The sequence below is a fragment of the Hypanus sabinus genome, chromosome 9, assembly GCF_030144855.1.
Source record: "Hypanus sabinus isolate sHypSab1 chromosome 9, sHypSab1.hap1, whole genome shotgun sequence".
Classification (NCBI taxonomy): domain Eukaryota; kingdom Metazoa; phylum Chordata; class Chondrichthyes; order Myliobatiformes; family Dasyatidae; genus Hypanus; species Hypanus sabinus.
Window position 1 is genome coordinate 3673505 of NC_082714.1, and position 72089 is coordinate 3745593.

The 72089-nt window shown below is 47.7% G+C and overlaps 1 protein-coding gene across 1 annotated transcript; it reads right to left on the reverse strand.

The window, feature by feature from the left end:
* Positions 1 to 24836: 24836 nt before the first annotated feature.
* On the reverse strand, positions 24837 to 53628 carry sbk1 (SH3 domain binding kinase 1). The gene is given in 6 exon segments (XM_059978802.1): positions 24837 to 25625; positions 30359 to 30561; positions 46997 to 47111; positions 53301 to 53393; positions 53395 to 53499; positions 53560 to 53628. Coding segments are annotated over 6 exon segments (1374 nt in total).
* Between the last annotated feature and the right edge of the window lie 18461 nt (positions 53629 to 72089).

The window sequence follows — 72089 nt, forward strand, 5'->3', positions numbered from 1 at the left end:
GATCTTGAACCTGGTGGTGTGAGTCCTGAAGGCCCGATGGCAGCAGCAACAGGAAAGCATGGCCTTGGTGATGGAGGTCCCCGATGGTGTATGCTGTTTTCCTGTGACAGCGCTTTGCATAGATGTGCTCAATGATGGGAAGGACTGGATTGTATCCTTTATTTTTTGTAGCATTTCCCATTCAAGGGCATTAGCATTTCCATACCAGGCTGTGATGCAGTAACTCTCCACCACACATCTATAGAAGTTTGTCAAAGTTTTAGATATCATGCTGAATCTTCGCAAACTTCTGAGGAAGTAGGGTAATACCGTGCTTTCTTCTAAACTGCACTTGCATGCTGGGCTCAGGACAGGTCCTCTGAAATCTGGGCCTCTCATCACTTTAAAAATTCTATCAGGTTTCCTCTCATGCTGCAGGATAGATGTGATGGGGCACTACAGTAGCATAGTGGTTAGTGCAATGTTATAACCACTCAGGCCATCAGAGTTTGGAGTTCAATTCAGGCGCCATCTATAAGGAGTTTCTATGTTTTCCTCATGACCACATGGGTTTCCTCCGGGAGCTCTGGTTTCCTCCCACAGCCCAAAGACGTACAGACTAGTAGGTTAATTGTTCATTGTAAATTGTCCTGAGATTAGGCTAGTGTTAATTAGGTGAGTTGTGCAGCTTGTTGGGCCAGAATGGCTTGTTTCGCACTGTATCTCTACATAAATAAACAGAGCTAGAGGGGGTGCAGAAAAGTGTCTGGTGGACTCATTGTTTGTGATCTATCAGTGATCCAGATGAAGGGATCAATGTCTTGGGATGGAATTTCCTACAAAAGTAGTGGATTTGGCCCAGTACATCACAGTTAAAGCCCTCCCAACCATTGAGCATATCTACATGAAACTCTGTTCTAGGAAAGTAGCATCCATCATCAGAGATCCCTGCCACCCAGGCCATGCTTATTTCTCATTGCTGCCATTGGGTAGAAGGTACAAGAACTTCCAGATGCAACCCACCAGCTTCATGAATTGTTTCTACCCCACAAACATCAGGCTCTTGAACTAAGTGGATAACTATACTCACTTGCCCATCCATTGAAATGTTCCCACAACCCATGAGCTCAACTTAAGGACTCTTCCTCATGTTCTCTCGTTATCTATGTTCTTGTTATTTATTGCATAGTTTGGTGTCTTCTGCACCCTGGTTAATCTTTCATTGATCCTGTTATAGTTACTGTTCTATAGATTTATTGAGTATGCCTGCAGGAAAAGAAATCCCGAGGTTGTATACAGTGATGTATATGTACTAAATATTAAAATTTACTTTGAACTTTGGATTATATACGTTAGGTGTGACTTTGTTAATGGTCCAAAGGTAGGTTAAGGGAATATAGTTCAACTCATCTCAAATCAACTTTATTCACCACACACATCTACATATATTACGAATTTGCTGTGATGTTTTGGTGTGGAATATGACAAAAATGCAACATTTAACAATTGCATAGAATAAAGAATTATACTGCGGCGCGGTGACCCACTTTCTGCGCAGGCGAACCGGCTCACAAATAGCCAGCGCGAAGGGGCAGACTTTGGTAATGCACCTCTGACGTCATTTCCGCCCGGAGAGGGCGGGCGCTGGGGAAGTTTGAATAAACTTGTCTCGAAACGACCTACCGACTGCGAGTCGTCTCCAGCTCTGTGTGTAGCACATCGCTACAGTATAAAAAATAAAGTCAGCAGTTACCGACTGCGAGTCGTCTCCAGCTCTGTGTGTAGCACATCGCTACAATATAAAAAATAAAGTCAGCAGTTACCGACTGCGAGTCGTCTCCAGCTCTGTGTGTAGCACATCGCTACAGTATAAAAAATAAAGTCAGCAGTTACCGACTGCGAGTCGTCTCCAGCTCTATGTGTAGCACATCGCTACAATATAAAAAATAAAGTCAGCAGTTACCGACTGCGAGTCGTCTCCAGCTCTGTGTGTAGCACATCGCTACAATATAAAAAATAAAGTCAGCAGTTACCGACTGCGAGTCGTCTCCAGCTCTGTGTGTAGCACATCGCTACAATATAAAAAATAAAGTCAGCAGTTACCGACTGCGAGTCGTCTCCAGCTCTGTGTGTAGCACATCGCTACAATATAAAAAATAAAGTCAGCAGTTACCGACTGCGAGTCGTCTCCAGCTCTGTGTGTAGCACATCGCTACAATATAAAAAATAAAGTCAGCAGTTAAAGTTCAGATATGGAATAAAATGTGCATAAATACCGGCAAATAATTACAATGTAAACAGAATTATAAACAGCTGAATGAGTGGACAAGGCCATGGTAAACAGATTATAATTTAAAATAGTGTTTAGGGCAGCAATGAAGGTCTTCCATCTCTAGCGGCATTCTCGGCTTCCTTCATTGTTTCAGTAGCTTCCTCTCGGTTTACTGTCAGTCAAGCAAGTCCCAGGGGAAGACTTGGGAATACCGTCACACTGAGATGTAGAAGGATTCTTCTTTGCTGTTTCCATAACAGGTTTTTATTTTGACCAGTCAGGGTTGATAGATACTTCATTGATCCCAAAGCAAATTACAGTGTTACAAGTGCACAGATATACAAATGGTAGAAGAGAAGTAAGAAAGAATCAAAAAACGTTACCTGAAACAGTCTTACTGGAGGGGGCCATCACTTTCCTGGCTATAGGTTGACTCATAATGGCCGAGGATAAGAATGACCTCTTTGGAGCAGTACAGTTATCTTAGTCTATAACCAAAAGGGCTGCTCTGTTCAGCCACGGTGGCATGCACAGGGTGAGGAACATTGTCCAGAATGCCAGGATTTTCCATAGGGTCCTTTGTTTTACCACAGCCTCCGGTGTGTCCAGTTTGACTCCTATAACAGAGCCAGCCTTTCTAATCAGTTTATTGAGCCTGTCGGCATCACCCGTGTTGATGCCATTGCCCCAGCACACCACCATATAGAAGGTTGTACTAGTGACAACAGACTAGTAGAACATGTGAAGGAGAGGCCTGCACACTGCAAAGGACCTCAGTCTCCTTAGGAAGTAGAGACACTCTGGCCCTTCTAGTGCACAACATTTGTATTGATGCTCCACTCAAGTCTGTTAGCCCTGAGCTGAACCCCCAAACCTGGAGGATCGGTGGACCACTCTTCGTCTGGTCTCTACCCTTTGACCTCTTTGGCATGGGTGACCTACCAAGAGCCAAAGCTTAAAATCCTGACTCCCACCAACATAGCTCTCCAGGTCATTGAGGCATGCAAGACTCCAACCATGATGAAGTTGTGCTCCTCTTGAAGGTGAAAGGTGTTGGTGTACAGAAACACTGGGTGTTTCCAGACATTAATTCCTAAAAGTAAACATGCAGGTGCACCAAGCAGAATATTGGTCATTGTTACAATAGGGTTTGAGTAGAAAGAGTAGTGATGTCCTGCTCCAGTTATAAGACTGCATCTAGAATATTGAATACAAATTAAGCCTCTCATCAAAGAAGAAGCATACTTGCAGTGGAGGGAGTTCGGCAGAGGTTCTCAGGATGACGGAAAGGAAATATTAAAATGATGACCCATGCTGTCTTGAGTTTAGTAGAAGGACATCTAATTGAAATGAACAAAATTCTTATTGAGCTTATAACAGCACTGATGTAGAGTTGATGTTTCCTTTGGGTGAGCTATCGGTCTCAGATTAAAGAGTTAGCCATTCAGGGGAGACATGGGAAGAAATGCCTTCACCCAGCAGGTAGCCAATCTTAGGAGTTGTCTACCCCAGGAGATTCTGAAGGCTCAAGACAAATTGATAGATGTTTAAATATTTAGGGATTTGAAAGATATGGAGTTGGTGCAGGAGAATGGTACTGAGATAAAAGATTAGCTATGATCTAATGTAAATAGCAGATCAGGCTCCATGGGCTGCATTACTAATTTCTACTTCCAGTTCTTAGGTACTAACATCCCAGGAGAGATCGAAGCTATACTACATTGAGAAAATCATGATATATTATTATTACGCTCAGAAATAGCCCAACATGCTTCAGATACTGAATTAATCTGCAGTGAAGTGACTGCCATTATGTCAGGGAACACAAGTACCATTTTAAGCACAGCTGCCTTCTGTACCATTACACTACAGCTTGGTACAAATCTGCCACCTTCCTGGCCGTGGAATATAGAAGAGAAGTTTAGTGTTTGCCAAGCCAATTACTCCAGCTTCAGTATTGAATCAGTGACCCGCGAATGAAGTTAAAAATGAGGGATTAGGTCCCATCATGCCTTTGCTATGACTCAACCCAAGTTGTTTTTTTCTCTCATTGTTATCAACTATTGGCCATGTATTAAACTCAGTTTGACACATGCAACCTTTACAGTGAAATATCAAAGCCTTTTCATCTTGTGATCACTGACATTTTAATAATGTTTCTGTGATGATTATCCCTAAGGCTTTGCTTGCTTTATTTTCCTTTAGTCAGATTCTCTACTTTAGCTCTCTACATCCCAACTTGAGATGTCCGTAGCATTGTCAATGATCCCTCCCATCCATCCAATAATCTCTTTGACCCCCTACCATCAGGCAGAAAGTACTGTAGCATTAGGACGAGAACTATTAGGGTGGGAAACAGCGTCTTCCTCCATTGTGTAAGAATACTGAACTCCCTGTCTCCACCCAGGTCTCATCACATGTGAAGTGCCAGTAGTGTTATATGTTTACTTTTTAGTTTAGAAACATAGAAAACCTACAGCACAATATAGGCCTTTTGGCCCACATAGCTGTGCCAAACATGTCCTTACCTTAGAAATTACCTAGGGGTTACCCATTGCCCTCTATTTTTCTGAACTCCATGTACCTGTCCAGGAGTCTCTTAAAAGATTTGTGGCACAAATGCACATTATTTGTTAACTTACTAGTGGTAATGTAACTTTATATGTTATGTGAGTGAGTTATGTATATGTACTGTTGTGCACCTTGGTTCAGAGGAACATTGTTTCATTTGGCAGTGGACATGTGTACAGTTGAATGACAATAAATTGAACTTGAACTTGATGTCAGTTCCTAAGCTCTCTGTTACAAGGCCATTTGAAACTCTACTCTGAGGTAGTTGAATCAATCGCAAGATATACAGACCTGCATCAGCTGGATAACAACCATGTTTTCCTTTCTTTTGATCTTCAAGGCGAGGCCTGGCTGCTATGAAACAAAATCTTTCAATGTCATTTTAAACTCATCTTCTAGCAATGATTTTCAATTTCCTTGAATGTTGGAATCTCCTTACAGCTTTCAGAATAATCAATTCTTCAGACAAATAACTCTCCAAGTTTTACCTAAAGTTCACAGGGGAAACTGTTTGAGTAGCGCAATTCCACTGGGAAAAATGTCAGTAATCAGTACTTCTGTCTCAGCCACATCTGTAATTCAACAATGGAAGTCTGTTCACAATAAAAAGTATTGGTGAATATTTGGATAAGAGGCTTCAATGTTTCTCAATAGACAACCTTTACCTGCTGATTCAAATTCAAACAAATAGAACTTGTATAACACACTGTAAAATGGACCATAAGACATGGGAGCAGAATTAGACCACTCAGTCCATTGAGGCTGCTCCGCCATTCCATCTTGGCTGATTTATTATCCTTCTCATTACCATTCTCCTGACTTCTCTGCGTAACCTTTGACACCCCGACTAATCAAGAACCTATCAACCTCTTCTGTAAATATACCAAATGACTTGGTTGTCACAGCTGCTTGTGGCAATGAATTCTACAGATCACCACCCTCTGGCTAAAGAAATTCCTTCTCTCTCTGTTCTAAATAGACATCTCTCTATCCTGAGGCTGTGCTCTCTGGTCCTAGACTGCTTCACTATAGGAAACATCTCCACATTCACTCTATCTAAGCCTTTCAATATTCAATAGGTTTCAAAGAGATGACCTGTTTTTTAAACTCCAGTGAGTACAGGCTCAGAACCATCAAACATTTCTCATATATTAACCCTTTCATTCTTTGGATCATTCTCATGAGCCTTCTCTGGACCTTCCCCGATACCAACATGCCTTTTCTTTGAGACTGGGCCAAAAACTGCTCACTGGATTGAGTTGGGAGTACACAATTTATAATATGCTACCCCAGTTGATGATTCCTTAGCATTGTCTTAGCCAGGAATTGTGGGGGGGGGGGGGTTAGTAGGGATAAGCTCCCATTACCTATTAAGTGCTTCCAAAGGTATGTGTCTCAAATAGCCTGTGACAACCAAGTCCAGCTCCTGGCCTTCACATGTGGTTTAGTTACCAAGCCCAGCTGAACCGTTTCTACCTACAGGAGAAGGGGCAAAGGTAGATTACTGGTGCCTTAAAACCAGTCACTCTGGGCAGATGGGTCTCATCAGCTGTGATTGGCAGCTCATCTAGGGGAAGGAAAACTCTGATCTCAAACCTCCGCTGTCTTGCACTATACCCACTTAGGGAGTAAACCTCGAGGAAAACTCCAAAGCCAGAATCCCTAAGGAAATCCTACATTGTGCTCAACGTTGACTGGCAACTCTGGAAAATCCAGGTTCTTTGGATTCGTCAGATGCATGGAGAAGGGGAACCTGCTATGTGGACAACAGCTTGCTCTCCATATCGTCCTACCCTGGCTTACATACAGCTAGGATGCAAAGTCCATGGTTGACCCCGACCAACAGGGAGCCTCTATAAAAGATCCACACTAGAAGTGAATGTACGGAGAAGGCAGGGTAAGAACTAGAGTACAGGGTGTTTAATCTGTCACAATTTTGCACACAGAGTTGGAGCTCTCAATTTACATAATAATATGCTACCTCAGTTAATGTAATTGCTGGACTGAAACAGGTAGCTGAATACAAAGTAACCCAACTCTTTGCTACTGCATTAAATCTAGAAAATGTTTGCAACCTGGATTTGTGCTGGACAACAGATCAGACACAGACTGCTGACCTCCTTCATCCTGGTGTACTGTTGGTTTGATCTCACAGGGCATTGGAGAATCTTAACACTGACCCAAAGAAGATAACAGTGAGATGGCTGACAGGTCTAAGTTTGCCAGTACATGGTGCCTGGCCCATAAGGAATGAGGACTAATAATAAGGGTGAGTAGATGCTCTTGAGTTTAAATTTGTCTTTTGACATTGTAAATTTAATTACTTTTACCTTGACTTGACATTGAACCAAGGTTTCTCAGTTTCCCAGCAGATTTGGAAACTGAAACTTATTTAGACTTTAAGAGAATTGTGATCAATAATGAAAATCAATACAGGCAGCTTTCTCCTGATCACCACAAGCAGTGAGAAGAAATCCCTCAAAATATTATATTTGATATTACTTATTACTTGGTTCCAATGACAAATTGATGGCATTAAACAAATAACCTCTGTACTTCCTGCTGTTCCTGTAATAGAGTTCTGAATTCCCATCCCCATCTTAATGCACGAGAGTACATCTCTCACAGTACGTAGAGAATCAATGATAGTCCATCAGAATGTTCTCCTATCACTGTACATCTCTCACGGTACACAGAGAATCAATGATAGTCCATCAGAACATTCTCTTCCTAGCACTGCAAATGTGGTGCCTAGAGGGTTCAGTTTCTGCTCATGTTACTATACTTCTACCTGTATTCTCACCATAGTTTGCATGTTTATCTTGGATTTGAAAAGTTTTATAATTTCCAGGTATCCCTGTCTTCGCCTGTCTCCCCCCTCCTGTCTTCTCCTATCATTTTGGATTTCCCCCTCCCCCTTCTACTTTCAAATTTCTTACAATCTTTTCTTTCAGTTAGTCTTGACAAAGGGTCTCACCCCGAAACGTCGACTGTGCTTCTTCCTATAGGTACTGCCTGGCCTGCTACGTTCCACCAGCATTTTGTGTGTGTTACATAGCTTAAACAACTGTCTTTGTCAACTAATTCCACAGATTCATCACCCTATAGCTAAAGAAATTCCTTTTCATCTCTGTTGTAAAGAGATGTCCTTCTATTCTGAGACTGTGCCCTCTGGTCCTAGATACACCCACTATGGGAAACATCCTCTCCACATCCACTCTATCTAGGCATTTCAATATTCAATAGGTTTCAGTGAGATCCCCCTTATTCTTCTAAACTCCAGTGAGTACATGCCCAGAGCCATCAAATGCTGCTCATACAGTAACCCTTTCATTCCAGAATCATTTTCATGCACTTCCTTTGGAGTCATATACTGGCATTCAAGAGTCTGGACCAATTTCAATGCCAACACATCCTTTCTTAGACAACGGACTCAAGACAGTTTACAATACTCCAGCTGCAGTCTGATCAATGCCTTATTATGTCAGATGACACAATGAGCTATACACTTCCTTATACCATATTCCATCTGCCACTTCTTTGCCCATTCTCCCAATCTATGTAAGTTGTTATGCAGACTCTTCTTCCTCAACACTATCAGCCCTTCCACCTATCCATATATATGCAAACCAGGCCACAAAGCTATCAATTCCATCTTCCGAATCATTGACATTCAATATGTAAAGAAATGGTCTTAACAAAGACCCCTATGGAATAGAACAGTCACCAGCAGCCAATCTGAAAAGCATCCCCTTATTCCTATTCCTGCCAATCAGCTACTGCTTTATCCATGGTAGTATCTTTCCTGTAATACCCTGGGATCTTATATTGTTAAGTAGCCTCATGTGTGGCACCTTGTCAAAGGCCTTCTGAAAATCCAAGTGCACAACATGCACTGATTCTCCTTTGTCTATCCTGCTTGTTATTTCTCTAACAGATTTGTCAGGTAGGATTTCCCTTCAGGAAACCATGCTGGCTTTGGCCTATTTTATCAGCTGCTTCCAAGTATCTCAAAACTACATCCTTAATATTGGACTCCAACTTCTTCCCGATCATTGAAGGCAGGCTAACTGGCCTATAATTTCATTTCTTCTGCCTCTCTCCCTGCTTGAAGAGTGGAACGACATTTGCAGTTTTCCAGTCCTCATGAACCAAGCCAGAATCTAGTGATTTGTGATGGATAGATCATTAATAATTCCTCCAGAATCTCTTCAGCTTCCTCTTTCAGAACTCTGGAGTATGGTCCATCTGGTCCAGGTGACATATCTAGATGTATGGGGTTGAGTGGGATCCGGGATCAGCCATGATGGAATAGTGGAACAGACTCAATGGGCTGAATGGCCTAATTCTGCTCCAAATTTTTATGGTCTTATGGTACTTTCAGAGCTTTCAGCTATCCAAAAACCTTTTCACTAATAATAGCAACTACACTTACTTCTGCATCCTGACATGCAAACTTCCAGCATACTGCTAGTGTCTTTGACAGTGAAGACTGATGCAAAATACTTACTACTTTTTCAGCATCATTTTCTAGTGGTCCAATATCTACTCTCACCTCTCTTTTACCCTTCATGTATCTGAAAAACTTTTTATATCCTCTTTGATATTCTTGGCTAGCTTGCCTTCATATTTCATCTTTTACACATGTCCTTTCTTATGCTTTTATGTTGTCTTTGACTTCCCTTGTCAGTCACGGATTCCTTGAGAATACTTCTTCCTCGGAGGGTTGTATCTATCCTGTGCCTTCCAAATTGCTCCCTGAAACTCCAGCCATTGATGCTCTGCCATCATCCCTGCTAATGTACCCTTCCAATCAACTTTGGCCAGCTCCTCTCACATGCCTCTGTAATTTCCTTTACTCCACTGTAATACTGATACACATGGTCTCACCCAACCTCAGTGCAAAAAGTCTTCATGCATTTACTCTGTCTATACCTCTCATAAATTTGTAAACCTCTATCAAATCTACCCCCATTCTCCTACGCTTCAGGGAATAAAGTCCTACCCTTTCCCTATAAATCAAGTCCTTAAGTCCCAGCAATATCCTTGTAAATTTTCTCTGCACTCTTTCAGTCTTATTGATATCTTTCCTGTAGATAGGTGATCAAAACTGCACAGAATACTCCAAATTTGGCCTCACCAACGTCTTAAACAACTTCAAATATCTGTATGTTTATTTTCAGAAACAGAATCAGGTTTATTATCACTAACATATGACATGAAATTTGTTGTTTTGCAGCAGCAGTACTGTGCAAGACATTAAAAAATTACTGTAAGTTACAATAAGAAATATAAAAAATAAGTAAGTACGGAAAGAGAACAAATATTAAGGTATTGTTCATAGGTTTATGGTCTGTTCAGAAACCTGATGGCGGAAGGGAAGAAGTTGTTCCTGAGACATTGAGTGTGTCTTCAAGCTCCTGTACCTCCTCTCTGACGGTAGTTGTTCAAAGAGAGCATGTCCCGGATGGAGGGTGTTCTCGGTGTTGGATGTCACCTTCTTTAGTCAATGCCTCCTGCAGATGTCTTTGATGACAGGGAGGGTTGTGCCCATGCTGTATCTAGCCGAGTTTACAACCCTCTGCTGCTTTTTCTAATCCTATGCGCTGGAGCCTCTGTACCAGTTGGTCAGAATGCTCTCCTCATTACATCTGTAGAAATTTGTTGGTGTTTTGGTGACATACTAAATCTCCTCAAAATCTAAATGAAGTATAGCTGGTGCCTTCTTTGTAATTGCATCAATAAGTTGGGCCTAGGAAAGGTTTTCAGAGGTGTTGGCACCCAGGAACTTGAAGTTGCCCAACTGTCCACAATTCAAAGAGAATTGCTGTGTGTTCTCTTGACTTCCCCTTCCAGAAATCCACAATCAACTCCTTGGTCAATCAATTCCTTTTTAAAGACTTATTGAAGATTTATTTATATTATTTGGAGATATCGAATGGAACAGGCCCTTCTGGCCCAACGAGTCACACTGCTTATCAACCCACCTATTTAACCCCAGCCTAATCACAGGACAATTTACAATGAGCAACAAACCTACTGACTGGTACATATTTGGACTATGGGAGGAAACCCACACGGTCATAGAGAGAAGGTGCTGGGATTGAACTCTGAACTCTGATGCTCTGAGCTATAGTAGTATCACACTAACCACTGTGGTGCCCCATTTTCTAATGAAAAGAAAATGGAGGGCTGTGTGGGAGGAAAGGGTTAGATTGATCTTGGAGTAGGTTAAAAGGCTGGCACATTGTGAACCAAAAGGTCTGTACTTTTCTGTGGTAATCTATAATTTCAGCATTTTTCGGGAAGCAAGGGAGGAGGTTGCTGGGGTCTTGATCTCCTTCTTAGCAACTGGTGAGGTGCCAGAAGACTAGACAATAACTGATGTTCCTTTGTTTATGGGCTCAGAGACAAACCCGGAAGTTATAGGCCTGAGAGCCCTTCATAAGTGTAGAGAAATTATTGGAGAATATTCTTAGGAAAAGTAACTTAATTTTATTATCCACTACACCTGTCCAGTCTTCATTAACCATCGGCCTGTTTGTCAGGAAGTGTTATCACAGTGCACTGCTCACACAACTCCACTGTAAAATTTCTTTTAGGAATGAATGATCTAAAGTAAGTTTAGCATTGTCTGCAAGTTTGGAAATTGTGCACTATACTCTCAAGTCCAATCATGAACATATATTAAGAATTCAAGATGTCACCACCCAAACTGCACCCCCTATAATTTGCCTACCGACACAACCGATCAACAGGTGATGCAATAGCCATGTTCTACAAACCGTCCTTACACATCTGGAGAAGGAGGATGCTTGTGTGAGAATGCTGTTCTTGGACTACAGTTCAGCATTCAACACCATTGTTCCATCCAGGCTTGACCAGAAGCTCAGAGACCTCAGCCTTGTGCAGCTGGATCCTGGACTTCCTGTCAGATTGCTGGCAGGTTGTAAGAGTGGACTCCCTCACCTCCAACCCTCTGACTCTCAATATAGGAGCCCCTCAGGGCTGCGTTCTAAGTCCCCTCCTTTACTCCCTGTATACCCATGACTGTACCTCCACCCACAGCTCCAATCTGCTAATTAAATTTCCCGACGACACTACATTGATTTGCCTAATCTCAAACAATAACAAGGTGGCTTACAGGAAAAAAGTCATCTCTCTGACACAGTGGTGTCAAGAAAACAAACTCTCCCTCAATGTCGCAAAAATAAAGGAGCTGGTTGTGGATTACAGGAGGAATGGAGGTGGGCTAACCCCAATTGACATCAATGGATCTGGGGTTGAGAGGGTAAACAGTTTTAAGATCGTCAGCATCCACATCACCAAGGACCTCACGTGGTCTGTACACACCAGCTGTGTAGTGAAGAAGTTTTTCTTTTGTAAGCACAAGGTACAATGATTCAAGGACATATTTCAAACTTACTGATGGTGTACTGGATACAGAATTGGGATTAAAGCTGCCATATTTTCCATGGCAGAATGGCATCTTAGTTCATCTTTCAAACCTTGAATGGGGATTTCATTGGTTAATACAAAAAGAGAAAATGATGGAAGTACTTAGTTCAGGCAATATCTGAGAAAAAGGAACCAACCTAACACTTCACAATGTCATGGCGTTATACTACAGCATTAAAACACTCCCTTAGGCCCACTGCACCTCCTCTGACCATCATCCCCATCTCTATACTCCTACTTGTCTGCATTACTTCCATATTTCTTTGTGCCTTGTACCTGTCCTGATGCCTGTTCAACATTGATACTGTTCCTGCCTCCACCACCATCTCTGGAAGCTCATTCCTGATTTCAACTATACTTTGTGTGAGAAATTTATTTCTCAGATTCCCTTTAAACATTTTTCCTTTCACCTTAAACCCCTGCTTATACGTGCCTTGACCATGGGAAACAGACTCTTGCAGGCTCACTTAACCTATCTGTATCTCTCTGCAGACTCTCCATACCTTCTGCGCAAATTGCTTTTCCACTCAATTTAGTATCATCAGCAAACTTAGATACACTACACTTGGCCCCCTCTTCCAGATTGCTAATGTATATCATGAACAGTTGCGGGCCTAGCACCAACCCCTGCTGCACACTGCTCCCCACAGATTGCCAACCAGAGAAACACCCATGTATCCCAATGTGCTGCTTTCTATCAGTTACCAATCCTCTATCCATGCCAATACATCACCCCCAACTCTATACATCCTTATCTTATGGACAAGTCTTTTATGTAGCACCTTATCGAACACCTTCTGGAAACCGAAGTAAATAATGTCCATCTGTTCCCCTATCCTCAAAGAACTCCAGTAAGCTTGTCAAACAGGACCTGCCTTTGCTGAATCCTTGCTGCCTGTGCCTGGTGGATCCATTCTTTCCAGATGCCTTGCTATTTCTTCTTTAATGTTAGCTTCAAGCATTTCCCCAACTACAGATGTTAAGCTAACTGCCCTATAGTCACCTGCCTTTTGCCTACATCCTTTCTTAAACAGTAGCGTGACATTCACCTTCCTCCAATCTGCTGAGACCTGCCCAGAGTTCAGAGAATTTTGGTAAGCTATCACCAAAGCCTCTATGAAACCTCTGCCATTTCTCTCAGTATTCCAGCAGGACCAGGGGACTTGTCTATCTTTAGACCCACAAGTTTGTTCAGCATTACCTCTTTAGTGATAGCTATCGTACTGAGGTCCTATAGAGGCCCTTAGATCTTATATCGTCTCTTACTATCGCCCTGGTTTCATCCTTACATAACAGCACTACCCCACCTCCCTTACCTTCCTGCCTATCCTTCCGTATTATCTGATATCCTTGGATATTTATTTCCCAATCCTCTTCACCCTGCAACCATGTTTCTGTAACAGCCACTAAATCATACCCCTTTAACTGATTTGTGCCACAAGTTCACTGACCTTGTTATGACTACTATGGGTATTCAGATAAAGTGCCCTTACATTCATCGTGCCTTTAAAATCAAGTCATCTTTGTCTTTTTTGCACTTGACTTTTCTGCACTCTTTTTTTAAACTTTTGTTTTTTTCTTTATCTTTATCCACACTTCTCTGTTTTACTTTATCCATACTTTTCCAATCTGTTGAATTCCACCGTCCACCCCTACTCCCAGCCCTAGTTATGCGATTCACCAGGATCCAGGTCCCATCACGGTTTAGGTATCCCTAGCTGCTTAAATTCCCTCAGCAGAAACCCTTTCCTCATTCTACCTATGTTGTTGACACCCACATGGACCACGACAACTAGATCTTTCTCCTCCCACTGCAAATTTGTCAGCAGGTCAGATAAGATTCCTCTACTATCTTCACCATCTTCTATTATCTTCATCATCCTCTACCATCTACACCATCCACTATTAACTTCATCATCACCATCCTCTTACTATCTTCTGCTGTTTTGTTTCACATTCTTTGGCCAGTGCTTTCTGCTCAACTCTGCAGGTTGAAATTTTCATTTGTAGACTGTCCAGTTTGTCAGATTGACTTTAAGATAGAAATAAGGACACAGAAAGAGCATTTTAAACCAAATCATTTTTATTGTATTCACATGAAAACATGGGAAAATTCCACATCTGCAGAACCATTGCCAACACAACTAAGTGGCCACTTTACACTCAGAATACTCGAGGATAACATATCAATAGTTCATGTTCTGCATATATCAGTGTAGAATGGGATATGATTGCATATGGTTATTATTGCATTAACTGTCTTCAGAACAGCACATGCTTTTGACTGATTATAAGGCCAGGGGTGCTGTAGATCCCTGGAGTTGACTGATATCCTGTTGTATAAAGACAACAGACTCAGCTAAGGTGGCTATTTAATATCTGTGCATATCCTATGAAGCTCGTAATACAAATATAGAGATGTTTCTTACATACCTCTATGTATCTATTATTTTGAGATTATTTATGTTATTGTTATTTGGAGATAAAGTGTGGAACAGACCCTTCCAGCAGCCTACCTATTTATCTCTTGCCAAAACACAGACCAGTGTACAATGGCTAATTAACCTGCAAACTGGTTTGTCTTTGGACTGTGGGCACTGGAGCACCCTGAGGAAAACCACACGTTCACAAGAAGGACATACAATGTCACCAGAATTGAACTCCAAAGTCTGACATCCCGAGCCGTAATAGCATTGTGCTTACAGCTACGCTACAGTGAGGCCCTAATTATATGACTATACTTGTACTTTGGGGACAGAGAACCATCATTCATCCTTTGAATGATGTGGAGAAAAAACAGTGAAATTCATCAATTTCATTGAGTGTCTTTGAATTTACTAAATCCCCATAACACCACTTTGAAATGTTGCATCATTGGTAATGAATCTAGTGATTATTGGAGACCATTGCTTTTCTCATTCATTCTGTCAGCTGCTTGAGAATTGGCGTTTCAGACAGAAAGATATTAGACCATAAGACATAGCAGCAGAATTAGGTCATTCAGCCCATTGAAACTATTCTGCCACTCCATGACTGATTTATTTTCCCTCTCAACTCTGTTCTCCTGCCTTCTCCATGTAACCTTTGACTACTCAAGCTCCAATTCGCTCCACTTTAAACGTGCCCAGTGACCTGGGCTCCACAGCTCTCTGTGGCAATGAATTGCACAGGTTAACTGAGCTGAGCTTATAGTAACTCAACCCCAAGATTTTATCAGATTTCAGAGTGAGTTCTGTAAAATCTCATGAAGAGGTTTGGAAGGAACCTTACCATTAACTGAGATGCCTGTATACCCCAGGCTCAGAACCCCTTCCATTCAGGTACTATCGGTCATGCGAAAATGCTAGCTCCTGATATTAAAGTGGAGACAGGGCACCTGTAAGATCATAGGACTAAGCAGAATCAATGTGGATGTTTGAAAGGAACATTTTATTACACAAGTCCTCTAGTTTTTTTAGATTATAAGTTGCAAGACTAGCAGTAAATCTTGTGCATTTGGCCATGGCTGTGGGGGTCACATTCTGTGTGTTGCATGTTTACTTTTTATTGCACATTGGACATTGTCGATCTTGGCTGTGTGGGGTTTTTCGTGGATTCTATTGTGTTTCTTTGTTTTGTGGCTGTCTGCAAGAAGATGAATCTCAATGTTATATATGGTGTACATACTTTGATAATAAATGTTCATTGAACTTCAAAATCTTCAATATGCTCCCACATAAATAAAACCACAACACAGTATTGGCGGTGATAAATTGATGTGAATTGACAGAAAACAAAGAGTAAACAGTTCAGGAGACAGTGACCATTGGGATTGGCACTGGATCCTCTGCTACCAACAAGCCAAGAGTTGTCTCAAAATGAGGGGTTGGCTGTTCAAAGTAAATTTTATTATCAAAGTACATACATGTCAGGAGAGAGGTGAGAAGAAATTTCTTCACCTATTGGTGAATCTGTGGAACTCTGTCCAAAGAAGGCTGTGGAGTCTCAGAGTCTGGTTACTGGACAGTGACTGATATTTGGATATTAGGTTGGTTAGGAAAGTGGCACTGAGGCACAAGATCAGCCAGGGTCTTACTGAATGGTAAGATGTATTTTAATAATAATAAACTTGATTTTGATTCCGGTGGAGTATTCATACTGATCCTCCTGCTTTTTCTCAATGATAGGTAAACTACACACCACCATAGTGTAACAGTCAGTGCAATGAATTCAATTCCAGCACCGGCTCTGAGTCTGTGTGCTCTGCCCGTAATCATGTGAGTTCCCTCCCACAGTCCAAAGACTTACCGGTTAATCGCTTATTATAAATAGCTTTATTTTATAGAGGTCGACACAATATCATACTTAAATAGGAGGGTTGCTGGGCATTGGGCCAGAAGGGCCTGTTGTGTGTTGTAAACAAAATAGAAATTATATTTTATTAACTTATTTATAGTAACATTTCAGTTAATGAGCTGTGTATGATGTTTTGTGGGTGCACGTGGTCTGGACAAAAGTTGTTCTGTTTGGTTCTATATATGGACATTCAGGTAACAATGAACTTTGAACTTGAAAGTGGGGATTTGAGGGATGTGTGGAACTGGCACAAAAGAGGAGTTGAGGAGGCCAGTATAAACTAACCACGATCATATTGAAAGGTGGGGCAGACCCAGCCTCAATATGATCACGACTCTTGTAAGCATGGCCAGGCTAGATATAGAGTGTAGTCCTCTCAACATTGTTACAGGGATATGACAATTGTAATGTCATGGAGTATGATCAGTAAAACCCTCCTACACAGCCCATAACCATCTTTTTTTTAATATCCATGTGTCTATCTAACTACAGCGTGGGTATATTGAAGCCCAGCTGCAAAAGGAAAAAGGTTCTGCAAACCCAACACTATAGAAAGGTCAATAGAAGGTCATTCCTGGGAGAATAGGGTCTTTGATGGGCTACACCTGGGACAGCTCGAAGGACAGGCCCAGAACGGGGGCCTCTGGCGAGCTGCTTCGGCAGCCTATGTCCCAATAGGAGTGAAGTAAGTATGTGCTTATCTAAGAATCTTTCAGATGTCCCTAATGTATCTGCCTGTCCAGCACCCTGGGCACTGCGCTCCAGACACCCGCCACATTGTTTCATTGAAAGAAGATTCCACTGAGCAGATACCAACTTTAAAAAATTCACATGTGCATAGAAGTATGTAAGAACTGGTCATCAGCTACAAGTAGGAGAGTCTAGCAGTTGTTTGTTGGATTCAGGAGAGAGTACTGTAAGGGCTGTTGTGTCTCTCAGCAACATGAGCAGAACTACCACAACTTTAGATTAGTTCTTAAAACTCGGTTAACATTCAATATATTTACTTTCTCTTCCTAACACAACGATATTGAGGTCAGTACATATTCCAAACTGAGGTAAAAGGAGCCTTGTTATACAAGTAGATCTACAAAAGCTCTATTTCTAAGATTATTGCAAACCACACGCGCGCGCGCACACACACACACACACACACATACACACACACAGGGACCACAGTCCTTTGTAGCAGCGCTAACAGTTATAGTCTTCTCTACACAAAGTGCTCTATTTAAAATTCTCTCTTCACTACATTGCTAATACCACAGTTCAGTGTTGTGCATCTAAAAACGTGGTGTAATGTATTCCATCACCTCCGCCGAGCCCAGACCAAGCCCGGCTGTAAAAGGATGCTTGGGCAGAGGCCTAGCAACCCTATCCCACAGAAGTCCAGAGCTACAAAAACACCAACAGAAGCTCCAAAGACCTCTTCCCTTGGAGAGGAAGGATCTTTGATGGACAACTTGAAAGACTGGTCCAAGAAAGAGGACTGTAGCGAGTCTATGCCCCGGTATGGGTAATGAGCTTAAGGAGAAATATATAATTCCAATGGGGCTGGAAACATTTGACCACAGAAGCAGTCATAGTAATCCTTGTAACACCACCTTTCCTTTAAAAAATGTTTCTAGCCTTACACTTAAATTAATATTAAATCATTAATATAAATTTATACACATCCTGTTAACAGTATTTTAATATTATCATAGTGAAAAGGAATGAGGTTAAAGTTTAAGCTCCATGTGTTACTGATGGACCAGTCTACACAGAAAGCTGCCCCAAACAAGGGCAGCTGACCCTTTGCCTGCATCTCTCAGGGTCAGCCTCAGCTGCTGAATGCAGCAAGTTTCTTGAGGATAAACAAGAATGGCGAGTTTTGATTTGACAGAAGTTCTTGGCAGTAATGTCCACTTTTACAAGGACTGTTGCAATGGCCGGAAACTCAGGTGTCAAAGAGTAAGGGCCTGAACGGTGCTGTTCTGGTCTGTGTTCTATTAACAGCAAATTGGTGAAAGCAAAACTTGTTTTTGAGCCTTCTACTTCCTTTTTTCTTCCTTGCCTGAAAATATCCATTCTCTGAAGACCAGTCATTCAAATCTCATCCAGCCACTATTCTTAACATGTGCATCAAGCTATCAAACTGCACTTGGAGGGTGCCATTGTCAAACCAACTCCCACACACGTTGCTAAAATAATCAGAAGTAGAACTCTAGGTTACCAAAGCAGATTCAAAAATGCTGATGAAGATCAGGGATTGAGATTGGATCATTCTGATGCACTTACGTCACTCGTGTTCCTGTAAAATCTCAGAGGTGGTGGGAAGGGTTTCTCTGGTATGGTCACAGCACTTGGGTTATTATTACAAAACCCTCCCAATCTCAACGCCTATTACTTTTAATTGATAATAGTATTTTCATTGTGGCCAAGTGATTGCAATTCCAACTATTATTTTGATAGTGATGGCACAAGGGTGTAATAAGACCATAAGATATTGAAATAGAATTAGGCCATTTGGCCCATCGAGTCTGCTCCGTCATGGCTGATCCAATATTCCTCTTAGCCTCAGACTCCTACATTCTCCCCATATCCCTTCATGCCCTGCCCAATCAAGAATCTATTAATCCCTGCCTTAATTATATAAAAACACTTGGCCTCCACAGCTGCCTGTGGCAAAGAATTCCACAGATTCACCACTCTGGCTAAAGAAATTCCTCCTCCTCTCCGTTCTAAAAGAACACCCCTCTATTCTGAGGCTGTAACCCATTCTAGTCAGAGAGCACACAGTCAGGGTTCATGATCTTTTCAATTTTCTGAAAACTCATTTTAATAATAGATAAAATATCTCAAGACTAGCTGTTATCTCACTTTCCAAAGCATATTCCCAATAAGCAAAGCACATTCTACACGATCAGGAGAGCTCACCGATGTCTCTACTTTCTGAGGAGGTAGAGGAGAGCTGGACTTTGCACATCTATACTCACATCATTCTACAGATTCAATTTCCTAAAGCCCACTGCTGCATATTATTGAAATACTGGTGTGATTAACTCTAAGAATAACAAATATAAATCTTACAAATGTAACACTCTTGACACAAGTGAGGCTTATTGATGAACACTACTGGGCTATATGTATTTCATAGAATCAAGAACAACACAGCACAAAAGCAGGCCCTTTGGCCCATCTATGCCTTGCCAAACTCTTACTCTGCCTAGTGCCATTAATCTGCATCCAGACCATGGCCCTCCATACCCTTTTCATCCAAATACTTATACAAATTTCTCTTCAATGTTGAAATGAAACTGTATCCACCACATCCATTGGCAGCTTGTTCCACTTCTCACCACTCTAGAATGAAGGTGTTCCCCTTTCCCTTAAATATTTTACTGTTTACCCTTAACCTACGACCTCTAGTTCTAGTCTCACCCAACTTCAATGGAAAAAAGTTGCTTACATTTACCCTATCGATAGTCCTCAATTTTGTGCACCTCCATCAAATCTCCCCCATTCTCCTACACTCGTGGTAATAAAATGCCAACTTACTCAATCTTTCCCTCCAGGTCAGGTACTCAAGACCCAGCAACGTCCTTGTAAATTTTCCATGTACTCTTTCAAAGTTATTGATATTTTGATATGTGATCAGACAGCACACAATACTCTGCAAATTCTAAAGTTAAGCTTACAGGACTGGAGTTTGGGTAACATGATGTCCACCTTTACCTGGCATCATCCTTCACCCCACTTTCTGTCCATCTCCACTTGCTCTTTTGTCTTTGTCAGACAGGGTCAATGTCATTTTTTGACTACCAAGCCCCTACCTGTTCACACAACATAATGCTGTGCTGGTACCCAGCAGAAGGGACACATCCAGAACAGGGTAGAAAAAGAGGTAGAAAATTAGTGACTCATTCCCCAGTCAGTAATGATATTATAATTGGGGAGTTTTCCCTTGGAATGGGATATGTAAGCAGGCTGTAAACTTCATTTCATTATCAGAGCATCTGTCTTTGGGAGGGTGGGGATTGGGAGACATGTTGTCAGTATGTAGCATCTGTTTGATCTTGTCCTCGCTTTCCAAATGTAGGTTAATCCTGTCCTGTAGAAATGTCCCTCAAAAGCCATTTTTCTTCAAATTGATGCCTCATGTTTACATTCTCATGGCTCCTACTACTCGACATTAAAAATAGTTGATAACTTTCTCACCATCATGTATCCACATTTTCAACTACACCTACATCACCCTGTTCATCACCAGCTGCCTTAGAGATTTCACCCTCCCTGTTGAAGGCCTGTTTGCTATCACTAATACAACAGACAACTTGTATCCCTTGTTTGCCAACTTCAGCAGAACACCGAGATTCATAGTATCAAGCACGAAACAGGCCCTCCAGCCCAACTTGTCCATGCTGGCCATGATACTTATTTAAACTAATCCTGTTTGCCTGCATTTGGCCCACATCTCTATGAATCTTTCCTATCCATGTTCCTGTCTATTTTTTTTCTTATCAACCTCTATCTCTTCCTTTGGCAGCTCACCCAAAGTACAGAACCCACCAACAACAGAATACCTACAGATGCTGGAAATCCAAGCAACCCAAAACGTCAACTGTACTCTTTTCCATAGATGCTTCTCCAGTATTTTGTGTGTGTTACAGAACACACCACCCTCTGTGTGCAAAACTTACCCCTAGACTACTTTAAATTCCCCCCCCCATCTTAAACCTATGCTCACTCTTTTTTAAAAAACATCCCTGTCCTGGGGAAAAAAGATTGTGACCAACTACCATATCTCCACCCCTCAGTTTTATAAATCTCTACAAGGTCACTGTTCAGCTTCCTTTACTCCAGGGATTACAGTCCCAGCCTATCCAGTCTCTCCTTAATGCTCAAACCCTCCAGTTGCAGCAAAACCTCTGTGAGTCCTCTGTACCACTTCCTTTCTCCATTGTGGCACCCTGAACTGCATGTGATGCTCCGTGCAGTCTAACCAGTGTTTTGTAGAATTGCAGTGCCTGTTGCACTCAGTGCCACCATCTATGAAAGCAAGCATGCTGTATGTCTTCATCAGCACCTGTGTTGCCACTTACAGGGACTATGTACTTGTCCTCCTACATCTCTCCGTTCTAAAGCACAACCCAAGGCCCCGCCACTGGCTGTGCATGTCATTTCCAGGTTTACCCTCCCCAACTGCATCACTTCAAACCTGTGCAAACGAAGTTCCATTTGCTATTCCTTTGCCCAACTTCCCAGTGATCAATACCCTGTTGTAACCTAAGACGAGGTTCTTTACTGCCCACCATACCAGGAATGTTGGTGTTGTCTGTAAACTGATTAATCATGCCGTCTCCACTGCAACAACAGTGGCACACCACTGGTCCTAGGCCACTGATCTTAAAGACACTTCTCCACTACTAACTTCCATTTCTTACCACAGAGACAATCTTAGATTCAATCATCTATCTCACCTTAGATTATATGTGATCAAGCCTTCTGAATCAGCCTACCCTATAGGACCATGTCAAAAGCCTTGCTAAAACTCATGGACAATATCCACCTCATTGCCCTCGTTAATCCTTTTGGTCACCACCTCAGAAAATCATTCCTGAGACATGGTTTCCAATACTCAAAACCACACTATCCCTAATCAATCCTTGCCTTTTCAAATGCAGATAGATTCCACCTCTCAGTATCCTCTCCAGTAACTGATGTTAGGCTCAGCAGCTTGTTTGGCTTCCAAGGCTTGTCCTTGAGCCTTCCATAAACAATAGCACAACTTTATCTATCCTCCAGTCTTCCAGTACCTCCCCTTGACGCCAATGAAGGTATAAAATTCTCTGTCAGGGTATAATAATGTCTTCCCTTGCTTTCCTGAGACATGCCTGGTCAGATCCTCGGTTTGCCAGGGATATCTCATGTCCTTTTTTACTTTCTAAGTGTACTCAATCAAGCACCTGAAGGCACTTGCTTCCCATACCTAACATATGCCTCTATTTTCCTGACCAATGCCTCCATGTCTCTCCTCAGCCAGGGTACCTTAATCCTGCCAAACTTGCCCTTCACTCATTACACAGACATGTTGACCCTGAACACTTCCTATTTCACTTTTAAAAGTCCCCCACTTGCCAGATATCCCTTCACCTGCTAACAGCACCTCCCAGTCAACCTTTGCAAATTCCTGTCCAATGATAGCAAAATTAGCCTCTCCACAACATAGGACTTCTGACTTGTAGACCAGTTCTAGCTTTTCTCATAGCTATTGTAAAACCAAGAAAATAATGATCACTGTTCTAAAGTGCTCCTCCACTGACACATCAGCCACTTGCCCAGCCCGTTTTCCTGAGAGGAGATTCAGTGTAGCCACTTCTCTGTAAAGCCATCTATGTACTGATTCAAAAAATGTTCCTCAACACACTTGGATACTGCCTAGCACTGACAATCCCTATCAATATCAGAGATTACCTACTATTTAACCCCCATTCCTACACCAGTCTTCAACCTCCCTACGTATTTACTCCCTTTATTCTTGCTGTCAGGGACCTATTATAAATCCCATTAATGTGATTGCCACTTTCTCAGCTCTAACCATATATTCTCATTGGACATTTCCTCCTGAACATCCTCTGCCATGATGTTCTCCTTAATAGTGCAACTTCCTTTCCTCTCTTACCACAAAAATCTCAATGTAAATTAAGATTTGGGATAGCCAAAGAGGCTCTAGAAATGTCAGCAATGTAAATCCCTTGGTCCAAATTGAATGTAAACTAGGTTGCTGAGGGATGTGCAGTAGAAAATAGCAGAATTTTGGATTGTATATTTTCTCCAAGGACTGAAAAACTGCAAACACCACCTCCTCATTCATAAAAGAATATATGGAGAGGGTCCATGAGGGGTGGTGTATATGGACATCCAAAGAGCCATATGATAAGATGGTGTTTAATCAGTTTGTTTTCAAGATTTAAGACCATGAAATAAAGTGACTGAAAGGCTTCTTCACCACCCTGTCTATCTGTGACTCCACTTTCAGGGAGTCATGTACTTATTCTCTTAAGCCCCTCCTCTTTGTTCAACCGTACTGCCCAGGGTTCGTCCATTCGCAAAGAGTCCTACTTTACTTTGACTTTCCAAAATGTAACATCTCGCTCTTACCGGAATTAAACTGCAACTGCCATTCCTTGGCCCACCTACCTACAGTAGCTGTACAGGATTCCCCTATAACCTTCCTCACTGTCCACTACACCACCTATCTTAGAGCCATCAGTCTTTAAAACAATCAAAGGAAAATGCTAGGACCAGAACAGGGACTGTGAACATCAGGTAATGACTAGTAAATCCAACAAAAACCTCAAGTAAAATACTTGTCCAGAAGGTAGTGAAATGTGGACCCCACTGCTCCAGAGAGTGGGTTTTCCATACAACAGTGTCAAAACAATTTAAACAATTAAAGGCATGAGAAAGAAAAAGTGACATGGTCTAAGAGAGAGATGAAGATTTGGGCAGTTGAATCAGATGGCATATTTGAAATCTATTAATACTTTGTACTTCTTTGAAAATGATGTTCAGGGTAATCAGTAACACACCGTGCTTTAAACCATTCCTAAGAGCTTCACCTCAGGAAAGCAGTGAGTCACTGACCCACACTGACCAGTTGGCTTCACGTGACTGCTGAGTGATGGACCTCCTCTCTCCTACTCGCTGTCGACCATCCAGGAAGACCATGCACATTTGTGTCAGGGACTGGACTCGGCTGCAATTCCCTTCGTAGTCAATTTGCCTCGTGAGATGAATCTGAAGAACAGCCTGTAGCATTAAGGCAGGGACCACTTTATGCTGCAGGCTCAAGATTAAGCAGTGGCTGTGCCAAAATGGTATCAGTACCCCTGAAGTTGGACCCTCAGAGCCAAAACCCTGCATTTTTAATCCATGAACTGAGTTTAAATATTGGTCCCAGAGATCATCTGTTTAATTGAGGTCTAGTTTTCCAACCCCCACCCCCAGCACTCTGCCACACTTGTCCAAAAGTAGATTGCACCTCTGAAGCAGACTGTAAACCTGGGGCTATGAGGCCTTCTACACAAGACACATCTCAAATAAATCCTCCTGGACTGTTTCAACATATTACAAGTTTCAAGTGACTTTGAAGAAGGACCCAGCAGCATCCAAGGACTGAAAGTATTAGCAGACTAATTCTCTTTATCAGTGCAACACCTACTAGTGGATCAGGGGATTAAACACAGATTTCAATTGCAGTTGCACCAATCATTCGGCCTTTGCTCTTGTCCTGTCTTCCGTCCATCCTGCTCCCAGATGTTTGCAAACTCGACTCAGTTGATGTGGATGTGAACCTGGATCCCGGTGCTTCTGACAGGAGGTTTCTTCTCAAAGGTGTGGGCATGTTGGGAGCCGATCCCTCACGTCTGTGTGCGGACACAGCTGATTTATCAGAGGAGTGGGTTCTGCATCGGTAAGAAGCCCTTCTCCTCAATTCCACCATCAAGTCGCATTTCAGGAAATAAAAGACTTCCTTAACAGAGCATCTTTTGTCAGGATTGACAGCCAGCAACCTTTCGAACATCTGGAGGGCCCCATCTGTGAACCTTTTCCACTGCGAAGGAAACCCATTCAGACGACCTCTTTGCCACCGCACAAATTCCTCATAGAACACGTCAGATGGCATGGCAGCTTCCCAGGGGAAGTTTCCAGTCAGCATGCAGAAGATCAGGACACCAAAGGCCCAGATGTCAATACTGCAGTCCACCAGGAAGCCCTCAGTCCTGTTGGCCTGGCAGACCTCAGGAGCAGTGTAGGGGATGGTGCCACTGATACGCTTCACTCTGCACCCTACCTTGCGAGTCATCCCAAAGTCGGACAGCTTGACCCGTCGACACTCTTTGTCAAACAGGAGCACATTCTCTGGCTTGATGTCCCTGTGGACCAGGTTTTTGCTATGCATGTAATCAATGGCCAATCCCAACTGCTGAACACAGCGCTTCACCATTTCTTCAGGCAGACCCACCTGTACAGAGAGAGGGAACAGTCAGATTCAGCCAGTCCTGGCTTCCACCTCTGCCATGGGAAGACCTCTATGACTGCAAACAACTGGTACTCGAGAGTCAAAGCATTTCATGATTCTTGGATTCACATACAAGGCAGAGCAGCGTAGTGGACAGATCTCGCAACTATGGGTCAATCCTGACCTCCAGCATTGTCTGCACATTCTCCCTGTGACCTTGTAGTTTCCTCCAGGTGCTCTGGTTCCACCCCCCCCCCCCACATCCTGAAGACGTGCACATTGGTAGGATACTTGTCCAGGGTGAGGTACCCCATGGCAGAATCTAGGAGGAGTTGATGAGGATGTAGGGAAAATAAATTACAGGGAATATTTGTGCGGGAATGGGATTGTTCTAGCAAGGGCTCGATGGGCTGAATGGCTTCCTGTGTCATTTGGGAAAATGAAACTATGTAAAATCTTCTGCTCAAGAAAATAGAACCAAGAACATTACAGCACAGTACAAGCCCTTCAGCCCACAATGTTGTGCCAACCTTTTAATCTACTCCAAGAACAATCTAACCTAGCCCTTCAGTATCCTATCATCCATCTGCCTATCCAAGAGTTTCTTAAATGCCTGTAATGTATCTGCATGTTGCACTCATTACTCTCCAATAGTAAACTTACCTCTGACATCCCTCCTATACTTTCTTCCAATTACTTCAAAATTATGTCCCTCATATGAGGCATATCTGCCTTGGGCAAAAGGCTCTGGTTATGCACTCAATCTACGCCTCCTGTCACCTTGTACATTAGTCTCCAGACCAGCAGTGACAAAGACTGAACTTTTACTGTTACACCTGAAGCTAACTGAATTCCACTTGGTCTGAGCACATATCCATTGCTTATGGATCTCCAGTTGCAGAATCTGCTGGAGGAGCTCAGCAAGTCAACAGCATCTAATGGGGTGGAGGCATGGGAAAGGAATCGTTAACGTTTGCCGGTTGGTTTAAGAACTGAATGGTTAAACGGAAACAACTGTTCTTGGACCCAGTGCTGTGGGACTTCAGGCTTCTGTACCTGCTGCCTGTTACAGCCGCACAGGGGCCTCTGCTGGGCGTGTTGGAATTGTGCTGGGTTGGGTGCTGCCCTCCAGTGTTTGCTCAGTGGAAGAACAAGCTGGACCAGGATAATCTGTAGTCATGCCACTGAGGGACGGGCTATATATATTTTTTCTCTTTGTAACTGTACGGTTTACTGAAATCGTAACAATATGACCCATTTGTGCTAAGTGCTATTCACAGCGTACTGTATGCTATGGGTAATGTGTTTTGCACCTTGGCCCCAGAACAACACCATGTATTGTTGAGTGATAATTGAATTTGAACTTGAACTTGATAGGGGCTGCACAAAAATGGTATGGCCCAGATTGTGGGGATCTTTGATGATAAATGCTATATTCTTGAGGTAGTACATCTTGAAGCTACTACCAATGGTGGGGGGAGATATGCTTGTGATGTACTGAGCAGGCTCCAATACTCTATAGCTTCATAAATTCGAATTGCTGTACCCAGATCATGTGCAACCAGTCAGGATACTTTCAACAGTACATCTAGAGAAGTTTGTTGTGTGGGAGAAGGAAGGAGGGATAATTATATCTGAGGAAGAATGGACAATAATATGGAGGTATCAATGGAAGTGTACCAGTTCACAGAAATGGAGGGAGTTCAGATGGAAAAACTTGATAATATTTTATTACACCCTCTCAGAAATCCCATTATGACAGTAACCTCCCTGTTTGCTGGAGAAATTGTGGAAATCAAAATGCAAATCATTATATTTTTTGGGACTGCCCTGCTATCAAAGACTATTGGAGGGGGATACACAATGCCGTACAAGACATCTTTAAATGTGAAATACCCTTAGAGAGTAAGACCGTAAATTTTGGGTATATATCTCAAGAATGGTTGAAAAGAGATAAATACTTAATGAAAATACTGTTGGTGGCTGGTAAAAAGACTCTTACTAGGAAATGGTTATCACAGGAGAGCCCAACTTTAAATGCATGGATGGAAATTACAATGGACATTTACAAAATGGAGAAGATAACAGCATCTGTTAATCATAGGCTGGAACAATTTAATTCAAACTGGGAAAATGGTTTAACTACATAATGCCTCATAGGCCTGATTTTATTCTCACAAATCAATGAATATGTTGTAAAAAAAAATCACTCCCTTCTTTTTTCCTTTTGCTTGTTTTTTCTTTCCACTCTTTTCTATTCTATAAGTGTATACCTCAGATAAATACTTTGTGGAGATTTGTGACATATATGATTATATGATATATATGTACAATGTCTGAAATACATCTTATGGAAATGTTTGTTTGATGATGAACTTCAATAAAAGAAATAAATTACAAAATAAAAGTTTGTTGTAGTGTTCGGCGACTAGCTGAACCTCATTAATCTAAGAAATCTAAGAAAGCCTTCCTTCTGATTGCCTGTACGTGCTGTGCCCAGGACAGATCAGCCAAAATGTTAGCATGCAAGAATTTAAAGCTGTTCACTCTTTTTCTAATATTGACCAGAATTGTCCTTGTGTCCGGAACATCAAAAGGATGGCGCACACAAAATACTGGAGGAACTCAACAAGTCTGGCTGCATCTATAAAGGGGATTAAATAGTCAATGTTTCAGGTTTCTTATTCTGACTTCTGCCCCCTTTTCCAGTCCTGATGAAGGGTCTTGGCCCAAAACTTCAGCTGTTTAGTCCTCCTCCATAGATGCTGCCTGATGTGCTGCATTAGACCATAAGTAACAGGAGTTGAATGAGGCCACTCAGTCCTTCAAATCTGCTCTGCCATTCCATCATGGCTGATTTAGTATCCCTCTCAACCCCATTCTCCTGTCTTCTCCCTGGAATCCTTGATGCCCTGACTATTCAAGAACCTATCAAACCCCCACTTTAAATATACCCAATGACTTTGCCTCCACAGCCATCTGTGGCAATGAATTCCACAGACTCACCATTCTCTGGCTAAAGAAATTCCTCCTCATTTCTGTTCTAAATGGAATCCCTCTCTTCTGTGGCTGTGCGCTCTGGTCCCAGACTCCTCCAGTATCACATTCACTCTGTCTAGGCCTTTCAATAGTCAATGGGTTTCAGTTAGATTTCCACCCCCCCACCCCAATTCTTCTAAACAGGCCCAAATTGATCAAATGCTCTTCATGTCTTAACCTTTTATTCCCAGAATTATTCTCATGAACCTCCTCTGGACCCTCTCTAATGCCACCACATCTTTTCTTTGATATCGGGCCCAAAAACAATCCAAGTACAGTCTGATCAATATCTTATAAAGCCTCAGCATTACATCTTTGAGTTCCTCTAGCATTTGTGTGTGTTGCTAAAAATTTCCAGCAACTGTAGAATCTTTAGTGCTTTCAAATAAGGTGAAATTTGTAAAATGCATTTTTGCCCTATTATTTTTGTAATTCATAGGAAAATTTATGTCTTTGCACTCTACAGCTGCTGCATAACAAATTTCACATCATATAAAACTGTGATAATAAACCTGATTCTGGGAAGCTTTTTAAAGCAACAATGTAGGCAGTTCTACAGTACATAAACTTATATGAGGGAATGTGGATGGGTAAATGGTTCAAGTGCCCCGAGGGAACAGTGGCCATAGTTTGGCAAGTTTCAAGCTTGCAATGAAAAAAAAATACACCGGGCAATAGAATTAGGCAAAGGCTGATTTCAACAGTATAGGGCTTCACCAGGCAAAAGGAGATTGCGAGGAGCTGCTGGAGAGGGGAAAACATCCATTAAGTGAGGGAATTTAAAAGCAAAATTGCAAGAGTTCTGGGTCAGCATGTGAGTGCTACGGTAGCATAATGTGGGGCATCAGAGTCCAGATTTCAATCCTGGCATCCTCCGGGAGGTTGTAAACCCACCCCGCGGAATGCATGGGTTTCCTCCGGGTGCTCTGGCTTCCTCCCACAGTCCAAAGACGTACCGGTTGGTGGGTTAATTGGTCATTGTACATTGTCCCATAATTAGACTAGGGTTAAATCAGGGCTTGCTGGTGGCACAGCTTGAAGGGCAAAAGGGCCTATTCTGTGCTGTATCTCTAAATAAAAATAAATGTCTTTGTATGGGTAAGAAGTGAAGATGGTAAGCTTCATTTACAAAGGTCTGAACTAAAACAAAAAGGAACTATAAGTCAGGGACTTGGTTTTGAGGCAATCCTTTGAGGTTTATAATGGATGTAGGAGAGAACTTAAAGAAATTAGAACAAAGCAGATATGAAATGGCCTTACATGCAGAATTCCCAGAGATTCCTAAAACTTAGGGAAAAGAGTAGGATTGGAGTGGATCCACAGGTGGAGTATTGTGTGGGGTTCTGGTCACACACTGCAGGCAGACTGAAGAGAGGAGAGTCACAGTATGTTGACTGGAGTGGACAGATTGGATGGGCCAGCTTTATTCTGAGAGATAATTTTATATAATAACAGGTACCAAAGGACCTGTTCATGTTCTGTCAACGGGTGTGGAGCCTAATACTAGGGAGCACGGTTACACAGCCAAAGAAGTGGCAGAGGCAGATACCATTACAGTATTTAGACAGGTACATGGACAGCCCTAACATGGGCAAATGGGATTAGCATAGTAAGGCATGGATGAGTTGGGCTTCTGTTCTGCATGACTGTCTCTAATATCCTCATTGGGCATGATGCTGGATGTGCTGGTGACTTACCTGAGGGGGGATGATGTCAAACAAGTCACCTCCTGGAGCGTACTCCTGGCCAAACACGTAGCAGTCTTCTGTCTCAAAGATAACGTCAAAGACCTTGATGATGAAAGGGTTGGAGGAGAGGTTGTTGGTTACACTATACTCTCTCAGAAAATTCTTCTGCTTCGTTTTACTTTTATTCAAAAACTTTAAAGCCATTTTCATTCCTGCAGAGAGACACAGAAAGAGAGCAGCTATATCAGACAGAAAATGCAAAGACGGCCGTTGCAGTAAACTGTGCCTGATTGAGAAAGAGAGGCTTGTAATCTTTAACATTATTGTACAACTAAAGCCAAACCTTAGTGTGGACAACAAGCAACAGGCACAGAGCTAAAGGAAAGGGATGTAGCAATTAAACAGCAGCTACAGGTTGTAGAGGTTTTTGGGGTGCATGGGGTGTCCAGGGATGGGTAGTACCTCTGGCTTGTGGTGTCCATTCTGGGGCCGCTCACTCACCTTTGGGCCCCACCAGATGCTCAGCTCTCACCCGTGGTTCCAAGCAGCTGTTTGCATATGACAGCAGCTACTCCCTGTACACTGCGTCGACAGGCTGGCTAAATCGCGTGAGGGTAGCATCGTACCTCAGTGAGATGGGACTTGCCTGCCCTAGCACGTGAAGTTAGCTCTGGCGGATTGGGCAGATGAGATCCAACGGCCAGAAAAGTGGTTCTGCAACACCTCATGGAGAGCGAAGGGCATGACAAGGCACAGAATTAGTCATAGACATCCAGAGCAAGCAAGGAAGACCCCTGTTTGTGAAGACTGCTCGTACCACTGGACCCAGATCTCTGAGGTGGAGAGTGGAACTGCCCTGGTGCTATGGCTTCTCCCACTTTAAAGACTCTCCCGTACAGTGTTCCAGTCATTGTTTAAGACGACAGACAACCAACACAGGTTGTACAAAGTACACCCCCAGGGTAGAGACAGACTCACACATTACCCAGTTCGAATTCTTTCACAAGATAACAAACTGCAAAGGAGAATTGACTACAGGAGCAGGAGATGTTACATTAACATTTCACACACATCACTAAACACTTCACACTAATGTACTTTAAGGTTGTAGTGCCAGAGAGCCAAAGGCAGCCGTCATCCTGTACCAACAACATTCCGTACATAGCAATCGGATGGTAACAATTAATTTGAACATTTCTATGGGAACGTTTGCTGTCAGGACTCCAGCTTTCATGTTAAGTTTCAAAGCATAAGGCCAACAACATTGCTCAGAGCACAGAGGGAAACAGACAATATAGTTGTGGATTGTGGAATCTGATTAACATAGAAAGGAGAAATATTAAGAAACTGAACTTCTTTGAAATGAGATGGATCACAGGCAATTATAAGATGCCAGAAAGCAAAGAGCAGAGGCTCAATGCCATTTTCAAATCCTCTCTGGCCAGAGGCACTGTGCCAGAAGTCCAGAGGACTATGGAGTCAGATCGGAGAGGTGAAAAAGATCAAAGCAATCTTAAAGAAGTAACAAATGTCAATAAGAGAACATTTTTGGAAAATGTTCTGAGGGACTGTATAAATCAGCATCTGGAGAGTTACATGTTAATCAAAGTCAAGCAGAGGGGTTTGATAAGGAAAGGTCGTGTATGATCAATGGCAGGTTAGGGTGGGCACATTTGCTGTAGTCAAACTAAACCTGTTCTCTCTGGATAATTACTGGTATTTACATTAGCTTCTCGCATTTGAGCAAGGACAAAGCTCTTCTACTCCATTTGTTCTGACAAATCTTTCAATACTTCCCCTGGCTTACCAGCTCAGTTTCCACAGCCACTTTATTTTCAGAGGACATCATTTTTTGCTTGCCTAGAGAAGGCCATCATTAAGAAATCCCATCACCCAGAGCATGGCCTCTTCTCATTGTGACATTGGGAAAGAGGTACAGGAGCCTGAAAAACAAACTCTGCATTTCAGGTACAGTTTCCCTTCTGCCATCAGATTTCTGAATGGACAATGAAGCCATGTACGCTGCCTCATTTTGTTTGCTCTCTATTTGCACTAATAATTTAATGTTTTAGTATATTTTGTACTTTTTTTATTATTATGTATTGCACTGTACTGCTGTCACAAAACAACAAATTTCACAAGACATGCCAGTGACATTCAACCTGATTCTGATTCTGTTATTCTAGTGATGAAAGCAGTTTCCACCTGAAGCACATGACCAATCTGCCTCTCATATTCCTGGCGATCTCTTCCAGACTGCATTGCTTCAATAGGTATGGGTTTAAGGCTGTTCTGTGTGGAAAAGGCACAGAAATTTTTCTTTGTGTGATACTATACCATTCACCAGTAGAACACAAGAAGTGTTGAGGCTTATCTGAGCTGTTCCCTTTCAAGTTTGGTTAAGAACATAGAAAAGTACAGCACAACACAGTAAAGGCCCTTCAGCCCACAATGTTCTGCCCCAAAGTCCACGATCGATTGAACCCTTCCCTTCTGCATAGTCCTCCACTTTCCCTTCATCCATGTGCTTATCTACGAGTTTCTTAAATGTATCTGCCTCTACCACACACCTAACTACCTCTGACATCCACAAGGGTACTTCCTTCCAACCTGAAAATTACACCCCCCCCCCCCCCCTTGTATTAGCCATCTCTGTTCTGGGAAAAGGTCTCTGGCTGTCCACTCGTTCTATGCCTCTTATCATCTTATACAACTCTACCAAATCACCTTTCATTTTCCTTCACTCACACAACTGTCCTGAAAAGACATGCTCTCCCATCCTGGTAAATCTCCTCTACACCCTCTCTAAAGATGCCACATCCTTCCTATAACAAGGTGACCAGAACTGAACATAATACTCCAAGTAAAGAGAGCTTTTGGCACTTTGGCCTTTGTAAATCAGGGCACTGATACAGGAGTTGGGACGTTATGTTGAAATTACAATTGAAGTTATTGACGATCAATAAAATTGAAAGTGTGCAGAGAAAAATTACAAGGAAGTTGCCAGGACTTGAGGACCTGAGTTGTAGGGGAAAGTTGAATGGGTTAGGAACTTATTCTGTGGAGTGTAGGAGAATGAGGGGAGATCTGATACAGTTAGACAAAATTATGAAGGATATAGATAGGGTGAATGCAAGCAGTCTTTTTCCACTGAGGTTGGGTGAGGCTACAACTGGAGGTTATAGGTTTAAAATGAATAGTGAAATATTTAAGGAGATTATGAGGGGAATTTCTTTACTCAGAGGGTGGTGAGTGTGGAACAAGATTCCCCCAATACGAATGCAGGTTCAATCACAACATGGAAGGGAAGACAGTATAGATAAATGGATGAGGGGGTGTGATGGGCTACAGTCCAAATGCAGGAAAATGAAACAAGGCAGAAGACCAAGCTAGCAAAGAATAGATGGGCCAAAGGGCTTGCTACTCTGCTGCAGTACTCGATAATCATCATGCAAAGGTGAAGAACCTTTTAATGACATTGAATTCAGAGCAGAGAGGATTTCACAAGCCCACAGCTTGTGCAGAAACTAGTCCTCTGATTCCTAAATTTCTATTCCTACAGATTTCTATAAGGTTTTACAGCAAAGATAGTCATTCTTTACCCCGATTTACAAGGATACTGGACTGTCACACAGATTTGCGGTTTGTACAGGGTGTCACAACAAGGATACTGGCTTGGCACCCCAATTAGAGCTTTGTATAGGGTTTTCCGGCAGGATATTCACTCCTAAACCCAATCTGATGTTTGTTAAGGGTTATACAACGAGAATACTGGTTCTTAACAATGATTTAAGGTTTTTATAGTATTTTACATTAAGGATCAACATTCTTCACCCCGATTTGAGGTTTGTATAGGCTTTTACACCAAAAATACTGGCCCCTCACCCCAATTTGAGGTTTGTGTAAGGTTTTACAACAAGGATACTGTCCCTTCAGCTGGATTTGTCTGCTCTGACCAGTACATCTTCCTGAGGTAAGTCTCATTTGCCTGCGTTTGGTCCACATGCAACTGAAACTTTCCGAAGCATGTCCCTTTCTGTAGCTGCAACAGCCACTCTGATTATACAATAGTTCAGTCTTTGCATTCGTGCTTTCATAGAAAGCCCTGAGGCCTCTGGGTATCAGTTGTTTGCTCAAGCCAGTTTCAGAAATGTATCGATGCACAGATCTAATCTCCGCAGAATACAAAAGATGAAAGTTCTACATCACACCCCTTACTGCAACAATAATCTTCACTCTGACCCCACTGGTCCATAGCTCCCTGAAAGTGGCTGCACAGGTTGATAGGGTGGTTAAGGCAGCAAATGCCGTGCTTGCCTATGGCATGGAGTTCAAAAATCAGGAGGTGACTTTGCAGCTTTATAAAACTCTAGTTTGACCACAACTGGAGCATTGCATACAGTTCTGGGGACCCCATTATAGGAAGGACATCAAGGCTTTGGAGAAGGTGCAGAAGAGGTTTACTAGGATGCAGACTGAATTAGAGGGTATGTGCTATACTGAGAGGCTGACAAACTTGGGTTGTTTTCCCTAGAGTGGCAGAGACTGACGGGAGATCTGATAGAGGTTTATGAAATTATAAAATGCATAGATAGACAGACGGAACCTTTTTCACAGGTTGAGATGTCTAATACCAGAGGGCATGAATTTAAGGTGAGTGGAGGTCATTTCAAAGGAGATATGAGGGGTGTTTTTTTTATTCAGAAAGTGGTGGGTGCCTGGAATGTGCTGTCTGGGATGGTGGTAGAAGCAGAAACATTAGGGGCTTTTAAGAGACGCTTAGATGGGCAAATGAGTGTGAGGAAAATGGAAGGATGTGAACTTTGTGGTGGCAGAAGGTCAGTCACTTGATTACCAAGTTGATTGGTTCGGCACACGGTGGGCCAAAGTGCCCGTTCGGGTGCCGTGCAGAGGGGTTAGGATCAATCTCCAAACTCAGGATTTTGAACAATCCTGTCTTAATGAACTCACACCAGGAGGTTTCCCATTTCTGAAGGATTTTGTTAGTTTGCAATCTCTTCCATTGTTCATCTATCTGCATTGATATCAAAATCGTTCTTTGCCTCCCGGATGTTTATTTCCTCCTCAAGTAGCTCCCTGATGAGCAATTCTTTGTCCATCATGGTTCATCTTTTACTGTTATCAGTTGGTGGTCTTATCATCTCCGATGGGTATGATGCTTTCAGATCTGCCTTTTCCACAAATAATCTATGTAATTTGTTTTTTTTTAGACAGACAGCTGCATTTTCTGCTTCTGTTGCCAAGATATTCCCAAAAAATAATTTATCCACTCGCACAGGCCACTCGATTTCTGATGTGCCTTGCAGTGCTGCTTGTGGCTTTAGCATTTCAACCTCTAAAAGTTGGGACAGTGCCACTGTTGGAAGCAGTAAGCAGGAACTTGTCGAGGTCAGTCTGGAGTGACCACTTGCAGGGAAAGGGCCAGCTAGTGGCAAGTGGGATGTGTTTCAGAGTATAACAGCAAGTGTTCTGGGACAAAATGTTCCTGATAGAGTGAAGGACAAAACTGGCAAGTGTCGGGATCACTGCTTCAATGTGCTCAGGAAAAAGGAGGCAAATAGCAGGAATAATATGAGGGAAATCAGGAGGGCAGAGAGAGGGCATGAGCTGGATGTGGCAGGCAAGATTAAGGAAATTCTATAGGTATATCAAAAGTAAAAGGAGAGAACAGGTCCCCTTAGGGACCAGCATGGCCATTTAAGTACGGAGCCACATGAGATCATCTTAATGAATACACGGAGAAGGTCATGGAAGCTAAGGAACTGAGGCAAATGAGGTGTGATGTCCTGGACCAAATATGGAACATCAAAGGCAGGGTGTTAGTGATCTTAAAACATTTCTTCCCTACTGCCATCACATCTCTGAACAGTCCACGAACTATCCTGAACTACTACTCTTTTTATTCATGTATCATTGTAAATTATAGTCATTTTAGACCATAAGTCAGTGGAGTAGAATTAGACTAGTCTGTCCCACTATTCCATCATGGCTGATTTATTATCTTTCTCCAGCCTTCTTCCTGAAACCTTTGACGCTTTGACTAATCAAGAAATGCAGTATGGTCAGGCCCTTCGGACCTAACAAGCATGCGCTGCCCAGATACGCACGGCCAATTAACCTACCAATCCATTTGCCCTTTGGATGTGTTAGGAATGCAGAGCCACGCAGTCACAGGGGAGAATGGACAAGCTCCTTACAGACAGAAAAGTGTTGTGATGTGGGGGGAGTGCAGAGCCACGCAGTCACGGGGGAGAATGGACAAGCTCCTCACAGACAGGAAAATGTTGTGATGTGGGGGGAGTGCAGAGCCACGCAGTCACGGGGGAGAATGGACAAGCTCCTTACAGACAGGAAAGTGTTGTGATGTGGGGGGAGTGCAGAGCCACGCAATCACGGGGGAGAATGGACAAGCTCCTTACAGACAGGAAAATGTTGTGATGTGGGGGGAATGCAGAGCCACGCAGTCACGGGGGAGAATGGACAAGCTCCTCACAGACAGGAAAGTGTTGTGATGTGGGGGGAATGCAGAGCCACGCGGTCACGGGGGAGAATGGACAAGCTCCTCACAGACAGGAAAATGTTGTGATGTGGGGGGAGTGCAGAGCCACACGGTCACGGGGGAGAATGGACAAGCTCCTTACAGACAGGAAAGTGTTGTGATGTGGGGGGAGTGCAGAGCCACGCAGTCACGGGGGAGAATGGACAAGCTCCTTACAGACAGGAAAGTGTTGTGATGTGGGGGGAATGCAGAGCCACGCAGTCACAGGGGAGAATGGACAAGCTCCTTACAGACAGGAAAATGTTGTGATGTGGGGGGAATGCAGAGCCACGCAGTCACGGGGGAGAATGGACAAGCTCCTCACAGACAGGAAAGTGTTGTGATGTGGGGGGAATGCAGAGCCACGCAGTTACGGGGGAGAATGGACAAGCTCCTTACAGACAGGAAAGTGTTGTGATGTGGGGGGAGTGCAGAGCCACACGGTCACGGGGGAGAATGGACAAGCTCCTTACAGACAGGAAAATGTTGTGATGTGGGGGGAGTGCAGAGCCACGTGGTCACGGGGGAGAATGGACAAGCTCCTTACAGACAGGAAAGTGTTGTGATGTGGGGGGAGTGCAGAGCACCCAGAAGGAGCCACGTGGTCACGGGGAAGAATGGACAAACTCCTTACAGACAACTGTGGGAATCGAACCACAGGAAAGTGTTGTGATATTGTGCACTGTGCCACCCCTTGCACTGTACTGCGGTCAGAAAACAACATATCAGTGACAATACCTAAACCTAATTCTGGTTGAGTTATAGGGAAAAGTGGGGCAGATGAGGGCTTTAATCCTTGAAGTGCAGGAGACTGAGGGACAACCTTACAGAGGCGTATAAAACCATGAGGGCACAGATAGGGTGAGTGCTCTCAGTCTCTTCCCCATGGAAAGGAAATCAAATATTACTGTGCATGGGTTTATACCGAGAGGGGTGAGATTGAAAAAGGCACCAGCGGGGAAACATCAGAATCAAAATCAGGATTAGATTTAATATCCTCGGAAAATATTATGAAATTAGTTGTTTTGTGGCAATAGTATATTGCAATACATCATAATAAAAACTATAAACAACATTAAGAGTATAGAAAATAAAATTAAATAAGTAGTGCAAAAATAGTGAGGCAGTGTTCACCGTCTATTCAGAAATCTGATGGAGGAGGGGAAGAAACTGTTCCTGAAACATTGAGTGTGTGAGTGGCGTATACAAAGGAAGAGCAGCTTCAGGCAGGGACAATAACAACATTTCGAATGGAAGGTATGTATCTAGGTAAGGTCCAGAGCAATATAGGCCAAGTATGGGCAAATGGGTATAGCTTGGATGGAAACCTTGGTTCACACAGATGAGATGGGCCAAAGGACTTTGGTAGAAGGAAGGAAAGGGTTGACTATTTTTTAAATGGAGAGAAAATACAAAAATCTGAGGCGCAAAGGGACCTGGGAGTCCTTGTGCAGGGTTCTGGAAAGGTTGATTTGTAGGTTGAGTCTGTGGGGAGGGAGGCAAATGCAATGTTAGCACTCATTTCAAGAGGACTAGAATATAAAAGCAAGGATGTAACGTTGAAACTTTATACAGCACTGGTGAGGCCTCACTTGGATATTGTGAGTGTGTTTGGGCCCCTTACCTTAGAAAGGATGTGCTGGAACTGGAGAGGGTTCAAAGGAGGTTCACAAAAATGATTCCGGGATTGAATGGGTTGTCATATGAAGAGTGTCTGATGGCCCTGGGCCTGTATTCACTGGAATTCAGAAGAATGGGGGTGACCTCATTGAAACCTATCAAATGGTGAAGGGTCTGGTTAGAGTGGATGTGGAGAGGATACTCCTTACAGTGGGGAAGCCTAGGACCAGAGGGCACCGCCTCAGAATTGAGGAACGTCCATTTAGAACATTTGAAAAAAAATTTATTTACCCAAAGAGAACTCATTGCTACAGATGGCTGTGGAGACCAAGTCTTGGTGTATATTGAACGTGGAGATTGACGTGTTCTTGATTAATAAGGTTAACAAAGGTCAAGGGGAGAAGGCAGGAGACTGGGGTTGAAAGGGATAATAAATCAGCCATGATGGAATGGCAGAGCAGACTCGATGGGCTGAATGGCCTAATTCTGCTCCTATGTCTTCTATTCTAATGGTGTAACAGTATCATCCTTTGGCCCTCTCTCACCACTGCACGCTGCCTTAGATCTGGAATGCTGCTGATGTAATTTGGTTGTGAAAAGGGATCAAAGGAACAGACAGAGTAACTAAAGTTGATCAGCCTAAAAAAAGACAGTCGGAAATAACTAGACAAAAATGTAAGTGAACATTTACAAAAGGACAAGCTAATGAACATAGAACATTACAGTACAGTTCAGGCCCTTTGGCCTATGATGCTGTGCCTACTCCGACCAATCTACTCCTTCCCTCCTACAAACCCTCTAGTTTTCTATCATCTGTTGCCTAAGAGTCTAATTTACTGATTCTACCACCACTCTGGCAGTACATTCTATATGTAAAAAAACCTCCAACACCTTCCTTTTACTTTCCTCCCGTCACCTTCAAATTGCGCCCCCGGTTTCAGCCATTTCTGCTGGGAAAATCTCTGTTCATCTATTCAGTCTACACCTCTTGTCAAGTCACCTCTCATCCTCCTTTTCTTCAAACCAAACTTACGAAGTGGGTTGAGAGTGGGCAGGGTCTGTGACACGTACTGTTTTGATAATGCAATTGGGAACCAAGCTGACTCTTGAAAGCTCAGGAAAGTAACAAAGGAAGTAATGAAGGCCAAGGAAATGAGAGTAGACTAACATGAAATGTATAGAATGTTTGTCCCACTCCCATCAGGGGCAAGGCTACAGAGCATCCAGGAGCACCAGACTCAAACAAAGTTACCTTCCCCAAGCAGTGAGGCTAATCAACACCTCCACCCTCTACCCCACCTCTCCACACCCCCAACCACCACTACTTTATCATTTACTGTCAGTCACCTTATGTACAGACACTCCTGTGCCTAGTGTCACTTTCTAGACATACAATCAAGGTATATAAGCTATATTATTTCTATTTATTGTGTTGTTCTTTATTATTGTGTTCTTTATCTTTTTGTGGGTTTTTTTGTGCTGTGTCAGATCCGGAGTAATAATTATTTCATGCTCCTTTACACTTGTGTACTGTAAGTAACATTAAACAATCCTGAATAGAAATTGTAAGCAGAGAGTTAGGGACAAAAATAGAGATTTATTCATGAAAGCAGAGGACTTGCCTGAAGAATTAATTGAGTATTTTACATGTTGCTATAAAGGAAAAAGATGATTCCTCACTTGCGATAAAAGGAGATGGCGGCTAGGCTGGGAGATGATAAAAGAGGAAGTTTTGAAAAGGCTGTGGTGAAAGTCAGCTGCATTGGCTGAGGTTACACCTCGAGGATTGCTGATGAGCATAGCCAGCACTGCTGCTGGGTACTGACACCCAACTATATCTCGGAACAAGCACTCCAGGACTATGGTGTATGGTTCTGAACAGGCTACCTATACCAGTATTCACCAGACTGCCTCCTGCCAATATGGGTCTTCCAGGGAGGAGGGATGAAGTAGTTCACAGCAGGACAGTAACAACACTTGCAGACGCAACCACGAACATCTCGAACCGTGTTGGTCAACACAGTCTGACGATCGTGCTTGGACAGCTTACAAGCGCCACGCTCCTGGCACCACCCTAGCATGCCTGCAACGTGTTTACCGTAACCTATACACCTTCGCACTGTGGAGGAAACCCACTTGGTCATGCGGAGAACATAAAAGCTCCCTACAGACAGCGGGGGGAAATAGAACCCCTATCACTGGAATTAGAAAGTTTTGCACAAACTGCTACACTACTCTGCCACCTCTACCCTCTGTTCATTAAAGTTCAGTCTGATGGGAGATGGGAGACTCAAGTGTATCATTTTTTTCACAAGCGCAGTTCAGGACGGGTGTCAGGAGGTTGTATGCCCTGGAGGCGGTCTAGATTTAGAGGTTAAAGTCTCAAATTAAGCTGTAGGCCATTTAGGACTGAAATACAACCAGTCCTTGGGTTATACTGAGATCCTGTCCCCAAGAACTGTTTGCCAATCAGAGATGAACAGAACAGTATGTGAGAGAGGATGAGAGAATTATCTGCGATGAAGAGACACAACCCAAAATCTCAACTGTTCATTTATGCCCATTAATGCTCCCGGACCTGCTGAATTCCCTCAGCATTTCGTGTGCTGCTCAAGATTTCCAACATCTGTAGAATCTCTTGTGTTACAAAGTGGAACTACTAATCTCTATTTCATTATCTTCACATTTTGAACTCTCTGCTGCAATTAACCAACTCGTCATGGCTTGGAAACAGCGAAAGCCTTTTGCAGGGCTGTTTTACACTCAAGTATCTGATTTACTCCTGCCTCTCGAACACCTTAGCACAGAGCTAGATTGGAATAAGAGTTGCTATGAGTTTGCAAGCAAGGCCCAGTGTTCAACAGCACCACGATAGTGTAGCGGTTAGTGCAACGCTACTACAGCTCAGAATTCAATTCCACCACTGTCCGTAAGAAAGTTTGTACAGGGTATTGTGTGTGTGTGTGTGTGTGTGTGTGTGTGTGTGTGTGTGTGTGTGTGTGTGTGTGTGTGTGTGTGAGAGAGTGTGAGAGAGTGTGTGTGAGTGTGTGTGTTTGTGAGTGTGTGTGTGTGTGTGTGTGTGTGTGAGTGTGTGTGTGTGTGTGTGTGTGTGTGTGTGTGTGTGTGTGTGTGTGAGAGTGTGAGAGAGTGTGTGTGAGTGTGTGTGTTTGTGAGTGTGTGTGTGTGTGTGTGAGTGTGTGAGTGTGTGTGTGTGTGTGTGTGTGTGTGTGTGTGTGTGTGTGTGTGTGAGTGTGTGTGTGTGTGTGAGTGTGTGTGTGTGTGTGAGTGTGTGTGAGTGTGTGTGTGTGTGTGAGTGTGTGTGTGTGTGTGAGTGTGTGTGAGTGTGTGTGTGTGTGTGTGAGTGTGTGTGTGTGTGTGTGTGTGTGTGTGTGTGTGTGTGTGTGAGAGAGAGAGAGAGTGTGAGAGAGTGTGTGTGTTTGTGTGTGTGAGTGTGTGTGTTTGTGAGTGTGTGTGTTTGTGAGTGTGAGAGAGTGTGTGTGAGTGTGTGAGAATGTGTGAGTGTGTGAGAGTGTGTGTGTGTGTGTTTGTGTGTGTGAGAGTGTGTGTGTGTTTGTGAGTGTGTGTGAGTGTGTGTGTGTTTGTGAGTGTGTGTGAGTGTGTGTGTGTGTGTGTGAGTGTGTGTGTGTTTGTTTGTGAGTGTGTGCGCGCGCGTGCGTGTTTCCTCTGACATCTCCAGTTTCCTCCCACATTCCAAACATGTAGGTTAATTGATCATTGTAAAACAGTCTTCTGATTAGGCTAGGGTTAAATAGATCGGCTGCTGGGAAGGCCAGTTCTGAACCAGGGTCGCTAAATAAAAGAAATAAAATTGAGCTTCACAGCTCTAACAATCTCTACTTGGTCAGAGCAGTAGCCATGCCAGGAGGAAGCTCTAACTGACCTACATACAGCATCTGTCTTACATCATTGAAAAATAGGCTAATTAAAAGGAGCTAAGGAATTGGCCAATTCAGAGCATAGTCAGAAGCAGAGGCGTCAATTGTACAATCCCACTCTCTGATGCAGTCTTTCAAACATTTAGAATTCTCCCTTTGTTGACAACATTCAGCCAGCTCCCCACCACAGCCAGCGAGTTAACAATGGGCTTGGAGGAGGCGAGGCTGTGTGCATTGACAGGGAGCGACCCTCAGTGCATTCAACACTGACACACGACACCCTTGGACCTTTTTACATGTCCGGGCTGTGATTGTGTCAGGTTGCTTGGCAGAAGTGGGGAAGCAAGTTGAGAGAAATTCAGTGGCTTCACCTCTGATCACTGTTTGAAAAAGTCCAAGTGGTAAACTCAGACATAATGGCAGGGTACTGACCTTGGTCTTTGACAAGCAAATCCAGTGAACATGCCTTGCAACAACACGTAGACCAACTCCAACATCCCTCAGCCTCATCTACAATGGCCCCTACAATCCACCCGGTCGCCACAACATGGAACTTAGGACAGTACGTCACAGAACAGGCCCTTCAGCTCACAATGTTGTGCCAACCTTTTAACATTCTCCACTTAGCCCTCCATTTTTCTTTGCCTAAGAGTCTCATAACTGCCCCTAATGCAGTGGTCCTCAACCACTGGGCCACGGACCAGTACCGGGCCGTGAGGAAACAATATGATTTAACAATATGAGTCAGCTGCACCTTTCCTCATTCACTGTTGAACTTGAACGCACGCAAGGTCATTACGCACGTGAGGTCATCAGTCGCCTAAACACAGTGATACCCTCGCGCCAGGGATCACTGGTTGGCCTCGGGTAACCGGCTGCCTCGCGCGACCAGCGGGAAGTGCCATTGCTACTGGCCTGGAGCGCGGACAGATGGACGCCACTTCTAAACCCATTTAGCACACCGAATGTTCGTGGGGAACCCGGTGCTAAAATATTTGTAGACGACCTAATTTGGGCTCAGGGTTTCGTAAGTAACGGAGCAGCTACCTCGCTGCAATCTACTGAAAGTCATCCCGCGAGACAGACTTTTGTCAGCTAGTAGATCCTACCTACCTATAAGGGGGGCAGGCACGCGCCCTGTCGCATTTCTCACTCAGTCGGTCATTCTCTCTGGACTGCGACCGCTGTGGTCCTGGTACGGGGACCTCCAGCCCTTACCTTATCCTCTCACTTGCAATGATTTTATATGTTCATACGAGGAAAATATGCGCTGTGTGTTTAATATCCAAACGTTACTTAAAATGTTATGTTATTGACTTATCACCATGTTCATCAGAGGAAAATATGCGCTGTGTGTTTAATATCCAAATGTTACTTAAAATGTTATGATGTTATTGACTTATCACTATGTTCATCAGAGGAAAATATGCGCTGTGTGTTTAATATTAAATTTGTTAGATAAACCCTTTTAGAAACGAAATTGAGTGTAGCCATTTATAAGTGACTTATAGTTGACTTATCACCTATATTCCCGGTTATGATTAACACCCACACCACCCCCCCCCCCACCCAGTCTGCAAGAATATTGTCAATATTAAACTGGTCCGCAGTTTACAGAAGGTTGGTGACCCATGCCGTAATGTATCTGCGTCCACTACCACCCCTGGCAGTGCATTCTACACACCCAGTCCTCTGTGTGTAAAACATACCTCTGACATTCCTCCACTCACCTTACAAAGTCCAAATTCAAAGTACATACGTATATGCCACCACACATCCTTGCGGGCATTCACAATAGAAAGACCACACACAAGATGCACAAACAACGAATGTGCAAAGGACAACAAACTGAGAAATAACAACAATAATAATAAATAGAGAACACAAGATGAAGAGTGCTTGAAAGTGAGTCCATAGATTGGAGGAACAGTTCATTATTGGAGTGAAATTGAGTGAACTTGTCCCTTCTGGTTCAAGAGGTGATGGTTAAGGGACCTGATGGTGTGGTGATTGATGTTGGATGCTGCTTTCCTGCGATGATGCTCCGTGTAGATATGCTCAATAGTTGGGATGCTTTACCTGTGAAGGACAGATATATTCACTACTTTTCATAGACTTTTCTATTCAAGGGCTTTGGTCTTTCCATACCAGGCCATGATGCAACTAGTCAATGTAGTCCACTAGTCATCACATCTATAGAAGTTTGTCAAAGTTTTAGATGACATGCCAGGAGATTTCCCCTTCATTCTTCTCATCTCCAGTGAGTACAGGCCCAGAACCTTCAAATACTTCTCATTCCCAGGACCATTCTCATAATTTTCCTCTGGACCTCCTCCAATGCCAGCACTTCATTTCTTAGACTTGGGCCCAAAACTGCTCAACACTCCAAGTGTGGTCTGACCAATTCCTTATAAAGCCTCGCATTATGTGCTTGCTTTTACATTCTGATACGGTAACCTTGGCAGGGGTCTGGGCCTAAAATGTCAACTCCTTGAGTCTTGATGAAGATAGATAAATACTTTATTGATCATGAAGACAATTACAGAGTCATGGTAGCATTACACAGCAGCACAGATACAAATATCAGAAGAATTTTAAGTTACTTTAAAAATAAGATGTACAAGATTTACAAGTAAAAAAATTGCAAGAGTTACAGTGATAAGATGGTAGTGCAAGAATCAGCACATTATACAGTAACAGGTGCACATTCACACCGTCCAGATACGGCAAGATTACACAGGGTTTTCTGCAATGGAAGTATGTGGTAAACAGAGGTTAATAACAGGCTAACAAGAGGGGTCATCACTTCTCTGGTGAAGGGTTGACTTATTACAGAGCCTAATGGCTGAGGGCAAGAATGGCCTCATATCGCTCTTTGGAGCAGCGCAGTTGTCTTAGTCTGTTACTAAAGTGCTCCTCTGTTCAGTCAAGGTGACTTGCAGAGGCTGGGAAACATTGTCCAGTTTTGCCAGGATTTTCTGGGGGGTTCTTTGTTTTACCAGAGCCTCCAGTGTGTCCAGTTTGACTCCGATAACAGTCTTTCTAATCAGTTTATTGAGCCTGTTGGCATCACCCGTGTTGATGCCATTGACCCAGCACACCACCGCATAGGAGATTGTACTGGCAACAACAGACTGGTAGAACATGAGAAGGAGAGGCCTGCATACTCCAAAAGACCTCAGACTCCTCAGGAAATAGAGGCAACCCAGGTCCTTTTCGTACACAGCCTCTGGGTTGGTGCTCCACTGAAGTCTGTCATCACGGCTCACCCCCAGGTAGTTGTAGGTCCTCACCATCAATAGCAACAGGGAGCAGTGCAGGCTCAGTCTTCCTAAAGTCCATCACCATCTCCTTTGTCTTACTGATGTTGAGCTGCAGATGATTCAGCTTGCACCATTGGACAAAGTCCTCCACTGGGACCCTGTATTCATCCTCCCGTCCTCCCTTTATACACCCAACTATTGCTGAGTCATCGGACATTTTCTGCAGATTGTATCTGAAATCTGAGGTACACAGTAAACAGGAAGGGGGCCAGTACAGTGTTGTTTCTAGCCTTGTCTGACACACAGCTCTGAAGCTGCACATGCTGTGGTCTGCCAGTCAGGTAGTCCATTATCCAGGATGCAATGGAGGTGGTAACCTGCACTGAACAGGGCTTTTCCCCCAGCAATAAGGTCTACATGGTATTGAAGGGTCTCAGCCCGAAATATCCATTGTTCACTCTTTTCCACAGATGCTGCCTGGTCTGCTGAGTTCCTCCAGCATTTTGTGTATGTTGCTCGGATTTCCAGCATCTGCAGATTTTCTCTTGTTTCCAAAAACTGCACATCCTGTTTCCTTTCATAACTGCCACTGTCTCCTTGTCTTACTTTGTGCAGTGACTTGTAGATAGAAGATCTCACTACACTTCTTTAATTTTATACTTACCTGTCTTGTGTGTCCTCCTCACACTTCCCTTGAATGACTTCAAGTTCAAGTTTGTTGTCATGTAACCAAACCAAAAACATTCCACCAGACCACGGTGTACACACACAGTGTGTGTGTATGTACCCACACAGCACGTACACCAAAATGAGTTAATAAAATATAATTCAAAATGCAAGTAATAAAGCGCAGCGCAGGTAAACAGTTCTCTGTCCTAGTGACGAGACCTCGGTGATGGCAGGGTATTCATTAGTATCACAGCCTGGGGGAAGAAGCTGTTACCCAGTCCGACATTCCTATCCTCTTCCTCTTGTCCCAAATCTTCTGCTCCATCTTTCCCAGCGTCAGTACCCAGACCCTGCAGCTCCTCACCACCTTCCTCTTAAACATGCTCAGAGGCTCTGTCCTATTTCACACACCCCCAATTTGTCAAGTGCCCAGTCAGGTGCTGCAGAGAAAGGTTTGCCAGAGGCTGGCAAACACCATACAGCTGCTTCTGTGTGGTCTGTCTCTGCCTGCGAGGCTCTGCTGAAAGACAGACCCATCAGAAACTCATGGCATTCACTCATGTTACAACTGTATCTGGTGTGTTGTTCACACTTACAAGCCCAGCTGAGCCTGTGTATGGAACCGACTGTCTCACATTACCTGCGACTCTATGAATGACGAGTTCCACCTTGCCGTATGTCCCCTTTCCCAGCTCTCGAATGAACTCGTAGTGTCTGTGGATGTCCGAGGTCGGCAGGCTTCGCACGGTCAAACCCTGCGTGTCATCGGTTACGCCCACCATGCTGTGCGAGCTCCGATTTGGTTCCTGCTCTGTCCCACAAACATTCATCCTAGCACTGGAAATTTGTCAGAGGATAAGTGATTAGCAGGCCAGCAGTGGCAGGGGACAACTTTGACACAGTAATCCTGGACATTGCATTTCTACCTCCCCTCTTTCAGTCCAGACACCTTCCCCCAGAAGAGATTATACAGATGCTGGAAACCTTGATCAACACACACACACACACACACACACACAATGCTGGAGCAACTCAGCAGGTCAGGCAGCATCTAAGGGAGGGGGGAAGGGAGGGGATTAAACAATTTATGTTTCGGGCCAATACCCTTCTTCAGGACTGGAAGGGAAGGGGGAAGAAGCCAAAACAGAAGATGGTGGAAGAGGAGAGAGTACAAGCTGGCAAGTGATAGGTGAACCTCGGTGAGGGGGAAGGTGGATCGGTGGGGGATGGGGATGAAGTGAGAAACTGGGAGATGGTGGGTGGAAAAGATAAAAGGTTGAAGGGGGAATCTGATAGGAGAGGAGAGTTGCCCATGTCCACTGGGAGGAAGGAAGGGCACCAGATGGAGGGTAGAAGTGGAGGGAGAGGAAGGAAGGGAGTACCTTTTTTTTAAAAAACCACAGGAACAATCTCATTCACTATAACATTACATGCCATTTCAGTGAGGAGTTTATAGTCACAGGCAAAAATCTTAGATGTGTAAAGAAAGTCCGTAAAGCAAAGATGCCTTGAAAACTAGAGAAATGAAAAGTTTCTAAATATCAGCAAAAAATTACTATGAAGAGCAGTAAACAGTAAAAAAACTAAATCAAATCATTATTAGGTATGACCACTCTTTGCCTTTAAAACTACATCAGTTCTCTTAGTGCAGTTTTATAAGAAAATCAGCTGGTAGGATGTTCCAAGCATCTTGGAAAACTTGCCTCAGCTCTTCTGCAGACCTCGGCTATCTCACTGGCTTCAGTCTCTCCAGGTAATCCCAGACAGCCTCGATGATGTTGGCATCAGGGCTCTGTGGAGCCCATTCCATTCCTGTTGCTGAATTCCTTGTTCTTTTTACAAGGTCTTTATGACCTTGGCTGTGTGTTTGGGGTCATTGTCCTGCTACAGAATGAAGTTGGGACTGATCAGATCCTCTCTGATAATATTGTGTGATGGATGAGAATCTGCATCAAGAATTCCATTAACTCTGACTGGATCACCAACTCCATTTGCAGATACACAGGGGGCTTCCGCCGTGCTTCACTGGTCACTGCAGACACTCTCCATGTAGCACTCTTCAGCTCTTCTACAGACAAACTGCCTCCTGCTGAATGATGAAAAGCCCTGATAGAGGGGATGTGGAGAAGCTGTCCTTTTAATACGGAGATGAGGAGGAATTTCTTTAGTCAGAGAGTGCTGAATCTTTGCCACAGGCAGCTGTGGAAGCCAAGTCTTTATGTATATTTAAGGCTGAGGTTAATAGATTCTTGATTGGTCAGGGCATGAAGGGATACGGGGAGAAGGCAGGAGATTGGGGCCGAGAGGAAGATTGGATCAGCCATGATGGGCCAAATGGCCTAATTCTGCTCCTATACTTTATGGTCTTGTTGGAGCAAAAATTTAAACTTTTGACCCATCAGTCCAGAGACTTGCTGCTAATGTTCAGCACCCCACTCCTTGTGTTTTTGTGTGTAGCTGAGTCTTTTGGCTTTGTTTCCACTTCAGAGGAATGGCTTTTTGGCAGCAAGTCTTCTATGAAGACCCCTTGACATGACTTCCCCAGACTGTAGAGGGGTGTACTTGGGCTCCAGTGGTTTCTGTGAGCTCACAGCTGGAACTCTTCCGGTTCAGAAGGGACGTTAGCTTGATGTATCTCCTCATCTGCTGCACTCGGTTCCATTTCCAACCACTGCATTTCTGATTGTCAACCTCACCTGTTTCTTCATGCTCCTGCAGAAGAGCTTGGACAGCATATCCTGAAACTCCTGTCTGCTGCGAAATTTCTGCTTGGGAGAGACCTTGCTGATGTAGGATGTCCACCTTGTGTCTTGTTGCTGTGCTCACTCTTGGCATGGTGTAAGAATTGATGATTTGAAGGTTAAACTCACATCTGCCTCACCCTCACCTTTTAGTTTGGTTGTCCTTCACCCAGTTTGATTCCTTCTACACCTGTTTCTGTTTCAGCTAATCAGATTAGTTCATTCAATGTGTTCTGTCATTAATCATTAGCACCTGTTTGTTATCTTTGTTTAATCATGCACTGGAGACCGTAGAGCAGGTTCCTGGTGTGGGTCGAGGGGACCGTAGGGCAGGTTCCTGGTGTGTGGGGAGGGGACCGTAGGGCAGGTTCCTGGTGTGTGGGGAGGGGATCGTAGGGCAGGTTCCTGGTGTGTGGGGAGGGGATCGTAGGGCAGGTTCCTGGTGTGTGGGGAGGGGATCGTAGGGCAGGTTCCTGGTGCGGGTCGAGGGGACCGTAGGGCAGGTTCCTGGTGTGTGGTGAGGGGACCGTAGGGCAGGTTCCTGGTGTGGGTCGAAGGGACCGTAGGGCAGGTTCCTGGTGCGGGTCGAGGGGACCGTAGGGCAGGTTCCTGGTGTGGGTCGAAGGGACCGTAGGGCAGGTTCCTGGTGCGGGTCGAGGGGACCGTAGGGCAGGTTCCTGGTGTGGGTCGAAGGGACCGTAGGGCAGGTTCCTGGTGTGTGGTGAGGGGACCATAGGGCAGGTTCCTGGTGTGTGGTGAGGGGACCATAGGGCAGGTTCCTGGTGCGGGTCGAGGGGACCATAGGGCAGGTTCCTGGTGCGGGTCGAGGGGACCGTAGGGCAGGTTCCTGGTGTGTGGGGAGGGGACCGTAGGGCAGGTTCCTGGTGTGTGGTGAGGGGACCGTAGGGCAGGTTCCTGGTGCGGGTCGAAGGGACCGTAGGGCAGGTTCCTGGTGCGGGTCGAGGGGACCGTAGGGCAGGTTCCTGGTGCGGGTCGAGGGGACCGTAGGGCAGGTTCCTGGTGCGGGCCGAGGGGACCGTAGGGCAGGTTCCTGGTGCGGGCCGAGGGGACCGTAGGGCAGGTTCCTGGTGCGGGCCGAGGGGACCGTAGGGCAGGTTCCTGGTGCGGGTCGAGGGGACCGTAGGGCAGGTTCCTGGTGCGGGTCGAGGGGACCGTAGGGCAGGTTCCTGGTGCGGGTCGAGGGGACCGTAGGGCAGGTTCCTGGTGCGGGTCGAGGGGACCGTAGGGCAGGTTCCTGGTGCGGGTCGAGGGGACCGTAGGGCAGGTTCCTGGTGTGTGGTGAGGGGACCGTAGGGCAGGTTCCTGGTGTGTGGGGAGGGGACCGTAGGGCAGGTTCCTGGTGTGGGTCGAGGGGACCGTAGGGCAGGTTCCTGGTGTGGGTCGAGGGGATCGTAGGGCAGGTTCCTGGTGTGGGTCGAGGGGACCGTAGGGCAGGTTCCTGGTGTGTGGGGAGGGGACCGTAGGGCAGGTTCCTGGTGCGGGTCGAGGGGACCGTAGGGCAGGTTCCTGGTGCGGGTCGAGGGGACCGTAGGGCAGGTTCCTGGTGCGGGTCGAGGGGACCGTAGGGCAGGTTCCTGGTGCGGGTCGAGGGGACCGTAGGGCAGGTTCCTGGTGCGGGTCGAGGGGACCGTAGGGCAGGTTCCTGGTGCGGGTCGAGGGGACCGTAGGGCAGGTTCCTGGTGCGGGTCGAGGGGACCGTAGGGCAGGTTCCTGGTGCGGGTCGAGGGGACCGTAGGGCAGGTTCCTGGTGCGGGTCGATGGGACCGTAGGGCAGGTTCCTGGTGCGGGTCGAGGGGACCGTAGGGCAGGTTCCTGGTGCGGGTCGAGGGGACCGTAGGGCAGGTTCCTGGTGCGGGTCGATGGGACCGTAGGGCAGGTTCCTGGTGTGGGTCGAGGGGACCGTAGGGCAGGTTCCTGGTGCGGGTCGAGGGGACCGTAGGGCAGGTTCCTGGTGCGGGTCGAGGGGACCGTAGAACTCAGGTTAGGAACCCCGCTGGAGAGGCCGATCCATGATCCACACATTCTGGTGCCATGTGGGCAAGAGTAAGTGGTGACTGTGGTTACTGGTTGGGTTTAATGAGGGTACGATTTCCTCAGACGATTTCCTTTCACAGCTGCTACTTATTGTTTGCGTCACCACGGAGATCGTTCTCATGTCACGCAGCTGCCTCTTGAACAGATTTCCTCCAGGAGTTTCTGTTGAGTGCAGTGTCTTCCCAGTTTTTACATGTAACGTTGACTCTCTTCAGGCTGATTTTGATATGATCTTTGAAACATGTCCTTTGTGTTGTTTGTATGTGATAGCCTCTTTTCACCAAAAGATTCTGAATACCCGTGTTCTTCCCCTGTACAGAACAAACACCAGGCAGTGCAGTGTGCTGCTTCCCTCTTCAGCAGAACCAGGATTCCCCAAACTAGCCCAACCCTGACACACTGTTCCCTCCCCTCACATGGAGAATCCCTCCTGTCCAGTGAACAGCAAAAGATCATGTGGCTGGGAAAGCAGGGAGGTCAGAGCAGAGATCATCTGAACAAAATGGAACACATTCTATCTCGATCAAAGACAGGCAAGCTTCATATTCATGACTTCCCACTAAGAAAGAGACAGGTTGGAGACCTTCCCCACTTCCACTCTCTGAGGACATGACATAATTCCATTATTTGCGTCAGCCAGGTTCAACGAGAGTATTTGAAATTCAGCACATTCATCAAGCAGCCACTGATTTAATCAGCTCCATTATCTCGGAGCATTTGATATTTCTTCCCCTTCACCCAGTTGCCAGCACATTACCCTCCCAGCCCTGTATTGTTTCCTCCCAGCCCTGTATTCACTCAGAACAACAGGAGCTACCCACTCTCCACACTGTTGGGAAACTCTACCATTCATTCAAATGCAAATTCGACCAGCTTCTTTCAGAAAAACATGCTGGGAGATGGTCTGAGTCACTGGGAGACGGCGTCCGGCTCGTGTGGCATGGGCTACAAATGAGCCATTCCCCACTCTGTCCTTCTCTACCGTGGACCCGTGGGTAGGATTAAAGATTCAGGGTTGTTTGTCATTTCCTGTACCCAAGTGTAAAGGAGAGCGAAATAATTGTTACCCCAGATCCGATGGAGCACACAGAAATACAATAAGATCAAGAAAAACACACACACACTGGTGAGAGGATCTGGTAAACAAGACCACCTTCTCCACGGGTTCCCTAGGTGGGTCAGACATCCACTCCCACCCCTTCCGCAGGTGGCCATCACCGGATGTCCCAAAGCGCCCCGTGGATCTGCCAGCACCTTGGCCAGAGCGCGCACAGCAACATCCCACATCTCCCGCTTCTGTGTTAGCATCCGGGGGAGGGGGGCAGCCGCTTGTGTTCTTCGATAGCGCCCCGGGACGTTTATGTCAGCTCGATGGGGACTCACGGGATCTCGGTTTACGAAAACGCTGGAGGAACTCAGCAGGTCAAGCAGCACCTATGGAGAGGATTAAGGGCTTTGATGAAGGTTCTCGGTCCGAAACGTCGACTGTTCGTCGATACTGCTGAGTTTCTCCAGTATTTTGTGTGTGCTACTCTGAATTTCCAGCATCTGCAGAGTCTATTGTGTTAATGACCTCGGTTTGAAATGGTCGGGACGGGCGGGAAACCTGAGGACCGCGCTCCGGGAGAGGAGAGGGGTAAAGCCCGAGATCGGAGCCATGTAAAGTTTAACCGGGTGGAAACTCCGTGGTGAACTGAGACTCGGCATGACAGGACTCGGAAGTCCGTGGAAAGATCTGAAAGCCTCCTACAGGGGTGACAGGTAGGCGGGACTGGGATAAATCCGACACACAATCCGTCAGATGAAACCAACATCATCCGAGGGCTGTGCTTGTGTTCCGGGTGAACGCTTGCTTACAGATCAGCGAGCACTGGAGGGGAGATCCCGGTGGGTGGGCGCCGGAACTCCCCGCCCCCTCCTCCCGGTTGTAACTGGGGGAAAACAAGCGGACACCGAAGTGCGGGAGAAGGAAGGGCCCGGGAAACCCACCGTGTCAAACCATCCCGAGGGGGTAACGCCAGCTGCTTCCAACCCTCTTGCAGCGACCTCCCGGGGTAGCCGGCGACAAGCAGACCCACAGCCACCACTGGGCTCTTTGTGTTCCTCGCAAGCACCTGAATGGGCGGCGGCATGCTCCGGCGCACTCACCTGCAGCTCCTGGACACTCGAGCCTCCTCCACATGCTCCCGCTCCCTCGGCTCGTCCAGCCTCTCCTGTCTGTTGCCCAGTTGGAAGTGAGGGGGTGCCTCCCTGGGGCGGACCGCGGCTGCGAGAGTGACCGCGCACCCCTCTCCTCCTCAGCAACCGCCAGGGTCCCAGTCGCCTTCCTTTGTCTCCTCTCTGCCCGCTGCCGATCTCTCCGGGACAGACCTCACGCTCTGCCGTCCTTGTTTGCTGCAGGACTGACGCCGACCCTCATGCCGCTCCGCTCGCTGCCCCGGTGGAACAACAGCTCACTATCGCGGGTATCGCTCATTCACATAATGCTGCGCCCCACACCAGCGCTGGGTCCTAGCGCACGTCCTTCTCCAACAGTAAATCTCTCCTCTACTGCTCTGGGTCCTAGCGCACGTCCTTCTCCAACAGTAAACCTCTGCTCTACTGCGCTGGGTCCTAACGCACGTCCTTCTCCAACAGTAAACCTCTGCTCTACTGCGCTGGGTCCTAACGCACGTCCTTCTCCAACAGCAAACCTCTGCTCTACTGCGCTGGGTCCTAGCGCACGTCCTTCTCCAACAGTAAACCGCTGCTCTACAGCGCTGGGTCCGAGCGCAAGTCCTTTCTCCAACAGTAAACCTCTCCTCTACTGCGCTGGGTCCTAGCGCACGTCCTTTCTCCAACAGTAACCTCCGCTCTACTGCGCTGGGTCCTAGCGCACGTCCTTCTCCAACAGTAAACCTCTGCTCTACTGCGCTGGGTCCTAGCGCACGTCCTTCTCCAACAGTAACCTCCGCTCTACTGCGCTGGGTCCTAGCGCACGTCCTTCTCCAACAGTAAACCTCTGCTCTACTGCGCTGGGTCCTAGCGCACGTCCTTCTCCAACAGTAAACCTCTGCTCTACTGCGCTGGGTCCTAGCGCACGTCCTTCTCCAACAGTAAACCTCTGCTCTACAGCGCTGGGTCCGAGCGCAAGTCCTTCTCCAACAGTAAACCTCTGCTCTACAGCGCTGTGTCCTAGCGCACGTCCTTTCTCCAACAGTAACCTCCGCTCTACTGCGCTGGGTCCTAGTGCACGTCCTCCTCCAACAGTAAACCTCTGCTCTACTGCGCTGGGTCCTAGTGCACGTCCGGCTCCAACAGTAAACCTCTGCTCTACTGCGCTGGGTCCTAGCGCACGTCCTGCTCCAGCAGTAAACCTCTGCTGTACTGCGCTGGGCCCTAGCGCACGTCCTACTCCAACAGTAACCTCCGCTTTACTGCGCTGGGTCCTAGCACACATCCTTCTCCAACAGTAAACCTCTGCTCTACTGCGCTGGGTCCTAGCGCACGTCCTTCTCCAAAAGTAAACCTCTGCTCTACAGCGCTGGGTCCTAGCGCACGTCCTTCTCCAACAGTAAACCTCTCCTCTACTGCGCTGGGTCCTAGCGCACGTCCTTCTCCAACAGTAAGCCTCTGCTCTACTGCGCTGGGTCCTAGAGCACGTCCTTCTCCAACAGTAAACCTCTGCTCTACTGCGCTGGGTCCTAGCGCACGTCCGACTCCAACAGTAAACCTCTCCTCTACTGCACTGGGTCCTAGCGCATGTCCTTCTCCAACAGTAAACCTGTGCTCTACTGCGCTGAGTCCTAGCGCACGTCCTTCTCCAACAGTAAACCTCTGCTCTACTGCGCTGGGACCTAGCGCACGTCCGACTCCAACAGTAAACCTCTCCTCTACTGCGTTGGGTCCTAGCGCACGTCCTTCTCCAACAGTAAACCTCTACTCTACTGCGCTGGGTCCCAGTGCACGTCCGACTCCAACAGAAACCTCCGCTCTACTGCGCTGGGTCCTAGCACACGTCCTTCTCCAACAGTAAACCTCTGCTCTACTGCGCTGGGTCCTAGCGCACGTCCTTCTCCAACAGTAAACCTCTTCTCTACTGCGCTGGGTCCTAGCGCACGTCCTTCTCCAACAGTAAACCTCTGCTCTACTGCGCTGGGTCCTAGAGCACGTCCTTCTCCAACAGTAAACCTCTGCTCTACTGCGCTGAGTCCTGGCGCACGTCCTTCTCCAACAGTAAACCTCTCCTCTACTGCGCTGGGTCCTAGCGCACGTCCTTCTCCAACAGTAAACCTCTGCTCTACTGCGCTGGGTCCTAGCGCACGTCCTTCTCCAACAGTAAACCTCTGCTCTACTGCGCTGGGACCTAGCGCACGTCCGACTCCAACAGTAAACCTCTCCTCTACTGCGTTGGGTCCTAGCGCACGTCCTTCTCCAACAGTAAACCTCTGCTCTACTGCGCTGGGTCCCAGTGCATGTCCGACTCCAACAGTAAACCTCTGCTCTACTGCGCTGGGTCCTAGTGCACGTCCTTCTCCAACAGTAAACCTCTGCTCTACTGCGCTGGGTCCTAGCGCACGTCCTTCTCCAACAGTAACCTCTGCTCTACTACGCTGGGTCCTAGCGCACGTCCGACTCCAACAGTAAACCTCTGCTCTACTGCACTGGGTCCTAGCGCACGTCCTTCTCCAACAGTAAACCTCTGCTCTACTGTGCTGGGTCCTAGCGCACCTCCGACTCCAACAGTAAAACTCTGTTCTACTGCGCTGGGTCCTAGCGCACGTCCTACTCCAACAGTAAACCTCTGCTCTACTGCGCTGGGTCCTAGCGCACGTCCTTCTCCAACAGCAAACCTCACCTCTACTGCGCTGGGTCCTAGCGCACGTCCTTCTCCAACAGTAAACCTCTCCTCTACTGCGCTGGGTCCTAGCGCACGTCCTTCTCCAACAGTAAACCTCTGCTCTACTGCGCTGGGTCCTAGCGCACGTCCTTCTCCAACAGTAAACCTCTGCTCTGCGGCGCTGGGTCCGAGCGCACGTCCTTCTCCAACAGTAAACCTCTGCTCTACTGCGCTGGGTCCTAGCGCACGTCCAGCTCCAACAGAAACCTCCGCTCTACTGCGCTGGGTCCTAGCGCACGACCGACTCCAACAGTAAACCTCTGCTCTACTGCGCTGGGTCCTAGCGCACGTCCTTCTCCAACAGCAAAGCTCTCCTCTACTGCGCTGGGTCCTAGCGCACGTCCTACTCCAACAGTAAACCTCTGCTCTACTGCGCTGGGTCCTAGCGCACGTCCTTCTCCAACAGCAAACAACTCCTCTACTACGCTGGGTCCTAGCGCACGTCCGACTCCAACAGTAAACCTCTCCTCTACTGTGCTGGGTCCTAGCACACGTCCGACTCCAACAGTAAACCTCTGCTCTACTGCGCTGGGTCCTAGCGCACGTCCTTCTCCAACAGTAAACCTCTGCTCTACTGCGCTGGGTCCTAGCGCACGTCCTTCTCCAACAGCAAAGCTCTCCTCTACCGCGCTGGGTCCTAGCGCACGTCCTACTCCAACAGTAAACCTCTGCTCTACTGTGCTGGGTCCTAGCGCACGTCCTTCTCCAACAGCAAACAAGTCCTCTACTGCGCTGGGTCCTAGCGCACGTCCGACTCCAACAGTAAACCTCTCCTCTACTGCGCTGGGTCCTAGCGCACGTCCGACTCCAACAGTAAACTTCTGCTCTACTGTGCTGGGTCCTAGCACACGTCCGACTCCAACAGTAAACCTCAGCTCTACTGCGCTGGGTCCTAGCGCACGTCCTTCTCCAACTAAACCTCTGCTCTACTGCGCTGGGTCCTAGTGCACGTCCTGCTCCAACAGTAAAGCTCTGCTCTACTGCGCTGGGTCCTAGCACACGTCCTTCTCCAACAGTAAACCTCTACTCTACTGCGCTGCGTCCTAGCGCACGTCCTTCTCCAACAGTAAACCTCTGCTCTACTGCGCTGGGTCCTAGTGCACGTCCGACTAGAAAACAGTAAACCTCTCCTCTACTGCGCTGGGTCCTAGCGCATGTCCTTCTCCAACAGTAAACCTCTGCTCTACTGGGCTGGGTCCTAGCGCACGTCCTTCTCCAACAGTAAACCTCTGCTCTACTGCGCTGGTTCCTAGTGCACATCCTTCTCCAACAGTAAACCTCTGCTCTACTGTGCTGGGTCCTAGTGCACGTCCTTCTCCAACAGTAAACCTCCGCTCTACTGCGATGGGTCCTAGCGCACGTCCTTCTCCAACAGTAAACCTCTCCTCTACTGCGCTGCGTCCTAGCGCACGTCCTTCTCCAACAGTAAACCTCTGCTCTACTGCACTGGGTCCTAGCGCACGTCCGACTCCAACAGTAAACCTCTGCTCTACTGCGCTGGGTCCTAGCGCACGTCCGACTCCAACAGTAAACCTCTGCTCTACAGCGCTGGGTCCTAGTGCACGTCCTTCTCCAACAGTAAACCTCCGCTCTACTGCACTGGGCCCTAGCGCACGTCCTACTCCAACAGTAACCTCCGCTTTACTGCGCTGGGTCCTAGCACACGTCCTTCTCCAACAGTAAACCTCTCCTCTACTGCGCTGGGTCCTAGCGCATGTCCTTCTCCAACAGTAAACCTCTGCTCTACTGCACTGGGTCCTACCGCACGTCCTTCTCCAACAGTAAACCTCTGCTCTACTGCGCTGGGTCCTAGCGCACGTCCGACTCCAACAGTAACCTCCGCTCTACTGCGCTGGGTCCGAGCGCACGTCCTCCTCCAACAGTAAACTTCTGCTCAACTGCGCTGGGTCCTAGCGCACGTCCTTCTCCAACAGTAAACCTCTGCTCTACTGCGCTGGGTCCTAGCGCACGTCCGACTCCAACAGTAAACTTCTGCTCTACTGTGCTGGGTCCTAGCACACGTCCGACTCCAACAGTAAACCTCAGCTCTACTGCGCTGGGTCCTAGCGCACGTCCTTCTCCAACTAAACCTCTGCTCTACTGCGCTGGGTCCTAGTGCACGTCCGACTCCAACAGTAAACCTCTGCTCTACTGCGCTGGGTCCTAGCACACGTCCTTCTCCAACAGTAAACCTCTGCTCTACTGCGCTGCGTCCTAGCGCACGTCCTTCTCCAACAGTAAACCTCTGCTCTACTGCGCTGGGTCCTAGTGCACGTCCGACTCCAACAGTAAACCTCTCCTCTACTGCGTTGGGTCCTAGCGCACGTCCTTCTCCAACAGTAAACCTCTACTCTACTGCGCTGGGTCCCAGTGCACGTCCGACTCCAACAGAAACCTCCGCTCTACTGCGCTGGGTCCTAGCACACGTCCTTCTCCAACAGTAAACCTCTGCTCTACTGCGCTGGGTCCTAGCGCACGTCCTTCTCCAACAGTAAACCTCTGCTCTACTGCGCTGGGTCCCAGCGCACGTCCTACTCCAGCAGTAAACCTTTGCTGTACTGCGCTGGGCCCTAGCGCACGTCCTACTCCAACAGTAACCTCCGCTTTACTGCACTGGGTCCTAGCACACGTCCTTCTCCAACAGTAAACCTCTCCTCTACTGCGCTGGGTCCTAGCGCACGTCCTTCTCCAAAAGTAAACCTCTGCTCTACTGCGCTGGGTCCTAGCGCACGTCCTTCTCCAACAGTAAACCTCTCATCTACTGCACTGGGTCCTAGCGCACGTCCTTCTCCAACAGTAAACCTCTGCTCTACTGCGCTGGGTCCTAGAGCACGTCCTTCTCCAACAGTAAACCTCTGCTCTACTGCGCAAGGTCCTAGAGCACGTCCTTCTCCAACAGTAAACATCTGCTGTACTGCGCTGGGTCCTAGCGCACGTCCTTCTCCAACAGTAAACCTCTCCTCTACTGCGCTGGGTCCTAGCGTACGTCCTTCTCCAATAGTAAACCTCTGCTCTACTGCGCTGGGTCCCAGCGCACGTCCTTCTCCAATAGTAAACCTCTGCTCTACTGCGCTGGGTCCGAGCGCACGTCCGACTCAAACAGTAAAGCGCTGCTGTACTGCGCTGGTTCCTAGTGCACGTCCTTCTCCAACAGTAAACCTCTGCTCTACTGCGCTGGGTCCTAGTGCACGTCCTTCTCCAACAGTAAACCTCTGCTCAACTGCGCTGGGTCCTAGCGCACGTCCGACTCCAACAGAAACCTCCGCTCTACTGCGCTGGGTCCTAGCGCACGTCCGACTCCAACAGTAAACCTCTGCTCTACTGCGCTGGGTCCGAGCGCACGTCCGACTCAAACAGTAAACCTCTGCTCTACTGCGCTGAGTCCTAGCGCACGTCCTTCTCCAACAGTAAACCTCTCCTCTACTGCGCTGGGTCCTAGCGCACGTCCTTCTCCAACAGTAAACCTCTGCTCTACTGCGCTGGGTCCTAGCGCACGTCCTTCTCCAACAGTAAACCTCTGCTCTACTGCGCTGGGACCTAGCGCACGTCCGACTCCAACAGTAAACCTCTCCTCTACTGCGTTGGGTCCTAGCGCACGTCCTTCTCCAACAGTAAACCTCTACTCTACTGCGCTGGGTCCCAGTGCATGTCCGACTCCCACAGTAAACCTCTGCTCTACTGCGCTGGGTCCTAGTGCACGTCCTTCTCCAACAGTAAACCTCTGCTCTACTACGCTGGGTCCTAGCGCACGTCCGACTCCAACAGTAAACCTCTGCTATACTGCACTGGGTCCTAGCGCACGTCCTTCTCCAACAGTAAACCTCTGCTCTACTGCGCTGGGTCCTAGCGCACCTCCGACTCCAACAGTAAACCTCTGTTCTACTGCGCTGGGTCCTAGCGCACGTCCTACTCCAAAAGTAAACCTCTGCTCTACTGCGCTGGGTCCTAGCGCACGTCCTTCTCCAACAGCAAACCTCACCTCTACTGCGCTGGGTCCTAGCGCACGTCCGGCTCCAACAGAAACCTCCGCTCTACTGCGCTGGGTCCTAGCGCACGACCGACTCCAACAGTAAACCTCTGCTCTACTGCGCTGGGTCCTAGCGCACGTCCTTCTCCAACAGCAAAGCTCTCCTCTACTGCGCTGGGTCCTAGCGCACTTCCTACTCCAACAGTAAACCTCTGCTCTACTGCGCTGGGTCCTAGCGCACGTCCTTCTCCAACAGCAAACCTCTCCTCTACTGCGCTGGGTCCTAGCGCACGTCCGACTCCAACAGTAAACTTCTGCTCTACTGTGCTGGGTCCTAGCACACGTCCGACTCCAACAGTAAACCTCAGCTCTACTGCGCTGGGTCCTAGCGCACGTCCTTCTCCAACTAAACCTCTGCTCTACTGCGCTGGGTCCTAGTGCACGTCCAACTCCAACAGTAAACCTCTGCTCTACTGCGCTGGGTCCTAGCGCACGTCCTGCTCCAACAGTAAAGCTCTGCTCTACTTGCCTGGGTCCTATCACACGTCCTTCTCCAACAGTAAACCTCTGCTCTACTGCGCTGCGTCCTAGCGCACGTCCTTCTCCAACAGTAAACCTCTGCTCTACTGGGCTGGGTCCTAGCGCACGTCCTTCTCCAACAGTAAACCTCTGCTCTAGTGCGCTGGGTCCGAGCGAACGTCCGACTCAAACAGTAAACCGCTGCTCTACTGCGCTGGTTCCTAGTGCACATCCTTCTCCAACAGTAAACCTCTGCTCTACTGGGCTTGGTCCTAGCGCACGTACTTCTCCAACAGTAAACCTCTGCTCTACTATGCTGGGTCCTAGCGCACGTCCTTCTCCAAAAGTAAACCTCTGTTCTACTGCGCTGGGTCCTAGCGCACGTTCTTCTCCAACAGTAATCCTCTGCTCTACTGCGCTGGGTCCTAGCGCACATCCGACTCCAACAGTAACCTCTGCTCTACTGCGCTGTGTCCTAGCGCACGTCCTTCTCCAACAGTAAACCTCTGCTCTACTGCGCTGGGTCCAAGCGCACGTCCGACTCAAACAGTAAACCTCTGCTCTGCTCCGCTGGGTCCTAGTGCACGTCCTTCTCCAACAGAAACATCCGCTCTACTGCGCTGGGTCCTAGCGCACGTCCTTCTCCAACAGTAAACCTCTGCTCTACTGCGCTGGTTCCTAGTGCACGTCCTTCTCCAACAGTAAACCTCTGCTCTACTGCGCTGGGTCCGAGCGCACGTCCGACTCAAACAGTAAACCTCTGGTCTACTGCGCTGGGTCCTAGCGCACGTCCTTCTCCAACAGTAAACCTCTGCTCTACTGTGCTGGGTCCTAGCGCACGTCCTTCTCCAACAGTAAACCTCTGCTCTACAGCGCTGGTTCCTAGCGCACGTCCTTCTCCAACGGTAAACCTCTGCTCCACTGCGCTGGGTCCTAGCGCACGTCCGTCTCCAACAGTAAACCTCTGCTCTACTGCGCTGGGTCCGAGCGCACGTCCGACTCAAACAGTAAACCGCTGCTCTACTGCGCTGGTTCCTAGTGCACATCCTTCTCCAACAGTAAACCTCTGCTCTACTGCGCTGGGTCCTAGTGCACGTCCTTCTCCAACAGTAAACCTCTGCTCAACTGCGCTGGGTCCTAGCGCACGTCCGACTGCAACAGTAACCTCCGCTCTACTGCGCTGGGTCCTAGTGCACGTCCTTCTCCAACAGTAAACCTCCGCTCTACTGCGATGGGTCCTAGCGCACGTCCTTCTCCAACAGTAAACCTCTCCTCTACTGCGCTGGGTCCTAGCGCACGTCCTTCTCCAACAGTAAACCTCCGCTCTACTGCGCTGGGTCCTAGCGCACGTCCTGCTCCAGCAGTAAACCTCTGCTGTACTGCAATGGGCCCTAGCGCACGTCCTACTCCAACAGTAACCTCCGCTTTACTGCGCTGGGTCCTAGCACACGTCCTTCTCCAACAGTAAACCTCTCCTCTACTGCGCTGGGTCCTAGCGCATGTCCTTCTCCAACAGTAAACCTCTGCACTACTGCACTGGGTCCTAGCGCACGTCCTTCTCCAACAGTAAACCTCTGCTCTACTGCGCTGGGTCCTAGCGCACGTCCGACTCCAACAGTAACCTCCGCTCTACTGCGCTGGGTCCGAGCGCACGTCCTCCTCCAACAGTAAACTTCTGCTCAACTGCGCTGGGTCCTAGCGCACGTCCTTCTCCAACAGTAAACCTCTGCTCTACTGTGCTGGGTCCTAGCGCACGTCCTTCTCCAACAGTAAACCTCTGCTCTACAGCGCTGGGTCCTAGCGCACGTCCTTCTCCAACAGTAAACCTCTGCTCTACTGCGCCGGGTCCTAGCGCACGTCCTTCTCCAACAGTAAACCTCTGCTCTACTGCGCTGTGTCCTAGCGCACGTCCTTCTCCAACAGTAAACCTCTGCTCTACTGCGCTGGGTCCAAGCGCACGTCCGACTCAAACAGTAAACCTCTGCTCTGCTGCGCTGGGTCCTAGTGCACGTCCTTCTCCAACAGAAACATCCGCTCTACTGCGCTGGGTCCTAGCGCACGTCCTTCTCCAACAGTAAACCTCTGCTCTACTGCGCTGGTTCCTAGTGCACGTCCTTCTCCAACAGTAAACCTCTGCTCTACTGCGCTGGGTCCGAGCGCACGTCCGACTCAAACAGTAAACCTCTGCTCTACTGCGCTGGGTCCTAGCGCACGTCCTTCTCCAACAGTAAACCTCTGCTCTACTGTACTGGGTCCTAGCGCACGTCCTTCTCCAACAGTAAACCTCTGCTCTACAGCGCTGGTTCCTAGCGCACGTCCTTCTCCAACGGTAAACCTCTGCTCCACTGCGCTGGGTCCTAGCGCACGTCCGTCTCCAACAGTAAACCTCTGCTCTACTGCGCTGGGTCCGAGCGCACGTCCGACTCAAACAGTAAACCGCTGCTCTACTGCGCTGGTTCCTAGTGCACATCCTTCTCCAACAGTAAACCTCTGCTCTACTGCGCTGGGTCCTAGTTCACGTCCTTCTCCAACAGTAAACCTCTGCTCAACTGCGCTGGGTCCTAGCGCACGTCCGACTGCAACAGTAACCTCCGCTCTACTGCGCTGGGTCCTAGTGCACGTCCTTCTCCAACAGTAAACCTCCGCTCTACTGCGATGGTTCCTAGCGCACGTCCTTCTCCAACAGTAAACCTCTCCTCTACTGCGCTGGGTCCTAGCGCACGTCCTTCTCCAACAGTAAACCTCTGCTCTACTGCACTGGGTCCTAGCGCACGTCCGACTCCAACAGTAAACCTCTGCTCTACTGCGCTGGGTCCTAGCGCACGTCCGACTGCAACAGTAACCTCCGCTCTACTGCGCTGGGTCCTAGCGCACGTCCTTCTCCAACAGTAAACCTCCGCTCTACTGCGCTGGATCCTAGCGCACGTTCTGCTTCAGCAGTAAACCTCTGCTGTACTGCACTGGGCCCTAGCGCACGTCCTACTCCAACAGTAACCTCCGCTTTACTGCGCTGGGTCCTAGCACACGTCCTTCTCCAACAGTAAACCTCTCCTCTACTGCGCTGGGTCCTAGCACATGTCCTTCTCCAACAGTAAACCTCTGCTCTACTGCACTGGGTCCTAGCGCACGTCCTTCTCCAACAGTAAACCTCTGCTCTACTGCGCTGGGTCCTAGCGCACGTCCGACTCCAACAGTAACCTCCGCTCTACTGCGCTGGGTCCGAGCGCACGTCCTCCTCCAACAGTAAACTTCTGCTCAACTGCGCTGGGTCCTAGCGCACGTCCTTCTCCAACAGTAAACCTCTGCTCTACTGTGCTGGGTCCTAGCGCACGTCCTTCTCCAACAGTAAACCTCTGCTCTACAGCGCTGGGTCCTAGCGCACGTCCTTCTCCAACAGTAAACCTCTGCTCTACTGCGCCGGGTCCTAGCGCACGTCCTTCTCCAACAGTAAACCTCTGCTCTACAGCGCTGGGTCCTAGCGCACGTTCTTCTCCAACAGTAAACCTCTGCTCTACTGCGCTGGGTCCGAGCGCACGTCCGACTCAAACAGTAAACTTCTGCTCTACTGCGCTGGGTCCTAGCGCACGTCCTTCTCCAACAGTAAACCTCTGCTCTACTGTGCTGGGTCCTAGCGCACGTCCTTCTCCAACAGTAAACCTCTGCTCTACAGCGCTGGTTCCTAGCGCACGTCCTTCTCCAACGGTAAACCTCTGCTCCACTGCGCTGGGTCCTAGCGCACGTCCGTCTCCAACAGTAAACCTCTGCTCTACTGCGCTGGGTCCGAGCGCACGTCCGACTCAAACAGTAAACCGCTGCTCTACTGCGCTGGTTCCTAGTGCACATCCTTCTCCAACAGTAAACCTCTGCTCTGCTGCGCTGGGTCCTAGTGCACGTCCTTCTCCAACAGTAAACCTCTGCTCAACTGCGCTGGGTCCTAGCGCACGTCCTTCTCCAACAGTAAACCTCTGCTCTACTGCGCTGGGTCCTAGCGCACGTCCGACTCCAACAGTAACCTCCGCTCTACTGCGCTGGGTCCGAGCGCACGTCCTCCTCCAACAGTAAACTTCTGCTCAACTGCGCTGGGTCCTAGTGCACGTCCTTCTCCAACAGTAAACCTCTGCTCTACTGCGCTGGGTCCTAGCGCACGTCCTTCTCCAACAGTAAACCTCTGCTCTACTGCGCTGGGTCCTAGCGCACGTCCGACTCCAACAGTAACCTCCGCTCTACTGCGCTGGGTCCGAGCGCACGTCCTCCTCCAACAGTAAACTTCTGCTCAACTGCGCTGGGTCCTAGTGCACGTCCTTCTCCAACAGTAAACCTCTGCTCTACTGCGCTGGGTCCTAGCGCACGTCCTTCTCCAACAGTAAACCTCTGCTCTACTGCGCCGGGTCCTAGCGCACGTCCTTCTCCAACAGTAAACCTCTGCTCTACAGCGCTGGGTCCTAGCGCACGTACTTCTCCAACAGTAAACCTCTGCTCAACTGCGCTGGGTCCTAGCGCACGTCCTTCTCCAACAGTAAACCTCTGCTCAACTGCGCTGGGTCCTAGCGCACGTCCTTCTCCAACAGTAAACCTCTGCTCAACTGCGCTGGGTCTTAGCGCACGTCCTTCTCCAACAGTAAACCTCTGCTCTACTGCGCTGGGTCCTAGCGCACGTCCTGCTCCAGCAGTAAACCTCTGCTGTACTGCACTGGGCCCTAGCGCACGTCCTACTCCAACAGTAACCTCCGCTTTACTGCGCTGGGTCCTAGCACACGTCCTTCTCCAACAGTAAACCTCTCCTCTACTGCGCTGGGTCCTAGCGCATGTCCTTCTCCAACAGTAAACCTCTGCTCTACTGCACTGGGTCCTACCGCACGTCCTTCTCCAACAGTAAACCTCTGCTCTACTGCGCTGGGTCCTAGCGCACGTCCGACTCCAACAGTAACCTCCGCTCTACTGCGCTGGGTCCGAGCGCACGTCCTCCTCCAACAGTAAACTTCTGCTCAACTGCGCTGGGTCCTAGCGCACGTCCTTCTCCAACAGTAAACCTCTGCTCTACTGCGCTGGGTCCTAGCGCACGTCCGACTCCAACAGTAAACTTCTGCTCTACTGTGCTGGGTCCTAGCACACGTCCGACTCCAACAGTAAACCTCAGCTCTACTGCGCTGGGTCCTAGCGCACGTCCTTCTCCAACTAAACCTCTGCTCTACTGCGCTGGGTCCTAGTGCACGTCCGACTCCAACAGTAAACCTCTGCTCTACTGCGCTGGGTCCTAGCACACGTCCTTCTCCAACAGTAAACCTCTGCTCTACTGCGCTGCGTCCTAGCGCACGTCCTTCTCCAACAGTAAACCTCTGCTCTACTGCGCTGGGTCCTAGTGCACGTCCGACTCCAACAGTAAACCTCTCCTCTACTGCGTTGGGTCCTAGCGCACGTCCTTCTCCAACAGTAAACCTCTACTCTACTGCGCTGGGTCCCAGTGCACGTCCGACTCCAACAGAAACCTCCGCTCTACTGCGCTGGGTCCTAGCACACGTCCTTCTCCAACAGTAAACCTCTGCTCTACTGCGCTGGGTCCTAGCGCACGTCCTTCTCCAACAGTAAACCTCTGCTCTACTGCGCTGGGTCCCAGCGCACGTCCTGCTCCAGCAGTAAACCTTTGCTGTACTGCGCTGGGCCCTAGCGCACGTCCTACTCCAACAGTAACCTCCGCTTTACTGCACTGGGTCCTAGCACACGTCCTTCTCCAACAGTAAACCTCTCCTCTACTGCGCTGGGTCCTAGCGCACGTCCTTCTCCAAAAGTAAACCTCTGCTCTACTGCGCTGGGTCCTAGCGCACGTCCTTCTCCAACAGTAAACCTCTCATCTACTGCACTGGGTCCTAGCGCACGTCCTTCTCCAACAGTAAACCTCTGCTCTACTGCGCTGGGTCCTAGAGCACGTCCTTCTCCAACAGTAAACCTCTGCTCTACTGCGCTGGGTCCTAGAGCACGTCCTTCTCCAACAGTAAACATCTGCTGTACTGCGCTGGGTCCTAGCGCACGTCCTTCTCCAACAGTAAACCTCTCCTCTACTGCGCTGGGTCCTAGCGTACGTCCTTCTCCAATAGTAAACCTCTGCTCTACTGCGCTGGGTCCCAGCGCACGTCCTTCTCCAATAGTAAACCTCTGCTCTACTGCGCTGGGTCCGAGCGCACGTCCGACTCAAACAGTAAAGCGCTGCTGTACTGCGCTGGTTCCTAGTGCACGTCCTTCTCCAACAGTAAACCTCTGCTCTACTGCGCTGGGTCCTAGTGCACGTCCTTCTCCAACAGTAAACCTCTGCTCAACTGCGCTGGGTCCTAGCGCACGTCCGACTCCAACAGAAACCTCCGCTCTACTGCGCTGGGTCCTAGCGCACGTCCGACTCCAACAGTAAACCTCTGCTCTACTGCGCTGGGTCCGAGCGCACGTCCGACTCAAACAGTAAACCTCTGCTCTACTGCGCTGAGTCCTAGCGCACGTCCTTCTCCAACAGTAAACCTCTCCTCTACTGCGCTGGGTCCTAGCGCACGTCCTTCTCCAACAGTAAACCTCTGCTCTACTGCGCTGGGTCCTAGCGCACGTCCTTCTCCAACAGTAAACCTCTGCTCTACTGCGCTGGGACCTAGCGCACGTCCGACTCCAACAGTAAACCTCTCCTCTACTGCGTTGGGTCCTAGCGCACGTCCTTCTCCAACAGTAAACCTCTACTCTACTGCGCTGGGTCCCAGTGCATGTCCGACTCCCACAGTAAACCTCTGCTCTACTGCGCTGGGTCCTAGTGCACGTCCTTCTCCAACAGTAAACCTCTGCTCTACTACGCTGGGTCCTAGCGCACGTCCGACTCCAACAGTAAACCTCTGCTATACTGCACTGGGTCCTAGCGCACGTCCTTCTCTAACAGTAAACCTCTGCTCTACTGCGCTGGGTCCTAGCGCACCTCCGACTCCAACAGTAAACCTCTGTTCTACTGCGCTGGGTCCTAGCGCACGTCCTACTCCAAAAGTAAACCTCTGCTCTACTGCGCTGGGTCCTAGCGCACGTCCTTCTCCAACAGCAAACCTCACCTCTACTGCGCTGGGTCCTAGCGCACGTCCGGCTCCAACAGAAACCTCCGCTCTACTGCGCTGGGTCCTAGCGCACGACCGACTCCAACAGTAAACCTCTGCTCTACTGCGCTGGGTCCTAGCGCACGTCCTTCTCCAACAGCAAAGCTCTCCTCTACTGCGCTGGGTCCTAGCGCACTTCCTACTCCAACAGTAAACCTCTGCTCTACTGCGCTGGGTCCTAGCGCACGTCCTTCTCCAACAGCAAACCTCTCCTCTACTGCGCTGGGTCCTAGCGCACGTCCGACTCCAACAGTAAACTTCTGCTCTACTGTGCTGGGTCCTAGCACACGTCCGACTCCAACAGTAAACCTCAGCTCTACTGCGCTGGGTCCTAGCGCACGTCCTTCTCCAACTAAACCTCTGCTCTACTGCGCTGGGTCCTAGTGCACGTCCAACTCCAACAGTAAACCTCTGCTCTACTGCGCTGGGTCCTAGCGCACGTCCTGCTCCAACAGTAAAGCTCTGCTCTACTTGCCTGGGTCCTATCACACGTCCTTCTCCAACAGTAAACCTCTGCTCTACTGCGCTGCGTCCTAGCGCACGTCCTTCTCCAACAGTAAACCTCTGCTCTACTGGGCTGGGTCCTAGCGCACGTCCTTCTCCAACAGTAAACCTCTGCTCTAGTGCGCTGGGTCCGAGCGAACGTCCGACTCAAACAGTAAACCGCTGCTCTACTGCGCTGGTTCCTAGTGCACATCCTTCTCCAACAGTAAACCTCTGCTCTACTGGGCTTGGTCCTAGCGCACGTACTTCTCCAACAGTAAACCTCTGCTCTACTATGCTGGGTCCTAGCGCACGTCCTTCTCCAAAAGTAAACCTCTGTTCTACTGCGCTGGGTCCTAGCGCACGTTCTTCTCCAACAGTAATCCTCTGCTCTACTGCGCTGGGTCCTAGCGCACATCCGACTCCAACAGTAACCTCTGCTCTACTGCGCTGTGTCCTAGCGCACGTCCTTCTCCAACAGTAAACCTCTGCTCTACTGCGCTGGGTCCAAGCGCACGTCCGACTCAAACAGTAAACCTCTGCTCTGCTCCGCTGGGTCCTAGTGCACGTCCTTCTCCAACAGAAACATCCGCTCTACTGCGCTGGGTCCTAGCGCACGTCCTTCTCCAACAGTAAACCTCTGCTCTACTGCGCTGGGTCCTAGTGCACATCCTTCTCCAACAGTAAACCTCTGCTCTACTGGGCTTGGTCCTAGCGCACGTACTTCTCCAACAGTAAACCTCTGCTCTACTATGCTGGGTCCTAGCGCACGTCCTTCTCCAAAAGTAAACCTCTGTTCTACTGCGCTGGGTCCTAGCGCACGTTCTTCTCCAACAGTAATCCTCTGCTCTACTGCGCTGGGTCCTAGCGCACATCCGACTCCAACAGTAACCTCTGCTCTACTGCGCTGTGTCCTAGCGCACGTCCTTCTCCAACAGTAAACCTCTGCTCTACTGCGCTGGGTCCAAGCGCACGTCCGACTCAAACAGTAAACCTCTGCTCTGCTCCGCTGGGTCCTAGTGCACGTCCTTCTCCAACAGAAACATCCGCTCTACTGCGCTGGGTCCTAGCGCACGTCCTTCTCCAACAGTAAACCTCTGCTCTACTGCGCTGGTTCCTAGTGCACGTCCTTCTCCAACAGTAAACCTCTGCTCTACTGCGCTGGGTCCGAGCGCACGTCCGACTCAAACAGTAAACCTCTGGTCTACTGCGCTGGGTCCTAGCGCACGTCCTTCTCCAACAGTAAACCTCTGCTCTACTGTGCTGGGTCCTAGCGCACGTCCTTCTCCAACAGTAAACCTCTGCTCTACAGCGCTGGTTCCTAGCGCACGTCCTTCTCCAACGGTAAACCTCTGCTCCACTGCGCTGGGTCCTAGCGCACGTCCGTCTCCAACAGTAAACCTCTGCTCTACTGCGCTGGGTCCGAGCGCACGTCCGACTCAAACAGTAAACCGCTGCTCTACTGCGCTGGTTCCTAGTGCACATCCTTCTCCAACAGTAAACCTCTGCTCTACTGCGCTGGGTCCTAGTGCACGTCCTTCTCCAACAGTAAACCTCTGCTCAACTGCGCTGGGTCCTAGCGCACGTCCGACTGCAACAGTAACCTCCGCTCTACTGCGCTGGGTCCTAGTGCACGTCCTTCTCCAACAGTAAACCTCCGCTCTACTGCGATGGGTCCTAGCGCACGTCCTTCTCCAACAGTAAACCTCTCCTCTACTGCGCTGGGTCCTAGCGCACGTCCTTCTCCAACAGTAAACCTCCGCTCTACTGCGCTGGGTCCTAGCGCACGTCCTGCTCCAGCAGTAAACCTCTGCTGTACTGCAATGGGCCCTAGCGCACGTCCTACTCCAACAGTAACCTCCGCTTTACTGCGCTGGGTCCTAGCACACGTCCTTCTCCAACAGTAAACCTCTCCTCTACTGCGCTGGGTCCTAGCGCATGTCCTTCTCCAACAGTAAACCTCTGCACTACTGCACTGGGTCCTAGCGCACGTCCTTCTCCAACAGTAAACCTCTGCTCTACTGCGCTGGGTCCTAGCGCACGTCCGACTCCAACAGTAACCTCCGCTCTACTGCGCTGGGTCCGAGCGCACGTCCTCCTCCAACAGTAAACTTCTGCTCAACTGCGCTGGGTCCTAGCGCACGTCCTTCTCCAACAGTAAACCTCTGCTCTACTGTGCTGGGTCCTAGCGCACGTCCTTCTCCAACAGTAAACCTCTGCTCTACAGCGCTGGGTCCTAGCGCACGTCCTTCTCCAACAGTAAACCTCTGCTCTACTGCGCCGGGTCCTAGCGCACGTCCTTCTCCAACAGTAAACCTCTGCTCTACTGCGCTGTGTCCTAGCGCACGTCCTTCTCCAACAGTAAACCTCTGCTCTACTGCGTTGGGTCCAAGCGCACGTCCGACTCAAACAGTAAACCTCTGCTCTGCTGCGCTGGGTCCTAGTGCACGTCCTTCTCCAACAGAAACATCCGCTCTACTGCGCTGGGTCCTAGCGCACGTCCTTCTCCAACAGTAAACCTCTGCTCTACTGCGCTGGTTCCTAGTGCACGTCCTTCTCCAACAGTAAACCTCTGCTCTACTGCGCTGGGTCCGAGCGCACGTCCGACTCAAACAGTAAACCTCTGCTCTACTGCGCTGGGTCCTAGCGCACGTCCTTCTCCAACAGTAAACCTCTGCTCTACTGTACTGGGTCCTAGCGCACGTCCTTCTCCAACAGTAAACCTCTGCTCTACAGCGCTGGTTCCTAGCGCACGTCCTTCTCCAACGGTAAACCTCTGCTCCACTGCGCTGGGTCCTAGCGCACGTCCGTCTCCAACAGTAAACCTCTGCTCTACTGCGCTGGGTCCGAGCGCACGTCCGACTCAAACAGTAAACCGCTGCTCTACTGCGCTGGTTCCTAGTGCACATCCTTCTCCAACAGTAAACCTCTGCTCTACTGCGCTGGGTCCTAGTTCACGTCCTTCTCCAACAGTAAACCTCTGCTCAACTGCGCTGGGTCCTAGCGCACGTCCGACTGCAACAGTAACCTCCGCTCTACTGCGCTGGGTCCTAGTGCACGTCCTTCTCCAACAGTAAACCTCCGCTCTACTGCGATGGTTCCTAGCGCACGTCCTTCTCCAACAGTAAACCTCTCCTCTACTGCGCTGGGTCCTAGCGCACGTCCTTCTCCAACAGTAAACCTCTGCTCTACTGCACTGGGTCCTAGCGCACGTCCGACTCCAACAGTAAACCTCTGCTCTACTGCGCTGGGTCCTAGCGCACGTCCGACTGCAACAGTAACCTCCGCTCTACTGCGCTGGGTCCTAGCGCACGTCCTTCTCCAACAGTAAACCTCCGCTCTACTGCGCTGGATCCTAGCGCACGTTCTGCTTCAGCAGTAAACCTCTGCTGTACTGCACTGGGCCCTAGCGCACGTCCTACTCCAACAGTAACCTCCGCTTTACTGCGCTGGGTCCTAGCACACGTCCTTCTCCAACAGTAAACCTCTCCTCTACTGCGCTGGGTCCTAGCACATGTCCTTCTCCAACAGTAAACCTCTGCTCTACTGCACTGGGTCCTAGCGCACGTCCTTCTCCAACAGTAAACCTCTGCTCTACTGCGCTGGGTCCTAGCGCACGTCCGACTCCAACAGTAACCTCCGCTCTACTGCGCTGGGTCCGAGCGCACGTCCTCCTCCAACAGTAAACTTCTGCTCAACTGCGCTGGGTCCTAGCGCACGTCCTTCTCCAACAGTAAACCTCTGCTCTACTGTGCTGGGTCCTAGCGCACGTCCTTCTCCAACAGTAAACCTCTGCTCTACAGCGCTGGGTCCTAGCGCACGTCCTTCTCCAACAGTAAACCTCTGCTCTACTGCGCCGGGTCCTAGCGCACGTCCTTCTCCAACAGTAAACCTCTGCTCTACAGCGCTGGGTCCTAGCGCACGTTCTTCTCCAACAGTAAACCTCTGCTCTACTGCGCTGGGTCCGAGCGCACGTC